The sequence below is a fragment of the Pseudonaja textilis genome, chromosome Z, assembly GCF_049901715.1.
Source record: "Pseudonaja textilis isolate UNSWEBS1 chromosome Z, rPseTex1.2, whole genome shotgun sequence".
NCBI classification, from domain to species: Eukaryota; Metazoa; Chordata; class Lepidosauria; order Squamata; family Elapidae; genus Pseudonaja; species Pseudonaja textilis.
The window spans coordinates 120,330,358-120,391,305 of record NC_142008.1 but is presented as its reverse complement, the minus strand read 5'-3'; the positions used below and the strand labels follow the sequence as shown (position 1 = coordinate 120,391,305).

At 38.0% G+C, this 60,948-nt stretch overlaps 2 protein-coding genes and 2 pseudogenes across 2 annotated transcripts; all 4 read right to left on the bottom strand.

Annotated features, from left to right (window-relative positions):
- Positions 1 to 1,770: 1,770 nt before the first annotated feature.
- Positions 1,771 to 2,715, bottom strand: LOC113449862 (olfactory receptor 6X1-like; annotated as a pseudogene).
- A 7,782-nt stretch (positions 2,716 to 10,497) lies between these two features.
- On the bottom strand, positions 10,498 to 11,433 carry LOC113449863 (olfactory receptor 6X1-like). The gene has a single exon (XM_026720999.1). It carries the CDS (start codon positions 11,431 to 11,433, stop codon positions 10,498 to 10,500), a length of 936 nt encoding a protein of 311 aa, XP_026576784.1.
- A 9,600-nt stretch (positions 11,434 to 21,033) lies between these two features.
- Positions 21,034 to 21,890, bottom strand: LOC113449864 (olfactory receptor 6X1-like; annotated as a pseudogene).
- Positions 21,891 to 28,623: 6,733 nt separating this feature from the next.
- LOC113449865 (olfactory receptor 6X1-like) lies at positions 28,624 to 29,565 on the bottom strand. Its single transcript, XM_026721000.1, has one exon. The coding sequence runs from the start codon at positions 29,563 to 29,565 to the stop codon at positions 28,624 to 28,626; it is 942 nt and encodes a 313-aa protein (XP_026576785.1).
- Between the last annotated feature and the right edge of the window lie 31,383 nt (positions 29,566 to 60,948).

Sequence of the window (60,948 nt, the reverse complement as noted above, 5' to 3'; positions counted from 1 at the left end):
AGAAAGGAAGGGGGAAAGAGAAGAGAAGTCACAAAGGCTTGAAACAAGATGTAAAAAAACAGATATTTTTCAGAAACAAAGGGTAAAATACAATTAAAAAGAGATTCTGCAAAAGCACACAAGATTGTATTGTAGTATTGTATTTGAAATAGAGTTAGAAAATTGGAATATTATATGATTTAATAAAATATTAAAGGGAATATGTAAAATGTTTAAGATTTAATGATAGATTTTAATTTGCTTTGGATTATTGTTTCAACTATATTATAAACATATTATTTTCTTATTTTAAAATGTATGTAGAATGTACCAAGCAGAATCAGAATGGAAATTATATATTATCTTAAGTGTTAAATTTAGGGGAAAGATAGACCCCAGGAAGAGAAAGTTTAAAAAGAAGAAAGGGCTAAATGAAATAATTTGTGTTTACAGAAGAGAGTGGAGACCAAGAGGGTAGAGATTAAGAGATGGGGGTGGGGTGGGGGTAAAAAGACTAGGATTACAAAAGAGATTCTGCAAAAGTACATAAGATTGTATTTTTGTATCTTTAACTGAAACAATGTTAGAAAAATGGATTTTTATATGATTTGACAAAATACCAAAAATGCATACATGATAAAGTTTAATATACTATGGATTATTATTTCAATTATATTATAAATTTATTATTTTTCTATCTTAAAATGTAGTAGGTAGTTTTAGAATGTGCTAAGCAGAATCAGAATGAGAATTATATATTATTTTAAGTGTTAAATTTTGGGGAAAGATATAAAGGCGTCATACTTCAATTAGTGATTACAGGAGAAATATTGTGTTAATAAGAAAAGAAAAATAGATGATTACAGAATGGACAAAAGATATCAGTATAATGATTTAAATCGAGATAAAATAAATAAAATAGAATTAAGAGAGTGAAAAGAGGGGAGAAGCCATATAGAAAATATAGAATGGTAAATAAGATATGAAATGGTATACAAAGTGATCATGAACTTGATTTATGTCTGTACCAAAAGATGTAACCCAGGACTAGGCTGCTTTCCAAAAAGAAGTTTTATGTTTTTATGTTTTGTTTGTATATGTTTGTTTCTTGAAAATTAATAAAATTCATTAAAAAAAGACTGTTATAATGGGGGCCATTCTAATCTATGGGGGGATGATGTTCCAGAGAGAGGGATCCACCACAGAGAAGGCCCTTCTTCTTGGTCCCACCAGGTGTACTTCCCTGGTGGATGGGACCTGCAACCTTTCTCCCCCCCCGCACTCTGGTGGGTTGGGTAGATGTGACCAGCAGGAGACCATCCCTTTAATAAAATATTAAAGGGAATATGTAAAATGTTTAAGATTTGAAGGATCTTAAAGGTAACAACAAACACCTTGAATTGAACCTGGAAGCAAATTGGTGATCAATGCAGCTCCTAAAGCAGAGGTAATATATACACACACTGAGGTCTGCACAAAGTCAGGTGGGCCACTGCATTATTAGCTTAACTCCAGTGATTCATTTAACAACCATGGCAAGAAAGATAGTAAAGTGGGGTAAAACTCCCTTAACAATTGTCTCAACAACCAAATTGTTGGACTCACATTGTAGTCATAAGTCAAGGACTACCTGTATTGTAAACTATAAAGTCAAATGGTGTTTTTAAGTCTGAAATTATTGCCAGTTGAATTCTGGTTGCATCGCTCAAAATGTCACCAGTGTCACAATACTCTAAATTTCATCTCATTTCTAGTACATATGAGAGTTCTAGAACTATTCTCCTCATTGTCTCAATTTAAAGTGCCTTTCCTTTTATGGATTGCATTCTGGATGGCTTTTTTGACTTCGGCATTCCGAATTGTGTATATGAAAGGATTCAGCATTGGGGTAAGCATGGTGTTAAAGACTGCCACAGTCTTTGACAAGCGGAATGAGAACTGGATGTTGGGTCTCACGTACATAAAGACAAGAGCTCCATACCATATGGACACCACCAAAAGGTGTGATGTGCAGAAAGTGGAGAAGGCCTTCTTTCACCCCACCGTGGAGGGAATGCGTAGGATGGTGGCAATAATGAAAATGTAGGACAGAATCATGAGAAGCAAGGTCATAATCACGCTTACAAAGGTGGCTAACAGTCCGAGAAACTCAATGAGATACGTATCCGCAGAGACAAGCCTCAACACAGGACCAAAATCACAGTAGAAATGTTCAATGACATTGGACCTGCAGAACGGCAATCTCCAAACCATAAAAGAATTAGGAAAGATAACTATAAGGGCAGCATACCAGGTGGCCAAAGACATTTGAAGGCACACATGCTTGGACATCATGATGGGATACTGAAGGGGCTTGCAGATGGCCAGATAACGGTCAAAGGCCATAGCTGTCAGGATGAAAAGCTCTGTACTACCGAAAAAGAAATGAAAAAATCCTTGAATAAGACAGCAGTGGAAGCAGATGGTGGTTTTGCTTTGTATAAATGTCTGTAGTAATTTGGGCACCACAGTGGAGGTATAGCAAATCTCCAGGAAAGCAAGGTTGCTCAGGAAGATATACATCAGTGTCTGAAGTCTTGGCTCAATTGTGACAATGATGAGGATGAAGCCATTCCCAAGGATGGTTACAATGTACATGAACAGACCCAGCACAAAGAAGACCCGGTGAAAGTCATACAGAAAAGGAATTCCTAATAGGATAAATTCAGTTACTTGGGATAGATTCTTGGGTTCCATCATTTCAAAATGGTTAATGATTTCTCAGCAATAGCTGAGAAGACATCTAACATTTCAAAAAATTATTGCTAACACGTACATTATATTTACAAATAAAGTTAAGAAACAGAAACAAATGAAGAAAAAAAAATCCCAAAACAGGAAGGAAGGATGTACAGTGCTTTTAAAACTTGTGAAATGTTCTATTTATCTAAATTTGTTTCTCTGGAAAACTGACTTATTGTTATAACACCTACACATTTAATGAAAACATGAAATGCATTTTATCATTTCCAATATATTATGCCAAGAAGTGTATGAAAAGTCACTATAGTAATGTCAGGTGTACCACATTATATTTCAATATTTGGACTGATATTGCAGAAGTTACACTGGCCACCTTCTGTTTTCCTGAAATAAAAGAACACATTTAAGGAAAAAAATCTTACTAAATAAAAGAGAATTCAAAGGTAGTTTTTCAAAAGGCAACTAGACTTCCTTTTTTTCCTCTTGAAGACGCTTTGCTTCTCACCCAAGAAGCTTCATCAGTTCTTAATAGATGGCTGGGGGATGGTACTTTTAGTTATTCCTGTCAGAATTGATCCTTCCACCACTACCCCATCTTATGAGAACTGATGAAGCTTGTTGGATGAGGAAAAATTAAGGAAGTCCAGTTGCCTTTTGAAAAAGCAATTATGAGACAATCATGACCTGGATGTCTGAGGATTTTCATAGATAGATAAAGGAACATAGTTCATTTAGGAAACATCACATAACATTTTAATATATAGGATTGATTTCTGAAATCTCATATGAGAATAGTCTTTACGTGATCAGATTATGATTGGCAAAAAGGCAAAATAAAGTCTAAAACACTGTATAGTCATGGAAATAGAAATATATTAATTTTGTCTGAACAATCAGACAAACGTTTACCAACACCAGTCTTATTCTTTGAACCTGGAAAGTACTACTATAAACTTTTGCAACTGTCTCAGTCCCCTGAGTGTCAATTAGGTCAAATATTTACAAATAAAATTGTCCAATCTCCATGTTCACAATTTTTATGCACAAAAAGTGACAGATGTTTATACTATGGTGGGGAAAATTCAAAACATCTTAAGCCAGTGATTAAGAAAACAGGCATTCCAAAGAATTGGGAGTTTCTGCATAACAGAATAGCCAGCTATAAATCCAAGCAGATTCTTTGTTGGTGCAACGCTTTTTCTTAGTGGTTTTAGTTCTTATTGTTATAATTTGACTGGCAGGAGGATGATTGGAATTGCCTGGAAACACGATTTGGGAATTTTGAACTTGTTTTAACTTGGGGACAATTAATTTTAACTCCAAGCAAGCTTTGGTTTTAAACTTATCTCTATACTCCCATATCTCAATCTCATGTTACTTTTTTGGATGGGAGGGGAGGAGAAGAGAGGGAGGAAAGGAGAAAGTGATTTGAGCATTAGAGAAAAAGAACTGATAAGACTGTGCAGCACTAAGATTAAAAAGAAAATCAAACTGTGATTCATTGCATGTTTGAGACTCTGAATATTGGGCTTCCTTCCTTTGACGACAAAGCAGTTGTTTCCTTCTCTGGGATTTGTATGTCACATCCACACCCACACCCATACCCACACCCACAATGAGATTCCTGGTAAGTTCCCATTGACTGAAAAAGCCCCAGAACATTCCTAAAATATAACCTGCTTGAATCTTTATCAGGTTGCAAATAGTAACCTACTTTTAAGCTTCCAAAGAGGAACTATTTTCTCTCACTTCTTTATTTCTGGAAGGGCTTCTTGAATGAGAAGCTAAACATTTTCAAGCAATATAGGAAAGTCCAGTTGCCTTTAGAAAGAAAGCACCTTTGGAGCAACCATGACTGGATGACTGAGAATCTTCATACAGGGAATTCTTTAAAAAGAACAGTTTTTGATTTCTTTATCTATAATTCTGCATCTTTAAAATAAACCAGCCAATTCCAAATCGCAGAATCCTAAAATGAACGAGCATGTGGGATTTTTCCCTCTATATGTCTCTCCATCTTTTTGACCATCATACCAACAATTTGGAAAAAAAATGGAGAGAATGTGATACGGATGCAAATTTCAAGGCTGCTGAATGATCAATGATCCAGACTAAATCTTGAAACCTAGAAACCTCCCCACCTCCCCAATTCAAACAGATTAATACAATAGAAAAAACCCTTATCACTGCATTCACAAGAATTTTATTTCGTGGTGCTTAATTAGATTGAAATAAACCAGAGTCAGTTTTTGCTAAGGTCCAGAAATGACTTTGTATCAACACCTCCCTGACAAGAGTTTGAACCCGGCATGATTTTCAAGGCCATATGAAACTTGGGGTCCCAAAACTTGGCATGATTTACAGCTATCATTCTAATAACATCACTTACATTCAAGAATATCTATATATCTTGGCTTAGTCTACATCTGTTTGCCTGCCTGCCTGCCTGCCTGTCTGTCTGTCTATATCTTTCTCTCTCTTTGTCTTTTTATCTATCTATTCATCTATCCATCTATCTGTCTAGTTATCTTTCTGTCCCTCCATCTTTCTTCCCCACCATCCATCTATCCAATCTGTCCATCCGTCCGTCCATCCGTCCGTCTGTCTGTCTGTCTGTCTGTCTGTCTGTCTGTCATCTCTGTCTGTCTCATACTCTCTCTCTTGCTGGCTAGCTATTTAGTTATCTATCATCACAGCTTCCACATGTAAAGATTTTCTCCTTTAAGTGCAGTTTTCTCTCTCTCAAAAACACCAGTTTTACAGATGTTGATAAGGGCACAGTCTTTAAACAGGATTACAGTCCAGATCAAATAAATAATCTCTGTTCTTACCTTTTAATCACTATTTTATGTATTCTTGAGACCATATTAACAAAGAAAAGCCTTACATATAACTAGCAAGTGTGAATAACCGGAAGGGGTTTTTTTCCTTATGTGATTTCTTAACAGGTCCTCAGGGATATTGCAAAAGTTTCCACACTGGTGTGTAGTGAAAGAGTGTGATTAATTCATTTTGTTAAGAGTCAAGAATGTATGGAAAATTAAGCCAGGATGACTAACAAGGATAGTATATAGGATGTGATCTATATATTTTCCAAATTTTTTAACATTTTTTTCTCTCTATTTCACCTTTGAATGATGTTTATCCAATATCCCCTTTGAGGGAGAATGTTAGGGCAGTTTAACAATGTGATAAATGAATGAACAAATGAACAGTTGATTGATTGAATGAATGAATGAATAAGAACAAAATGACAAGTAAATGTTCAGGTGTGAATGAGAAAACCAAGAATTTAACAACATTTTACATCTCTTGTTGTAAGTTGCTCAGAGTCCCTTGGTAGAGTTGCGGGGCTATAGCAGGAGTTGCCAACATTTTGGACCTCAGGACCACTAAACTCATAATTTTAAATCCCGCGTACCACTTGTTGAAGTAATTCCCCCTTAGGAGAATGAGCGCATACAGGGAGACGTATTTGAGAGTAGTGTTTGAATAATACACACAGAGCACACAGATACACTGTACAGTAAATGTAGGTTTTTACTTCCAGAAAGTTTAAGCAAAGTTCAAGATAAGCAGTCCAAAGTCATTCATAGGTAAATCAGTCAGTTTTTCAATCCAGGGATAATCCAATAACAAATTCCAGTGTCAAAAACAGTTCCGTATCGGATTTACATTAAATCCAGTAATATCATTAAATTAGAAGAAATGGAGCAACGGTAATACTTTCCAACAAAAAGAAACAGAGATACACTCATGCTCTCTTCTGAAAGTCAGACTAAAAAACCCAGGTTTCTGGCTCCATCTTATGGCTGTTTGAGAAACCACACCCAACTACAATTTTGCATTTTCTTAAAGATACAGTTTTAAAATATTTATCTTGGTTTATATATTTCTAACCCAAATAGCTGTTAGGTGACTTATATTCCTAACACCACTAATATGAATTTTGACTGATGGTGGCTTGCTGATATTGGTGGGGAAGTTGGTCCCATATACCAGAGATGCAGTAGTCACAGGACTGGCTGCTCCTCCACTTGGATGCACTGGCCGGCCAAGGACTGTAGAAGCTGCTCTGGGATGACCAGTAGCCTTGTGACTACTACAACTCTGGAATATGGGACCGGCCCATGGTGGGGTTGGAGGGTAGGAGGTGGCAGGTGGTGCAATGTGCAAAAAGTAGTGCAGTCCTCGTCAGCCAGGATGAGGTAATGGTGCTGTTGCAACAAGAGGGGGGCAGTGGTACAGGCAGGTCAGAGTGGTGATGGAGATGGCTGGAAGGTGCAGGAAGACCATGCTTCTTGCATTTGTGTGGAATCAGCATTCCACCTTCACTCGAGGAGCCCAGCTGAAGTTTCCTGCACTGCTTGCACTTCAACGCTTTGACTCCCAGCGACAGGAGTTCAGCCAAGCTACCTGCAAAACTGTCTCTCTTTCAAGGAGCGCTCATGGAAAAAAGCAGCTGGAGTCACTCTCATCTCTCAAGAGCCCAGCTGAAGTTTCTTCTGCTGCATCTGAGAACATGTGCCACCCTATGATGGAGATTTCTAACCCCACCATGGGCCAGTCCAATAGTTAGAACTGCAGTAGTCACAAGACTGGCCTCTTGGTCATCCCAGAGCAGCTCCACCAGTCCATGGCAGGCCAGTGCACCCAGGTGGAGGAGTAGCCAGTCCTGTCACTACTGTAGCTCTGGAATATGAGACTGACTTTCCCACCAACATCAGCAAGCTACCTCGGGGCAGATTTCCTTTCCCCGCTGTTGGTCTTACCTTCCAGTTCTTGCTCATGTGCCTCTACTTAAGGTAAGGTTTGTACTTGGCCGAAGGGCAGGGTCCAGTAGGTGGGTGGGCCATCTGGGTATTTCCCATACAGCCTGGATTAATTGCTTTAGTGGGTGCTTTTGGGGGGACATTTCTCTGTGGACTACCAAAATTTTCTTATGGACCACCAGTGGTCCATGGCCCACTGACTGGCAACCACTGGGCTATAGAAATTGAATAACAGATTAAAATATTCATAAATAAACCAGGGCTCAACAATGTTTTGGTCTTAAAAGAGGGATCAAATTCACTATTCTGATCTAGCAGTAAAGTACAGGTGGATTTACAGGAGAGTGGTGGAAGTCCTGACATTAACTGCAATAAAATAACAGTCAATTAGTGAATAGTCAAAAAGCATGACATTCATTGGGAGAAACATAAATTGCACACTGTGCTTTCTGTGTGCAGATCAGAGGAGGTATTCAGAAGGTTCTGATCAGTTTTGGAGAACTGGTAGCAGAAATTTTGAATAGTTCAGAGAACCAGCGAATACTACTTCTGACTGGCCCCGCCCCAATCTATACTCTGCCTCCCAAGTCCCAGCTGATTGACTGGGTCTTCTTTTGTTGCCCTGCACAGGAGAATGAAGCTGGAAAGCAGATTAGTCAAGTGGGGAATGGGGATTTGGCAGTAATCTTTCCCTGCCATGCCTACAAAGCCATGCCCACAAAACCATGCCCACAGAACCAGTAGTAAAAAAATTTGAATCCCGCCTCTGATTTTCACAGATTTTCATTGTGAAAATACCAAAGAGTTATATTCCATGTTAATATTGTGGCAGAGTCAGTCTTGAAATATTTGGTGAAAGTGTTGCATTGTAGCAGTAGCCAAAAAAAAAACACCCAAAATCCTAAATTGCCTTAACAGATGGATACATTCAAGATCAAGTGAGGTACTAATATCACTCTATAAAGACTTATTAAGATCACACCTTGAATACTGCATCCAGTTTTGGTCACCACACTATTAAAAAGATGTTGAGACTTTAGAAGAAGTACAGAGAAGAGCAACCAGGATGATTAGGGGAGAATAAAACATATGAAGAACAGTTACAGGAATTGGGCATGGCTAGTCTAGTGAAGAGAAGGACCAAAGGAGACATGATAGCAGTCTTGCACTATTTGAGGGGCTGACATAGAGAGGAAGGGGTCAAACTATTTTCCAAAGCACCTGAAGGCCTGACAATGAATAATGGATGGAAACTTATCAAGGAGAGATTCAATCTAGGAATGAGAAATTTCCTGACAATGAGAACAATCAACCAATGGAACAGAAGTCACCTTCAGAAGTTGTAGGAGATTCATCACTGGAGGCTTTCAAGAAGAGACTAAACTGCCATTTGTCGGGATTGGCATAGGGTCTCCTGCTTGGGTGGAGGGGGAATTGGACTAGTTGAAGGGCGGAGCTGATCATAGTATCACATTGAGCTTTCTGGGAGTTCCTGGGGACAGCCTCAATATCCTGGCTGTTGGGTGGTCCAGCTGGACCTAAATCATTTCAGAGAGCCAATAACTTAAGAAAGCACACTTTGTTGATCCCAGGGAGACTGAAAACTCCCTGGTTGATCCAAAGGAAACCTTCAAAGCCAATGGCAGAGGAAAGTGGTCAAAGTGCTATGAAGCTGGGACAGCTGCCAAAAGAAAGAGAAGTTTGAAAGAAGGTATAATCGCTCTGGGTGAGGAATTGAACTGAACTTTAATTTCAAATCTATTGGGAGAAAGAGCCCCCAGGGGAACCGTGGGGTGAAAATGAGACTCAAGAAGAGAGGCAGAAGTGTTTTTTTTTCCACTCCACTGCTAAAAGCGGTGAGGAAAGTTTTTAAAGAGTCAATTGAAAAAGGAAGCAATCAATTGTGGACTTCCTGAAAGAATATCACCATTGCAGCATCTCAATCATGTACTCAAAATTCAGATACTTGAAAACTGACTCATATTTATGAGAGTTGTGAAGTCCCAGGGTCACGTGATCCCCTTTGGTGACTGTCTGACAAATATAATCAATGAGAAAGCCAGATTCTCTTAACAGTCATATTTATTTATCTGTTTATTTAGTTTTAATTAATTAATTAATTTAATTTATATTGCCACCTATTTGCCCATGGTGACTCAAGGTGGCTTACAGAATATAAAACCTCATTTAGAAAAATAAAACTAATAAAAAGAATCAAATAAATTAATATCTCATAATAAAATAAAATCATCTCCCACCCCCGCTCCAGTGACAGCAGATCACCCAAGCCATTTAATGGGCTACATTTCCCATTGGGTTCCCCAAGCCCACTGGCAGAACCAGCTCTTCAGTTTCTTCTGGAAGAGTATTAGACTGGGGGCCATTCTAATATCTGGGGGAATGATGTTCCAGAGAGAAGGATCCATCATAGAGAAGGCCATTCTTCTAGGTCCCACCAGGTGTATTAACCCGGGGGTTGGACCTGCAAAATTCCTGCTCCCCCACTCTGGTGGATTGGGCAGATATGACCAGCAAGAGACGGTCAGTTAGATAACCTGATCCCAAGTCATGAAGGGCTTTAACAGTAACAACCAGCACCTTGAATTTAACCCGGAAGAAAATATGCAATCAATGCAGCTCCCGCAGCAGAGGTAATACATACACACACCAGGGTCTGCACAAACCCATGTGGGCTGCTGCATTACTAGCTTAACTCCAGTGATTCATTTAACAACCATGGCAAGAGAGATAGTAAAGTTGGGCAAAACTCACTTAACAATTGTCTCAGCAACCAAATTGCTGGACTCACATTGTAGTCATAAATCAAGGACTACCTGTATCATAAACTATAAAGTCAAATGGTGTTTTTAAGACTGAAATTATTGCCAGTTGAATTCTGGTTGCATCACTCAAAATGTCACCAGTGCCACAATCCTCTAAATTTCATCCCATTCCTACTACCTATGAGAGTCCTGGAACTGTTGTTTCACTCATTGTCTTAATTTCAGGTCCCTGTCATTTTATGGATTGCATTCCGGACAGCTTTTTTGACTTCAGCATTTCGAATTGTGTATATGAAAGGATTCATCATTGGGGTAAGAGTGGTGTTCAAGATTGCCACAGTCCTTGACAAGCGTAATGAGGACTGGACGTTGGGCCTCACATACATGTACACAAGAGCTCCGTACAATATGGACACCACCATCAGGTGAGATGTGCAGGTGGAGAAGGCCTTTTTCCGCCCCACGGCAGAGGGGATGCGTAGTATGGTGGCAATGATGAAAATATAGGACACAATCATGAGAAACAAGGTCATAATCACGATTACAAAAGCGTACAACAGAAAGAGAGACAAAATGAAATGGGTATCTGCACAGGCTAGGTTCAACAGAGGACCAATATCGCAGAAGAAACTGTCCACAATATTGGGCCCACAAAACGGCAGTCTCCAAATGATTAAAAAAAATAAAATAAAAATCACAAGGGAAGCATACCAGGTGGCCAAAGACATATGAAGGCACACGTGCTTGGACATCATGATGGGATACTGAAGGGGCTTGCAGATTGCCAGATAGCGGTCAAAGGCCATAGCTGTCAGGATGAAAAGCTCCGTACTACCGAAAAAGAAGTGAAAAAATCCTTGAGTAAGGCAACAGTGGAAGCAGATGATGGTCTTGGTTTGTATAAAAGTCTGTAGTAATTTGGGCACCACAGTGGAGGTATAGCAAATCTCCAGGAAAGCAAGGTTGCTCAGGAAGATGTACATCGGTGTCTGAAGTCTTGGCTCAATTGTGACAATGATGAGGATGAAGCCATTCCCAAGGATGGTTACAATGTACATGAACAGACCCAGCACAAAGAAGACTCGGTGAAAGTCATACAGAAAAGGAATTCCTAATAGGATAAATTCAGTTACTCGGGACAGATTCCTGGGTTCCATCATTTCAAAATGTTCAGTGATTTTTCAGCAATAGCTCAGAAGACATCTAGCATTTCAAAAAATTATTGCTAATGTGTGCATTACATTTACAAATAAAGTAAATAATCAGAAACAAATGAAGAAAAAAAAATCCCAAAACAGGAAGGAAGGGTGGAGGAAGGAAGCACAGTGCATTTAAAACTTTGCAATCATTCTATTTAGCTAAATTTGTCTGTCTGGAAAACTGACTATTCTTGTCATAACACATAATGAAACATAATGAAAAAAGATAATGCATTTTATCATTTGCAACATTACGCCAAGAAATATATGAAAAGTCAGAATGCTGATGTCAAAATTCAGGTGCACCACATTATATTTCAATATTTGGACTGATATTTCAGAAGTTACACTGGCCATCTTCTTTTTCCTGAAATTAAAAAAAGAACACATTTAAGCAAAAAAAAAAAATCTTACTAAATAATGAAGAACTCAATGGTGGTTGAATTTTTAATCAGTATTATGGTGTCTGAAAATCTTGAGCTATCTAATAGGTTGTATAGATCAGTGAACTACTTGCTTATAATTCAAAGAGATATTTAATGTGTCAAGGTTCTAAGTAATATGCCCCATTCAATAAGAAGTCTGGACATAATGTGTATTGAGATTCTCAGTCATCCAAAGTGCTTCTTATCCAAGGTTGATTTTTCAAAAAACAACTGAACTTTCTTTCTTTTTTCCTTGAAGTCATTTTACTTCTCATTGAAGAAGTTTCTTCAGTTCTGCTGACTGACTTCACACACACACACACACACACACACACACTTAAGTTGCAGTCAGCCAATGACAGCATGAGAGATGATGAAGCATGGTTTTTAAGTAGAGTAGAGTAGAAATATTTATTGGCTATGTGTGATTGGACACACAAGTTTTATTGTTAAATTATTCTGATTTTAATGTTAACTTTATTGATTATATTGTACACCACTCAGAGGTTCTTTCTGAGGGTGATTGGAGGATAAGTAATATAAAATAGAAATAAATAAATAAACATTGTTCTTGCTCTACATGAAGATTCTCCATGAAAGGGAGAGGACAAAAGAAGTTAGAGAGTACCAGGAACATGAACATACAGATAATTCATATGACTGCAATCTCTCATTCAATGCACCAAATGTGCTAGTGTAAAGAAACATTCTTCTTTGTTATCAGACAATATATACAGGTAGAGACTTTGAAAGCCACACATGAAGGTAACATAAAAAACAGTTGTTGTGACAATCTCTTCAAAATTGATTTCAGAATATAGTTTTTCTTTGAAATATTAGATTACTATTTGAGCCCTATACTGATTTGAAAATCAAGCTTTTTAAGATGAGGAAAAATATTCATTTCAGTATTAATAATGGTTTCTGAAAATTTAATGTCCAAAGGATTGTTTAATTTGTATTTTTAAAATCCTTAATCAATAACTGCAAAATGGACGAAATTATTCTATGGTGTAATAAATATTTCTTTCTTAGCTTAATATTTAATATTGAAATCTCTATTAGATTGTTATTTATTGTTGTTTATAAATGGCAGAAGAAAAAATAAAGAAAAACGAAAAAAGAAAATAAAATAAAAAATAAAATAGCAGTTTCTTGTAAAATAGATTTGCATTTGATGTTAACTTCCATTTGTTGATTTATTTGTTACTTTTTTATAACCTCATATAGCACCCTTGGCAATGTACATAATAAAACAGCCCAAATACATAAAAACACATTAAAATAAAACCCAAGGGGCCAGCCACACCTTGAGAACAAGAATGATTCCCAAGATATGGCCAGAGCAGAAAGTGCTGTGATGCTAGATCCCACCTAACAGAATGCCTAGGCTTATGGGATATGAGATCAGTAACATACCTCTTCTGCCTGACCCCTCTCTCTAATACAGGGGTGTCAAACTGAAGGCCCAGGGACTGGATCAAGCAAAGGACTGGTTCGCAAGTGCTTCTGCCAGTGAAAATGGGCTCTCCAGCTCTGTTTTCACTGTCAGAGGTTTGCAGGAGGCCATGGCAGCCGAAAATTCTGAAAATGGAATTCAACAGCCCATTTTCACTGGCAGAGCACTTGGGCCACCACAGGCGCCCCCAACAGGTGTGATGTTTAGCTTCCCATTCCCACCTTGTCCATACCCCCACCCCCAAGATCAAACACAACCCTGATGCAGCCCTCAATGAAATTGAGTTTGACATCCTTGCTTTAATACATTATAGAAGCAACAGTAAATAGACAGGTAGGAAAAAACAAGAGATAATCCTTGTTTTTATTTCAACCATGAAGCACACTAAGAAATCATCATGTCTTGAATTTGGTAAAAATTCTGTGGTTAAGACATGGAATTCTTCCTTCCTTCCTCCCTCCTTCCCTCCCTTCATTTATCTTTTAGCCTCCAATGTAATATGATTACATTATTGCTGATTGCAGTGGACCTTAGGGATGCCTAAATTCTAGGTTCACAAACAATTAAGCATCACTGTGTTTTCAGAGTATCAAGAACTCTGCTAAACTAATGAATGAGAGAAAGCTACACAATTTATAAGCATGGGCTCATCAGTCTACCACAGGAATTGTCACACTTGGTATGCCAGGTGGAGTACCACAAATGTACTGTAGTTGCTGCAGTGCCCAGAGGACAAAAGATATCAGAAGGATTATTTATTCTACTGACTCTTTGGAAGAGAAATAAATCCACAATAACAGGCTCAATCCCAATTTCTGAGCTCCACTTCCTATTAAATCTATCCTGCTTTCAGAACAATGTCCTTCTAGAATTTAGATAATTGTTGCAGTACCCCTTTACAAGGTAGATCTTGTATTTAGCAAAGGAGAGAATATTATAACCTAAACAGATGTGTTTCTTTTTTTTTCTAATTGTATTTTGCTTTCTTCTTCTGTGCATATAACCTCCCACTCCACCATTTTCTATGTTGTGCATTAGTTCCAAAGGTTCATAGCAGTGTTCCAGTGAGTACTGAGATATAGTAAACATATTTCCTTCTAATATTTTTCAGAGACAGTACTATTGGGAAAATAATAGTCCTGATTACTAATTAAATATAGTCAGTGTTCCTTATACTCCATCTCTCAAGAGAATTTCAGTAGATGCTGGCAAAACTATGACCCTACATTAAGACATTGCACAGCATTAAAATCTGCTCAGAAATACAGAACTGCACCCAGGAAGCAAAATAAAGTTTTGCATTTGATCTGTGATACATCCTTGTCTTAATTCCAGATAATGTTCATCGTGGTATCTTGAGATGATGTAAATGAGTGCCCAATCCAGGTCCTTGGTTAAATGGCAACATGGCTGCTTTTTCAAAAGGCAACTAGACTTACCTTGTTTTTCCTTGAAGATATGTTGCTTCTCAACCAAGAAGTTCCATCAGTTCTAATTGGTTGGCATGGGGCCGGGGAATGGTACTATTAGTTCTTCCTGTCAGAATTGATCCTTCCATCCACCCCACCATCCTTTCAAACTGATGAGAAACAAAAGGAAACTTAAAAGCACCCTTGAGAATTTCCATAGATAAATAAAAAAAGATTGGGGAGGCATCAAATAACAGTTTGACATACAAGATTGATTTCTGAAATCTCACATGAGAATAGTCTTTACTTGCTCAGATTATAATTGCTAAAAAAAGCAAAAGAAAGACTAAAACAAGGTATAGCCATGGAAATAGCTATATATTAATTTTACCTGACAAGCTTTTACTAACATCAGCTTTATTCTTTGAACCTGGAAAATGCTGCTTTAAATCTTTGCAACCATCTTAGTGCTTTGTGAGTGCCAACCAGATACAAGAAATACAAATAAAGTTGTCCAGTCTCCATGTTCACAATGTGTATGTATAAAAAATGTTAGATATTTTGAGAATGGGAAAAATTCAAAACATCTTAAGCCAGCATTTAAGAAAACAGGGATTCCAAAGACTTGGGAGTTAACAGAATAGCCAGCTCTAAATTCAAGCAGATTCTCGGTTGGGGCAATCCTTTTTTCTTAGTGATTTTAGTTGTTATGGTTATTATTTGACTGGCAGGAGGATGATTGCAATTGCCTGGGAACAGGATTTGAGAATTGTGAAACTTGATTTACCTTGGCTTACCTTGTTACACACACACACAGCCCACCCTGATTTCATGAGATTCCAGTTAAAGACCCCCATTAACTGAAAGAGCCTCAATGCAAAATATTCCTTAAATAAGAGCTGCTCAAATTTTTATCAGATTGCAAATAGTAACCTACTTTTAAGCTTCCAAACTATTTTCTCTCACTTCTTCATTTCTGGAGGGGCTTCTTGAATGAGAAGCGAAACGTTTTCAAGCAATATAGGAAAGTCCAGTTGCCTTTAGAAAGAAAGCACCTTTGGGACAAACATGTCCTGGATGATTGAGAATCTCCATACAGGGAATTCTTTAAGAAGGACAGTTATGGATTTCTTTATCTATAATTCTACATCTGTAAAATAAACTGGCCAATTCCAAATCGTAGAATCTTAAAATGGCAGAGCAGGTGGGATTCTCCTTCTCTCTGTGTATCTCTCCATCTTTTCGACCATCACACTGACAACTGCGAGAAGCAGGGTGCCTATGAAACTCCTGTTCCACCGTGGCTAGATCTTAGTAGAGGGATCTCCATTTAGGATTCAGCAAGACAATGCAATGCCCCTTTTAAAAAATCTCTCTCAGTTCTACACCTGAAATCCCAAGCTATTTCAATGTTGCATCTACTAAGTAGATTCTCCTTCATCTAGAAAATCTCTAAAGCCCCTTCCAGCTCTATTCTGATTCTGATCCACCTGTCCTGAACCTGGGATCCACCTGTCTTGAACCTGGGATTTTAAATATGATACAGCCTTGCCAATTTCCATACATCAGTGTTGTATGTGTTTGGCTGATATACTTAATCTCAGTAAGAAGAACCTGCACTCGTGAAGCATAAACTTGCTTAGATTGACATTTCAATAGGATATATACAAAATTGTCAACAACAACATGTTCAACAAGAAAAATACAGAATCCCGTTTCTTACCCTTCTGGCCATCATCACACATGTAAAGACAATTTTAACGCAGGAAGATTCTATATATATTCTCTTCCCTAAGACAAAATAGTCAGAAAATTTTATTTCCTTAATAGCTCCTCAGGGATATTGTAACTGATGTAATAGTTTCTCTTAGGCCAATTAGTAAGTTATGTATGGATGTCTTCAAAGAACAACTTTGAAATAATGGAAAAGGATCATTTGAAATTTTCTAGGTGAAGCTGAGAAAAAAAAGAAATAATCATTGGGAGGGCAGATTAATTAGGTCTTTTGGAGATAAATCTGTCTAGGCCACCAAACCATTCAAGTAAGACTTGTTAAGATTTTCAAGAAGGCTCAAAAATATTCTTGTATATTGAGATAAAGAGGTTCATTTCTGGGAATTCAGGTAGTCCTTAATGTATAACCAGAATTGAATCCAAAATTTCAATTGGTAAGTAACGAAGTTGAGTTTTGTCCCATTTTACAACCTTCTTGTCATAATTAAGTGAATCACTTCATATATTAAAATTCACCCATGGATGTTGCTTGTCAGAAGTTCCTAAAAGCCATTCGTATCCTCTTGGGATACTGCAACTTTCTTGCCAAGCATCTGAATTTTGATCACATATTCAATTCAATCGGTTTAATTCAATCATTCAATATGAGTCATGGTGGCATAGGGTTTAGAATGCAGTATTGCAGACTATCCTGCCCACTGCCAGCAGTTCAGTCCTGACTGGCTCAAGGTTGACTCAGCCTTCAATTCTTCCAAGAACAATAAAATGAGGGGCCAGATTATTGGGGACAATATGCTGTCTTTGTAAATCACTTAGATCGCACTATAAGGCACTATGAAGCAGTATATAAGTCTAAGTGCTATTGCTATTGTAAATTACCATTATCCTAATTTAGAAGAGTTGCTTATGAAATAGAATAGAATATAGAATACTTTAGTGTCATTTTGAATGTACATGAACTGGCATACATTAAAATGATATTACATTGCATACAGCTCTCAAAGTATCTCCATCTTTAATATAAACATAAACATGACAAATTAAATAAATAAATAAATAAATAAATACAAAATTGTGCACATATATTATATGACATAGAGAGACAACACAGTCTAGTTTGGATGTATACATGTACATGGCAAGAGAAGCAAATCTTACAGGTTTAGAAGATGGATGGCCTAGGAAAAAAGCTGTTACAGAATCTGGTAGATCTGCTAGAAACACTTTGAAACCTCCTCCCAGAGGGGAGCAACAGAAACAGACCATGAAGTGCACATGTGGGATCTCTTAACAACGCTTTGAGCTCTAGGCACATAGCACATATAAGCAGTATACTGAATGACAGGATTCCTATAATCTTCTCGGCTGTCCTTACCACTCTCTGTAGGGACTTTCTATGTGAGGCATTGCTGCCACCAAACCAAACAGTGATGAAGTTTGCTAAAATGCTCTCAATCATGCCTCTGTAAAAAGTGCCCAGGGTAGAAGCAGAAAGATGTGCTTTCCTCATCCGATGCATGACATTCAGACAGCCGCATAGACAGTTCAAAGGTAGAAAGAATAGTGAACACCATGAAAAACAGATTTAACACAGCTGATATTGACAATTCTGGAATGAAATGAAGCTGTTTCTTATTATTACCTTTATTGTCAGAGTACAACATGTGTACAATGAGATTGGCTGACCCTTCCTTTGTGCACCCCCGCAACACAACTCATAGTGAGGATTGAAGTCCCAATCCCAGTCCCAATCTTATTACCCTATGTGATCTTGTTGCACAATGTGCTGGCCCCGCAAGACTGCCATACTATGTTGATATGAAGTTATTTTCCATTCAGGAGTCTGACAGCCCACAAGTAGAAACTGTTTTTCAGCCTGTTGGTATGGCTGGCTATGCTTCTCTATCTCCTACCCAATAGCAGGAGAGTGAAGAAGTGTTGACCAGGGTATGAGTCATCCCTGAGGATTTTCCTCCCTCTTCTAAGGCCTAGCGATGTCATCTAGTAGTATCAGGAGACAGCCCACACTGTTTTGTGCTGTGCTCACTACCCTCTGTTATATCTTTCTATCCGAGGCTGTCAAGCCAGCATACCACACCGTAATGCAATATGTGAGGATGCTTTCTATTGTGGACTGGTAAAAGGTCATCAGTCATTGTTCCACTTTATTCTTTCACAAGACCCTAAGGAAATGGAGTCTCTGTTGGGTCTTTCTGGTCACCTAGGTTATGTTGATTTTCTAGGTAAGATCTTCACTGAGGTAGACTCCCAGGATTTAAAGGAGGAAACTTTCTTGCCAAGGTAGGAACTTACCTTGTAAACCCTGTAAGAACTTACAGGTAAAAATTGTGTGCTCATTTCTTACAAAAGTCTGTAAATACACTTCAATAAATAAGAATAAATTCCTGTTTTTGATTTTTCTGATTTGTTCATTGAATTAAATTTTTAAAGAAAGCAAGAGTAAGGGATAACATAACACAATGAGTAATTCCTTTTATTATCATCACCATCAATGTCAGCATCGCCCAACTGCAAATATTATTCAGGACATGTTCTGATGCTTCCCTTTTTTATTACTTTAAATTAATTATGTCTATGTTTTCAACAGCTGCATCCATAGCTGTTGACCATTGCTTACAAACAGTACCTTATAACATTATGTCTTAATATTATTTGTTATGGAAGGGGTAGAAAGTCTGAAGATTCTCAGTCTTCCAGGTCATGGATGTCCCCACCATGTTGTTGAAACATTTGGAGGTTTATCTGTGTCCTCAGGGTAACCTGAGAAGTGGTCCTGGTTCCTGTAATCTGAAATTTTTCCTCTGGAAATCCATTCCTACTCCCACACCATTCAAAGGGTGCTTATCCCAAATTATATAGCTAAAAGTCTGTAGAGATTCTTAGTCATCCAGGTCATGTTTGTCCCAAAGGTGCTTTTTTAGGAGAAACTGGACTTTCTTGTTTTATGTTCTTTTGAAAATGTTTCATTTCTCATCCAAGATCTGACAGGATAGTGGGGAATGGAAGGATTTATATTCCTTGCAGACAGCTGGTCACTTGCATCCTTTTAGCAGGTCATTGAAGTACTTGGAGGTTTATCTGTGTCCTTGTGGTCACCTGAGTAGTGCTCCTAACTCCTATAATCTGCAATTTTTCCTCCATTTCTACTCCCACACCATTCAAAGGGTGTTCATCCCAAATTATATAGCTAAAAGTCTGAAGAGATTCTCAGTCCAAGACCTGGATGACTGGGAATCTCTACAAACTTTTATCTATACAATTTGGGATGAACACCCTTAGAATGGTGTGGGAGCAGGAATGGATTTCCAGAGGAAAATTTGTAGACTACAGGAACCAGAAGCATTACTCAGGTGACCCTGAGGACACAGATAAACCTCCAAGTACTCCAGTCAGTGACTCTCTAAAACAGGGGTGTTGTCATGTCATCATGGTAGTGTCACATGATGTATTGGAATTTTTTCCCCATTCACTAAACCAGGTGTGGATGAGACCAGCATGTGACACATCTGGTCTGTGAGCCAGGAGTTTTACAGCTCTAAAAGGGTGCAGATTAACAGCTGTCTGCAAGAAATATAAATCCTTCCATTCTCCATTATCCTGTCAGAGCTGAAGAAGTTTCATGGATGAGAAGCAAAACATTTTCAAAAATAAAAACAAGTAGAAAAATAATGTTCTCAAGGCTAGCTATATTTATGGTAGGAGAACATAAGTTATTTAAAATTGCCTATATCTTACTGAAATTCTTAAGCATACATGCACAATACCTATCAATTAAAATTTAATTGTTCAGAGATGGAACATTTGGGACAAGGCAAAGAACACAGATTTTGGGTTGATCAAATATTATTTTTAACTTTTACATCTTACCAGTAGACGCTCTCCTAAACCCAACTATTGTCCCATTATTAATATTGCTAGTTCCAGCAACAAAATATGCAAACCAGGATGGAATAAAATGGCATACGTCAATATATATTTCAGATTTTCATTAAACAAAAAATAATTAAGAAATGTATTGAAAAAAGACCATTTCTGAAATCTATCAAAATTCTCAGTCATCCAAGTCATGGTTGTTCCAAAGTTGCTTTTTTCAGAAAGTAACTGGAAATTCTTTGTTTTTCCTTGAATACATTTTGCTTCTCATCTGAGTAGCTTCTTCAGTTCTTCAGAAGCAAAACCTCTTCAAGGAAAAGCAAAGAAGTCCAGTTGCCTTTTCAGATGATCGTATTCTAATGGTTAGAATTAGAGTTATTTGTTTAAGACTTACAGAAAAAAGAACTTGAATATTTTCAAAAGGTATATCAAAATCTGTGGAACATTTTCTGGACTTTAAAAATCTCATTGAGAAATTCGTTTACACTCAAATATAAAGCAATATATGAATTAAAGTTGAATTAGATTTATGGTGCTCCACAGTTATTTAGCCAGTCATTTCTCCATCTTTTTAAAAAAATACTTGTAGCTGTTCTCAAATACTTTATTCCAGGTTAACCACCTTTTCAAAGAATCTTTAATTTAAAGGGTTGAGCAATGGTGTGACCAAAGTATTGAGAAGGGAAACTACCTTGTTCATATTTAGTAATGTATGTCCTGTTGGTCTGACATATATAAAAATAATTGCCCCATACAACAGAATAACAACAATTAAGTAAGAGATACAAGTAGAAAAAGCCTTTTGTCTTCCAGAAATGGATGGGATTTTCATTACAGTGGAAATTATGAAGATGTATGAAACCACCATCAAGAGGGAATTGCTGAACACCACAATGGTGGCAACAACAAAGGTTATCCATTCAATAGGATGGGTGTTAGTGCAAGCCAGCCTTAGCAATGGTCCAACATCACAATAGAAGTGATTGATAGTATTTGGGCCACAGAATTGAAGTCGAAACACTAGAATGGTCTGTCCCAAGACAGTCATCAGGCCACCAAACCAGGATCCACAAGCCAGTTGAACGCAAACTCTGCTACTCATGATTGTGTGATAATGAAGAGGGTGGCAGATGTAACGGTCATATGCCATAGCAGTGAGAAGGAAGAATTCTGTGGCCCCTAAGAAAAAGTGGGAAAAAGCTTGAGCCTTGCAACCAGTCAGGCTGATCGATTTCTTGACAGTGAGTAAATTGGCTAAAACTTTAGGGATTTAGCTGTCACGTACATGATTCCTAGGAATGAGAGGTTGCTCAGGAAGAAGTACATTGACTTATGGAGACTAGGGTCATAAGCTACAGTTGCAACAATGACAATATTTCCAGTGACGGTCAAGATATAGATCATCAAGACACCCACAAACACCAGAAATCTTACTTTTAGGATGCTGGGAAATCCCAGTAAAATGAATTCGACCACAACTGTTTGGTTCTCCATCCCAAACCAATTCCTGCAAGAACAGAATAATTGTTCAGCAGTATCAGAGGGATGTTTCACTGAGATTATTGATTTGCAGATTGATGATTTATCAGTCAACCCAAACCTTTAGCCTAGAAGCAAGTTCAATCATCATCATCTTCTTCTTCTTCTTCTTTTTCTTCAGCGTTTGTCTCGCGCTCGGGCGAGGTCCGCTAATGTCCTTGAGTACTGCTTCCACACCTCTCTGTCTGCCACGTGTGTCGGGTCTGCCTTCGCGATCTCTAGATCGGCCTTGATCGTGTCCATCCAGCGTTGTTTAGGTCTACCACGCGGTCTCGCTCCTCCGACAGTCACCTTCATTACAGATTTGATGATGGATTCTTCCTTGGCGCGGCTCACGTGGCCGAACCATCGTAGCCGGGACTGCCTCATGACCGTGGGGATGGGCACGACGTTGAACCGTCTACGCACTTCTTCGCTCCTGACGCGATCGAGTAGGGTGAGGCCTACCGACCATCGGAGCATTCGCATCTCCATTATCTGGAGTCTGCTTTCGCTTCTTTGGTCGTCGGCCAGCACTCTGCGCCGTATATGGCCACGGGCGCACCACAGAGTTATAGATTTTCGCCTTCAGGCGCATCGGCATCTTCTTGTCACAGAGGACGCCCGTGACGGACTTCCATTTGCCCCACGCTGCATTGATCCTGGCTGCCACCTCAGTTTGTAGTAGGCCTTCTTCCCCAAGAGTAGTTCCCAGGTACTTGAAGGTGGAGGCGCGCGTAGCTCCTGCCCGTTCACGTGGATGGAGCCTGTCATTTCATTATCAGTGGTCAGGTATTCGGACTTCTTTAGGTTCAGCCGGAGCCCGAACTGCTCGAGGCGGTCGTGCCACTGTTGGACTCGGTGCTCGAGTTCAGCCTTGCACAGGTTGGCCAGGAACACATCATCGGCGTAGAGCAGCGTCCATGGGGCGGGCGTGTACAGGTCGTGTGTAATTGTGTCCATCACCAGAATGAACAGCAGTGGTGAGAGAGCAGAGCCCTGGTGTACGCCGACGGTAATATTAAACTCCTCTGATATCCCAGCTGCCGCTTACACGGCTTTTGTGACATCTGTATAGGAGTTGGACCCATTGTACGAGCAGCTCAGGCACGCCGTGATCTCGCAGTGCGTACCAGATGAGATCGTGCGGGACTCGGTCGAAGGCCTTTTCCAAGTCTAGGAAGGCGGTGTGGAGCGGGATTTTCTTCTCTCTGTGAGCCTCCATCAGCATCCGCACACCGAAGATGGCGTCGGTGGTGCCGCAGTTCTTGATGAATCCAGCCTGGTTGACGCTGATATCAACGATGTCCCGAATGCGCTTATCAAGGACGCGTTCAAAGATCTTCATAGTGTGTGACAGTAACCTGACCGGTCTGTAGTTGGAGCAGTCCGCTGGGCTGCCCTTTCCTTCCAGATCGGAACAGTGGTGCTGCGGTACCAGTCGCGGTGGCACTTTTCCCGTGGAGACGATGTTGTTGAACAGCTCGCACAGCCACAATGCCGAGCCCGGTAGTGCCTTTTTCCAGAAGTCGGCAGGGATGTCGCCTGGTCCTGTTGCCTTACCGCTTTTCATGGCCTTGATGGCGTCGGTGACCTCGCTGGCATAAATGCCTGAGACTGGGCCTTCAACTGGGTCACCTTGCGGGGTTCGTGGGTGTGGAACTCCTCGGTGGAGATCTTCTCAAGTATTGCCGCCACCTCTCCGCAGCCTCTGGGGTTGACGATCAAATTTCCCCTTCGTCGTTGATCCCATGAAACTGGTCAATGTCCAGGGTCTTCCTGTGTCTGTGTTTGGCTAGGCGGTAGATCTCATTCTCGCCTTCTCGCGTGTTCAGCTTCTCGTAGATGTCATCGTAGTGGGAGCTTCTGGCTGTCGCTACTGCTTTCTTGGCTGCCTTTTGGCCGCCTTGTATTCGCAGAGCTTCTCGCTGGTCTTGTCCTGAAGAAAGGCCTTGTAGAGCCGTTTCTTCAGGTGTACGGCATCTTGTACTTCCGGTGTCCAGAGCCATGTATCTCGCTCGATGCGTCTCCGTCCTGGCTTGGTGCAACCAAGCTGTTGGCAGCCGGCAGTGTGAACAGTGCTCTTCAGCATGGACCACGCTTCCTGTGGCCCGTCGACCATCTGCGGGAACTGCTCCGGTTTGATGAGGGGTCCCGCCATCTTCTTCTGGTTCCACCACTTGATTCGTGGCTGGTCTGCATTCCTTTTGTCAATCCTGGTCTTGGGCTTGCTGATCCTGATCTTCGCCATCAGCGGCCTGTGCTGACTGCTCGATTCGCACGGGTACACCTTGGCGTTGAGCACGTTTTTAGCGGCTCTTCGTCGTACGATGATGTAGTCGATCTGTGTGTGGTGGCTCCTGCTTCTGCTATGGTAGGTGAGGAGTTGAGATTCTCGCCTAATGAAGCAGGTATTCGTGATGGTCATATCATGGGAGTCGGCAAAGTCCAGGATCCTCTGGCCATTCTCATTCGTATCGCTCTGTGCCGTGCCCACCGTGGCACTGGTGTCCGCTTTTGTCCCGCCCTACATGACCATTCAGGTCGCCCGAGATGATGATGTCGCCTTCGTGTGGGATCTGCCTGAGTTGGATGTCGAGCAGTTCCCAGAAGGTATCCTTCTCCTCCTCGTGACATCCGGTCTGAGGGGCGTAGGCGGACAAGATGTGTAGGCGCTGCCTCTTGGTCGCCACGACGATTATCATCAGTCGCTCTGTGAGGCGCTTAACTTCTGCGACGGAGCTTTGCCAGCTTGGACTGACAACCACAGCTACACCGCCGCGGTTTTCCTTACAGCTGGTGTATATGATCTTGTAGCCGCTCTATAGTCGTAGCCTTGTTGCCCTTCCAGCGAGTTTCCTGGAGGCAGCAGATGTCCAGCTTCCTGTCCCGCATGGCCCTGACGATCTCGGTCGAGCGCCCAGTCAGCGAATCCACGCCCAGGTGGCCACCTTGAGCGCCTGGCAGTCCTCTGTTCCCGCTTGCGTTTTTCACATGGATCGGGTAGTCTCCGTGCGCACGCATCGACCCGGACGCAGTCGCCATAGCTTTCTCACACGGTGCAGGTGCGCCGTGCTTTCCGCGTGGACCATTTCGTTGATTTTTGGCGCAGGCCAATGGTCTCCTGCGCCCGTCGGTTCCCCCGAACGCGGTAGCATTGGACATGTGTTTTGTAGTGGACATTTCCACCATGTTGATGCGGCAATTGAGTACTCCAGCCGGCCTGTCGCGTGGGCCTGTCGTCGGAGGGTCTGCTCTCAGTTACGGTCAGCGTTAGACGGCTTCGCGCATCCAGGGGACACCACTTGGAGGTGGCAGACCGCTCGTCCCCCTTCAATCATCATCATCATTGCAGTTTTTCCAAAGGTGCAGGATCCACTTTTTGGAACCTGCAACCAAGTTCAATAGGAATAAAAAATTGCATTTACATTTTCCAGAGCTTTTAGTGAAATGTGTATGTGAAAGATAATCTTGTTTAAAAATAGTTGATAATTTATATTTTAAAAATCTGCAACATAAAGTTTTGCTGTATAATTTCTATAACATGAATCTATCCATTTCTTCTTGTGTATTTGAAGAAAACAATCAAAGTACATCTTCTGTTTCTTATTACATTGATACTTGTCAGCTTGGCATCCACACATCTCTATGACAGGGGTATTTTAAGTTCTTCTTAAAGGAAGGTGAAGGGGAACCCTCTGTCCCACTGATTTCTGCTGTTAAATTGCTCTTATTTCAGGTGGGTTTTTTTTCCTAGCTTTCAGTTAGAATCTACTTTCCTGCCTATCTTGTCAGCTATGGGCTGATAGAGAAAAGAGAAGATTTGACCTTCTTGTATTCAACATCTTTCCAGAGATTGGAAGATGCCATATGGACCTTCATGTCTGATCTTCTCCTCAGTGCAGGAATTGAGATCAAAGCATCTCAGATAGATGCTTGTTTAGTCTTCTGTTGGTTTCATCCAATGAAGAGGAGTCCACCACATCTATGAGAGATGAGAAAATCCTCTTTTGCTATCTATCTATCATCTATCTATCTATCTATCTATCTATCTATCTATCTATCTATCTATCTATCTATCTAGAACAATAGAGAAGCACACAGAGAATGTTGATTTATATAATGTATATAAGGGTAGCTAAAACCCTTCCTTCCATCCTTGATTAGGTAATGTCAACTCAATTGGCAGATCAGACCAAAAAAATCAACCCTGCAGGAAGGTAAAAGCTCTTTTTAATTGTATTTGCATATGATAATAGAATCACACAACTCTGATTGTGCTGGATCTCTTTATTATATTTTTACTATAGTTTTTTAATTGCCTTCAGAAATTATGGTTGCTTCAACACTGGATGTTTGCAAGATTGGAAAATCATTTGTCTAAAGTAGTATACAGTTTTATGCAGGAACAGTGGGTTACACTAGAAGAACTTCAAGATCCCTTCCAAACCTGTTATTCTATTAGCTCAGTGAATTAGGAAGTCATTTGTTTGATATGCTTTTGAATGTTTCCTGTTTGTTGTGGAGTTAAACATTTTAAACTGCCCATTGTCCTAAAAATGGAACTTGTATAGTTTTATCAAGGTCAATTTTATTCTCTATAGATACTGAAGTACAAAGCTTCCCAATAATTTAATAAAATAATTTATCAACAAGTTTAAGGTCTTTGATTATCATTTAACCAGCATTCAGTTGCTTACATAGGACTTTATAAAAAACTTGGTAGATTATGTATTTAACTTAGTTATTTAACTTAATTTATTATACATTTATTTTAATTAATTTGCCCCATTTCTGAAAGAATATGGTCAGCTGTAAAAAATATTAAAGAAAATCAAATACTCACTTGAGTAGATAGTCAGATTAATTCATGAAGCAAGAAGTTGGATGGTATTTTTCTTTTCCCCAAATTAATTTAGGCAAATAATCTAGTCTTTGTACATCATCCAGTGATGGATAACTCAACGTTGGTAAGCTAACAACCAAGATCAGAGGGCAGTTAGAACTACATAGCTCACCCTGAGTTGCAGCTAGTCTCTTCCATTGAAAACTTATAGTGAAGGGGAAAAAAAACAACCTTTCTCAGAAACTGGTTTTTTTCCCATTGTTGAGGCCTGATTAACTGCAGAATAGATGTTCTCATGCCTCATCTCTAAATTTCTATATTCAGTTTTTACTCAGTAATGAAGATACAAATTCTTCATCAAAGGTTCTGAAGACCATTTTTTCTGCATAGGAATTTTTTTTGGTGTTTTCTAATTATTCCACCAAGGAGAACAAATCATCAGAGAGATACCAATAAAACCTTTGGGGACTTAGTTACTAAAACAAGGCAAAACAGAATCTTAATTATTTCAAATTGTGTTTCAAGGTTTAATTCATCATCATTATCTAGAATGCAGGATGGGTTGCTTATTTTTTAGAGGTGAAAACAAATGAGAGAGAAAATGTGTTAGATTTTTCTACAGGATGGAGTTGTGGATGCTCCTACACTCCTACAAGTTTTTAAGAAAAGATTGGACAATCTTTTGTCTGAAATGGAATAGTTTCCTCCCTAGTAAGGAGGTTGAACTAGGGTCCCTTCCAATTCTGTTATTGTGTTATTTCTGTTAAATTCAGGTTGTCATAGAAGAAATCAAGCCCATATTTTAGAAAATTAGAATCACTGCATTAGCACTTCCTGGAATGACTGTGTAATATATGAAAACTTCCATAGTGATCTGTACAGACTCCACCTTAATCAATTATATCTTAGACAACAATGTATCGGTTGCTTAAATTTATCTGATTTTTATGTCATTTATTTTCAGCAGATGCAAAACAAGGTTCTGTCTTAGGCCCAATACTCTTCAATATCTTCATAAATGACTTACATGAGGGAATAGAAGGGGAACTCATCAAATTTGCAGAGGAAACTAAGTTGGCAGGAATAATCAATACCCCAGAAAACAAGCTCAGGATCCAAAAAGGTTGGGATAGATTTGAACAATGGGCCCTATCCCAAAACATGAAATTTAATGTGGAAAAAAATTAAGGTTTTATACCTAGGCAGGAAAATCAAAGTTATGTGTACAGATTAGGCAAAACCTGTCTCAAAAACAGTAAGTGTGAGAGGGACTTTGGAGTCCTAGTAGACAATCACTTAAACAGCAGGTGGCAGCAGTCAAAACAACTAATACTACCCTTGGTTTACAAACAGAGGCATTGAATCAAAATCACATGAAGTTTGCAAATCCTTAATAAGACTACAATTGCTGGGAAAAACCACCCTTAGCTGAATGGTCTGTCTGTTTGTGTTCTGTCTGTCTAATCTATCTATCTATCTATCTATCTATCTATCTATCTATCTATCTATCTATCTATCTATCTATCTATCTATCTATTCATTTTGTATTATCTATAATTTAACTATCAACCTATCTATATATCATCTATTTTTCTATTAAATGTATTAACTTCCCATCTTGCTGTCACAAAACTTTGGATGGCTTTCAATCAAGACAATCTTTAATATTTATCTATTGATTTTCTCTCTAACAGAAATCTCAACTGGATCAGGACAGGAGGACTGTAGCCAAAATAGAACTACTGAAAATACATCTGATGAATATCAGCATCTTGGGGCAAAAATAACCCTCCTTCATCCTATCTGGAAATCAAATCAATTCACTCTAAATAAATGTTAACTTTATAGTATATTTTATTACACTCAATGAAACATTTTTCCTTTAGTACATGCCATTTTCTGAAGAGCTTCTTTGACATCCTTGTTCCTCAGGGTGTAGATGAAAGGGTTGAGTAGAGGGGTTACAATGGTATTAAGTACAGAAACCACCTTGTTTATTTCCAAAGAAGAATTGGAGTTGGGCTTAACATACATGAACATTACAGTTCCATACTGGATGGATACAACTGTAAGGTGGGCAACACAAGTAGAGAAAGCCTTCTGTCTCCCTGAAGATGAAGAGATGCGTGTTATAGTGAAGATGATGAAGCTATATGAGATTGCAGTCAATAGGAAGGTACTGAACAGAAGAAGGACTGATCCCACTAACACCATCTGTTCAAGCAGATATGTATTAGCACAAACTAAACCCAGTAAGGGAGTCACATCACAATAGAAATGGTTGATCATATTGGGACCACAAAAGGGGAGCTGGCATAGTAAAACCATCTGGACAATAACAGTTAATAGCCCTCCCAACCATGAACCCAAGGCTAGCTGGAGACAAAATCTGTAATTCATGATGATGCTGTAATGCAAAGGTTTGCAGATGGCGATGTAGCGATCAAAGGACATTGAAGCAAGCAGGCAGAATTCTGTGGCTCCAAGGAAGAAATGGAAAAAGGCTTGAGAGATGCAACAGTAGAAACAGATGGACTTTTTCTCTGTTAGAAAGTGAGCCAACATCTTGGGTGACAGGGTGGTGATGTAGAAGATCTCCAAGGAGGAAAAATTCCCCAAAAAGAAGTACATGGGATTATGAAGGTAAGGATCATGGACAACAATGACAATGATCAGGATGTTTCCAAGGATTGTGAGGAGGTAGATAAAAAGAATTGGGACAAATAGATACTTCTGCAACTCAGCGGATCCTGGAAACCCTTGCAGGATAAACTCAGTAACCACAGTTTGATTTATCTGATGCATTTGCAATGATATTGTTTGCCTAGAACTCAAACAAGAGGAAAAAGATTACAAGGTGGTTATTTTATTATACTATTTAAATTGGTCATTCCTTTTTTAAATGAAGAAAATGTCAGATAGTAGATTTGGCCCATATTTCAAAAACACAATTTATAACATAAAATACAAAATCACAGATTAAACGACTGGATTAGAAAATTATTTTGGGACATTCATTTGTGTGACATAAAACACTACTTTTTATACAATATTCATCACTGTCACTTCCATGAGCCAACTCTAACTGGATTGTTACAAAACTTTGGTTGACTTGCAGTCTTTCAATCTTGAGTATTTGTCTATTGAACTAGAGCAGAGAATGGTTTTCTCTGTAACAGAAATCCCAGTTTCTATTGGTGTCATGGTTAGAATGCTGTATTGCAGGTTAACTCTGTCCACAACCAGGAGTTCAGTTCTAACTGGCTTAAGGTTGATTCAGCCTTCCATCCTTCCAAGGTCAGTAAAATGAGGCAATATGCTGACTCTGTAAAACTACATAGAGAAGATTGTCAAGCACTATGAAGTGGTATCTAAGTCAAAGTGCTATGCTCTATTGCAAAATATTAATAGTAATCTAAAAATATAGAAATGCTGAAAAACAATTAAGAAGAATAGGAGCCCAGGGATCACTAACACAGAGAAAAATATTTAAATTAAAATTAAAAAATATTTAATTTAAGGAAAATTAACTAAGAAAGCAAAAAAAAAAGAACTTCATCCAAAATCCACATGCATCAAAGAGCAGCAATGGATATTAATAATAATAATAATAATAATAATAATAATAATAATAATAATAATAATAATAATAATAATAATAATAATAGACACACACCTAGAAAAATTCACAAAGTATCGGGACTTACAAATTGAAATTGAGTGACTTTGGAAAAAGAAATTGTGTGTTATCCCAATTGTAATTGAAGCCCTTGGAGCAATATCTAAAGGGCTGCCTCACTATTTGGAAATCCTGAATTTATCAGTCTTGAATATCCTGATTCTACAAAAAACCACCCTACTTGGAACAGCTTATATCCTCCAACGCTATCTGAACAGTTTCTAGGTTCTCAAGCTGTTGAACTACCAACCAGCCCCAAAGGCTGTGAATCTCACTAAAGATTAAATAACAACAACAACAATAATAATAATAATAACAACAACTAAAATTGTAATAAGAGAATGACCATCCATCATTGGTATCAGATTCACATAATCATGTTACAGACTTATTTCTGTGGCAAGGATTAGAATAAACAGTTTACAGACAAAGATATACAAGATATAAATATGGGGAAAACTTTCCTTCTAGGAGAGCCAATATCTTGCCTTTGGCTTTTATATTTCTCATGTCCATCTTGATGGATATTGAAAGATGTTTTGACAGAGGCAGAGAAGATGGCATTAAAAAGTGTTATGGCTTTTTTTGCTGCCTTCATTGTACTACCAAAATCAAATTTAAAATTAAAAGCTTTTGGAAGGGGTCAGAGTCTGGAAGAGGTCTCCTCTGGAAAAGAAGGGTTGTTGGCATTAATATTACAAAAATGTTCAGATCCTTATCAAACCATTATAGGTTTGTAGGTGACTGTGTTAAAGACATAAATTAAGTCAGGTTAGGAAAAGAAGAGTAGATGCATTTGCAAAACATATAAATTTGAGATGCTTTTCTATTGGGGATTATACCTGAAATATATAGTAAAGTAAAGCTATATTTAATCATTTATGTATTGACTGCAGCTAGAATTACATCTGCACAAAATTGGAAAAGTGAAAAGATTCCAACAGATAATAATGTGATCAGGAAAATATTAAAAAGTGCAGAAATGAACAGGTTAACCTTTGCAATTAAAGAAAAGGAACAAACTGAATATTATATGGCATGGGAATTATCTTATCAGCGGCTGGAGAATAAAAATGGAAATTAGAAAATCAAGAAAATCAGTAAAAGATTATAAACATTTAAATAAAAATTAAATATGCTAAGAATTATTATTGTAATTAGGTACATTATGTGTAGTAGTATGAAGTAAGAATAGAGTAATGATATAATAGTAATGAAAGTGTACTAGTTGTAACGGTTATTGCACAAAATATTTGTACCCAGACAACAAACTATTTAAAGAAATAAATAAATAAAAATAAATAAATAAAAAATAATGTGCTTTAACATCCAGTAAGGAATTTTTTTGGTGAGGTGCTATGTTAACATATTGTGTGAACTTAGTCTGTTTGTATGTTCAATTTTGGATCTCCCCATCCTTCACAGTTTTGAGACTTGTAGCAGTTTAGAATGACCAAAAAAACATCTGTAGTAGAAAATAAATTACAATGCTGTACATGTTACACAGTTCATTCCCAAACTCAGCACCAGATACAATCATAACACAATCAAAAAGGTTGACAAGATTAACCAATCAATGATTTTTCTTGAATTGTTCTGCTTTTGTGATTTCCTGTAACTTAAACAAAATAGATGTGATAAGATATTGAGAACTAAAAAAAATATATGATACAATGTCTCATATAAACTCCCTGGATAGACAAATATAACAGTCAAGTTAAATATACAGTAGAAATCTGGACAGTCCTTGATCTTAATAAGGCTTTCGGTGAAATACTGTTCAAGCATTGAAGATGTACTCACCGAATGAAAGGCAAATTTTCCAAGCTGTATCACTCAGAATTCCACCTTTCCATCAGCAACAAGCTTTTCTGAGATCTAAAATGAAATAAAACACACTCACATAAAAAGGAGTTCAAAATTCAAGGCACTCTGCAAGGTGGATTTAAATAGAGAGTTATCGCCAACGGTGCCTGCAAAAAATATAGAGAGAGTTTACTTAAATCTATGTGTTGCTTACATTCCTAGTGCTATATAGCAATGAGTTTTTTATAGGTTTGCTATGGTTTTGGTCATATTTCCTTATGCCGCAAGTGCATTTCAAAGCAAATCTTAATATCCCGGAGAGACTTAATTAGAATTGTGTAAATATGCATGTCCTCCCTCCCTCTCTCCCTCCCTCCCTCCCTCCCTTCCTTCTGTAAAATTATGCTGCACAGCCATATAATATGAGTTATACAGGAAAGAAGTTATGTTTATTTTTACATATAGTAGTGGACAAATATAGTGACTAAAATAATGTTATGCAGTTATGCACTTTGGGGAGTACAAATTAATATGAGAGGGTGGAAATCTCATGGGAGGATCTATAGCACAGGCTTTGCAGGGGTGGGGAGGTTAGCACATTATCTAATTTTATACTTCTGGGATAAATGTACTGTCACTTGGGTCAGAGGGGATGAGCTCTGGTGTTAGTAGTGAGTGGGGCAATATATTATCCATACATACATCATACATACATACATACACATACATGTGTGTGTGTGTGTGTGTCTGTGTGCGTGTGCGTGCATTTGAGTAAGGTATGGATATACAGGTAAATTATATAAATATTATCTATCTATCATCATCATCATCATCATCATCATCATCATCATCATCTATATGTTTGAGTAAAGTATAAATATATAGATAGTCCTTGACTTAAACCATTTGTTTCATGACCATTCGAAGTTACAATGACCCTGGAAAAAGTGACTTATGACCAGTTTTCACATTTACAATGCTTGCAGCAATCCCGCAGTCACCTGATCAAAATTGGACACATGGCAACTGGCATATATTTATGACCATTGAACTATGTCACATGATCATCATTTGTAACCTTCCTAGCTGGCTTTGACCAGCAAAATCAATGAGGGAGGCCAGATTTGCTAAATGACTGCATGATTCACTAAATATTTGCAGTGATTTGCTTAAGAATCGTGGCAAAAAAATGTCATAAAATGACATTTAATAGCTGCCTCACTGAGCAATGAACAGTCTGGGCTCAGTTGCAGATGTAGTTTGAGGACTACTCTATGTAGATATAGATGATATACAGCAGGGGTCGCCAACCTTTTGGACCTCAGGGACCACCAAACTCATAATTTAAAATCCCATGGACCACTAATATGAATTTTGACTGACAGTGGCTGGCTGATGTTGGTGGGAAAGTTAGTCCCATATTTCAGAGCTGCAGTAGTCACAGGACTGGCCCTTTGGTCATCCCAGATCAGCTGTAGCTCCACCCAGGTACACCCGCCTGCCATGGACTGGAAGAGCAGTTGCTCTGAGATGACCAAAGGTCCAGTCCTGTGGGATATGGGACTAACTTTCCCAGCATCAGCAAGCCACCCTGGGGCAGATTTTCCTCCCCTGCCATTGGTCTTACCTTCCAATGGCTCTACTCAAGGTAAGGTTTGCACTTGGCTGAAAGGTGGGTGATGCAGCCTTGTGTTCCCGTGTAGCCTGGGTTAATTGCTTTGGGGGATGACAGTTCTCTGTGGACCACCAAAATTTTCTTGCAGACCACCAGTGGTCCCCGGCCCACTGATACCACTGATATACAGAATATAGATTTTATTGTTATAGACAAGATATAGATCACATAAAGAGATATGACTACAGATATAGATGGATATGGATATAAGAAATAGATGATATAGATAGATATAGGTATATAGACATATAGATATAGATTTGGAGGTGATAAAGACAGACAGAGAGATAGATAATTATAGCTATATAGCTATAGAGATAGAGATAGATATATAGATATTTCTTCCTCTAAACTGCAAGTCAGGCATTCCATGTTAATCTGATGCCTCCAAGGCCATGTTGGGATTATAGTATTCAAAATTCTGATTCAAAGCATCAACCAAACAACTCTCTTCAGGTAAAATAAACCCAGTGAGAAAAAAAAATACATATGATTCCACACATGTCAATACTGCCCAATAATCATTGTATAAGATTAATTGCTTGTAAAAAAAATTGCATTCATTTGGAAAACATAGATCATCTCTCTCTCTCCCACACACTCCCCCCCCGCCATTTTTAAAAAGAGCTCTTTTTCACAAAAAATTAAAATCAAACTCCTGTGGGAATGGGGTAAGCAGAATTGGAGACCAAAAAGATAATTAAAATGGAAATAAATCAGCATTGACATATTTGTCACTCCACACATTTAAGCAATGACTATTTTCTAATGCTCAGTGGAATTTGAGGTTTAAGCAGCTGAGCATGAATCAGAACTGTACCCTATTATAGGCAATCCTATGCAAATCTTTCTTCCTTTCATCAATCTTATATGGGACTTATGTAACTTTTCTTGAGCACTTTTTGGAATATTCTCTGTTCCAACTTTTACTTTATTTTATTTTGGCTAATAGGTACAGTATCATGAAGATTTTAATAACAGTTTTTATACTGATGAATAGCTGCTTTGGTAAGTGAAATATACTTTCCAGAAACTGAGTAAATTATTGTTTTTCTATATGGCAAGGTGTCCCTATTAGACCGAGGAAAATCTTATATTTCTTCAATAAACTAAGTGCTTTCTACAGTCCATCACTTCTAACAAAGAGGATGTGATTGGCTATTTTTAACAGAATAACAGAGTTGGAAGATACCTTGGAGGTCTTCTAGTCCAGCCCCCTGCTCAAGCCAGACAAGTGGCTATCCAGTCTCTTCTTAAAAGCCTCCAGGGATGGAGCACCCGAAACTTCTGAAGGAAGCCGTGCTACTTATTAATTGTCATCAGGGTTAAGAAATTTCTCTTAATTCTAGGTTGCTCCTCTGCTTGATTAGTTTTTATCGACTGCTTCTTATCTTGCCTTCTAGAGCTTTTGAAAATAGGTTGAGCCAGTCGTCTTTGTGATAGCCCCTCAAATATCAGTTTCTGAAACTGTTTTTATTAAGTTTTAAGCTCCTGCCTCCTAATCATATTTGGTGCACTTTTCTGCACTCCAGGATCTTTTGAATGAGTCTACCATGATTAATAATTTACTAATAAATTATTTTACATTATTTGTATTTATTAACGTGTTGTGGATGTATTGCATCATGTTGAGATGTCAATTTATTTTATTTTCTTACTCTTTCCATTTCATAGTATTGATCCATAACTAGTAGTTTCTCTTCTTTGGTCACTCATACCAGCAATCCAATAAATGCCAATGTACCCTCCCATTATTTGGTAGTCCTAACGTTACAAATAGTTATTACACTAGGATGCTGAACATCATTTCTGAAGCTTTAATGTCATATTGGGCAAACTGTGGTTTATGAAATTTGGAACATCTTGATTCAGATGTGGACAAATGCTCTCTGATCTCTTCATTTTCTATAGATTTCCAATCATTCTACTCTACATAGTGTGAGAGCAACTACATACAATCGAATAAAATGGCCATAAAAATTGATTTTATTAAAGGACTTGGGTTGATGCTAATCCAATGCTGTAATTTTGTTCCTACTTTTTAATTTGCAGCTGTGGAGCTCCAGAACATTCTGACCCAACCCACTTCAGAAATTAAACTCCCCGGAGAGACTTTAACCTTAACCTGCAGAGGTATCTCCTCTTTTCTTGGGTACTGGATCCAGTGGACATATAAGATAAGCGATGAAGGAATTAAATGGATAGGAGAAAGCAACCAGGATGGCAGTAGATCAAGCGTCCGTCCGTCTCTGAGAGACCGATTTGCTATTTCTAGAAATAATTACCAGGATATTGCTTCCTTGGAGATAAGGCAGCTGAAAGTTGAAGACAGTGGTCTCTATTACTGTAGCGCCCACATTGAAATTGAACAGCACACGAACTGTTGTGCTCCCAAATGGCTGCTATCTGTCACTCTGATCTATTGTATCTTGCCTAGCATAAATTGTTCTAAGCAACAATGAGTATAAACACCCTTCACAGGAAACTTAAATACTCAATATTGCTGGATGTTAGCTAGAGGCCACCAGAACCAAAGAGATCTCAAAGTGCTCTGCACATATTAGACTGGCTGGAATCATCTGTTGTCACAATATGATCCCCGGGGTCAATTATTTTCTTCACCAGTTCAGGCAGTTCTAGGCAGTCTCCTCCTTGTTTTCAAATTCTACTCCAATTTTCTTCCTCTCCCTTCCCACTTACAGCAAAAAAGATTTTTCTTTAAATATTCAGAAATCCATATCCCTTTAGCATTAGCATTTAGCCTTTAGCATTTAGCATACCTTCAATGCGGGTTTTCTGATTTCTCATAAAGTTCTATCGCTGTTACGTTTGGAAGGAGAGTGAAAAGAAAAAAGTTTTCCCTTTAATTTCCATTCCCCGCTTAGCACAGTCTGGAAACAATGTATCTTTAGTAAGTTTTAAGTTCCAGGGTACTTTCACTGTTACTTTGTCCCGGTCAGCAAAGATCACTTTCATGTCTTCACAGCTCCTCCTGCACTTTCTTTTTCCGGCTGAGCTCTTCTATGTGGCGTCCATTGCTGACCGCCGCTCAGCTGCCTTTGGAAAAGGGGGTTTAGATGATTAGGGAAGAGAGGTGCGATGTCTCTCGACCCTGCCAGAGCCCCTCTGTCTTCACCACCTTCTACGGAGGTGGCTTAGCCCCGAAGCCGGATGCTGTTGGACTGCTTCACTTATTACACCACTTAGCAAGTTGAACATTATTCATCAACAGGTTATCCGCCTGCAGTTGCCTGCTGCTACATATTTTGTTGAACCTTTCATTGCCACGTTGGTGTTGCTAAACATTAATTTCACTTCCTTGCAGTATGTTGTGTCAGAGCCACTTACTCTGGTGCAAACTCCCACTGGGTTTCTCTTCTCTCTAGGCTTTCCAGTCACTCTGACCTTCTCTTTGTTCCAGGCCCATAACCTGTCAGAGCATTTGCAGCATGACTATTATTGTGAGAGAACCCAGGAGCAAAACACAACACACAGAGATCTAGACATTTAACAGTGGTTTACATACAACAGTTATATAGAAACATATACATGGTAGGCAAAATACCTTACAAGCAATTTTTCTTCTTAACCCTACATGGAGAACTCTGCAATGAATGCCGGACATAAGAAGAGAGAACATGCCGTCAAATGGATGCCTTCATATTAACACCACTTAAAGAGGTAGAACCCACCCCCAGTCTTAAAGGGAAATACCCGTGCTATGCTGATTCATTCTTATTGCAACCACTTCACTGCTGGTTTGCTCTTAAACCCCAAGACCTTAACATGTTGTTAAACTACTTGGCAATGGAGTGGATGTAGACCAGTCAGATGGTTCAACCCAAAATTAAGGAATTCATCTACCACTTGGTGCTGACCACTACTTGAACTTCCATGTTAATTTCTCCACAATTTCTGCTCTTACAGATAGTCCTCAACATATGACCACAACTGAACCAGAAAATTTCTGTTGCTAAGCAAAATATTTGTTAAGTGAATTTTGCCATATTTTACAACTTTTCTTACCACAATTGTTAATCACTGCAGTTGTTAAGTTAGTCACATGGTTGTAACAGTAATCTGGTTTCCTCATTGACCTTGCTTGTAAGAGAGTTGAAAAGGTGATCACAATCCCCTTGAACACTGCAAACATCATAAATATGAGTCATTTACCAAGCATTCAAATGTTGATGACCTGATCCTGGGGAAGTTGCAAAAGGTCATAAGTGTGAAAAATAGCCATGTCCCTTTTTCAGTCCCATGGTAACTTTGAACAGTCACTAAATGAACTGTTGTAAGCTATCCAGTACCTGTATTACAAGTTCTGGATAGCCCTGAAGGCAGCAGAATAAAAGAGTAAGAACTGGAGAAAATCACAACATCAACAAATAGAAGTCGAATGACTGTAGAAAAAGAAAGCAAAGATGGTATCAATAGTGATAGGGCCCACCTTGGGTACAATTCTGAAACATCTGAACCACCACTTAAGCACCATCATCATCTTCTTTTAATTACCTCTTAATCCCTTAAAGGATGGGGTCTGGGCAACTGAATGGAGCTGAGTGTTTATTGGTCAGATGCCCTTCCTGTCACCAGTGCAGAGTTTTTTCAGCAGATATATTTTCATTGTGCCCAGAGACAGAAATATCTCCCTCTACCTAGGATCGAACTCACAGCCTCCTGATTGTGAGATGAGGGCTCCACCTCTAGGCCACCACACCACTCAACACTTAAGCATTATCAGCATTGACAAAATCTTCATCAGTCAATTGCAAAAGGCAGCTTAACTTGGAACAGCTTACATCCTGCAACAATACATTGAACACAATGAAACACCAAAATGTGCATATTCTCAGTTTTTGGGAAGGACTTGATAGCTGGATAAACATGCCAAGTCAAGTCTAAAGATCATGTGAAGTATTAGTGCTGCTTTAAAAAAAACTCTAGTAAGACCATAACTGGAATACTGCAGCCAATTTTGGTCACCATACTACAAAAAAGATGTTGAGACTTTGGAGAAAATCAGATAAGAGCAACTAAGATGATCAAAGACCTGAAGACTTAAACCATATGAAGAACAGCTGCAAGTTTTGGGTCTGGCTAGTCTAAAGAAAAGAAGAATTAGGGGTGACATGATAGCAGTATTTCAGTAGTTGAAGGGATACCACAAAGAAGAGAGGGTCAAATTATTATCCAAAGCACCAGAGGACAGGACAAGAAATAATGTCTGGAAATTGATCAAAGAGTGAAGAAACCTGGAATTAAGGAGAAACTTCCTAACAGTGGAAAAGTTCCAATTAATCCATGAAACAGCTTGCCTTCAGAAATTATGGATGCTCCATTACTGGGGGTTTTTCTAAGAAGAGACTGGATAGACTCTTATCTGAAATGGTATAGGTTCTCCTGCTTGAGCAGGGGCTGGACTAGAAGATCTCCGGGGTCTCTTCCAGTTCTCTTCTACCTGGGGACTAGGTAATGAACTGCAATAATATAGCAGTTAGAACTGAAGGCAATATCCAAGCTCTTTCTGGTTTTCATTGAGTAGTCATATATTGTTACAATTGTATTAGGAGGAAAGCATAGCAGTTTAGTATATGTAATATCCTATATGAACCGTATGCAAATGAAAAAACAAGATTTCCTCCCTCAGATATCTATAAATATAAAACTGACTTGGCAGACTAATTACATCCTATTGTTTTCTTTCTTAACTCATGACAATCATGTCTTCCTCGCTGTATCTTTTCCTACTGGTAGCTTTCTTGAGAGGTAAGACACCTAGAATGAAGGATACTATAGGAAGTCAATCCTTTGAAGGAACTAAAAACAAAGGGAAAAAAAGAAAATATAGTTATAAAATAAAAGTGAGAACATCCACTTAGGTATCTTTCTGAATCACAAATTTAGTTTTTGTCTATTCTGATGCCATTTTGTGCTGAAGGAGATAGTAGCTAAATTATTAGAGTCAATTAAATCTCGATGACAATTCCCCTCCTCCTCCTCCTCCTCCTCCTCCTCCTCCTCCTCCTCCTCCTCCTCCTCCTCCTCCTCCTCCTCCTCCTGTATTCCTACTTTTATTCTTATTTTTCTTATCAACAGGAATGCAGTCTGAAATACAGCTTCTTCAGTCTGGTCCAGAAATAAAAAGGCCTAGTGAATTGATACAATTGACCTGCAAGACATCTGGATATACCTTCACTGACTATAGTTTGAGGTGGGTCAAACAGGCCCCAGGAAAAGGACTGAACTGGGTGGGCACTATTAGGACAGACAACTTTAATACATTCTATGCTGAAGCTTTGAAAGGTCGAGTCATTATCACTGTAGATACTTCTATCAGCACCACATTTCTGCAGTTGACAAACCTGAACACTGAAGACACAGCTGTGTATTACTGTGCAAGAGCCACAGTGGAGAAAACTATATTCATGGCCACTCATAAATTCTCTGGAAGAGACCAGCTGCTCAACTAACATCAAAAGCAGAACATATTTGCCAGCTGTGGTTCCATAAAACAATAGAAAAACAGAACCTAACACAGGATCAAATCATCTAGTTCCATTCAATTCATCTCCTTGCCCAGGGAAAGAAACATTGACATATTAGTCTTTGGATATTTCAATTTGGAGAATTCTGATAAAACAGGAAATGTGTATATTTGTATGTATGTACGTACGTACGTATGTATGTATCTAAGTATGTATTTATGTATATATTTAAGTATGTATTTGTTTTCTTAAGTTTTTGCGGGTATTTACATGTATGGTATTTAGCTTTGTTCGAGTATTTTCCCACATCATTATAGTTGTGCTTTTAAAGTTGTAGCAACGTTTCGGCAGAATCTCATCTGTCATCTTCAGGCTTCTGTATTGTGTTCATCTGTGAGTCAGACTTTCACAGCTTTTCACAGACTTTCACACTTTTAAGTATGTATGTATATATGTGGGTATGATGAGACCATGACAAAAGAGAAGAAAACATATGCATATAATCCATATAAGTATATACAAAATATTCACAGGGGTATGACTGTGGCCTCATAACTGTGGAGCAAAACTCACCCACATCCGTAGCACCTCTTAAGCTACACATACTCCCTGGGTGATGAGATATTGTTAAATAACAATCAAATGCAGTGGTACCACCATCCTGGCCTTAAAGACACATCAAACAGAAGTGTATAAAATGAAGCAATCCTTTTGGGGACTCCAACTTTGGCCATTTTACGATGTATTGACTTCAACTTCCAGAATTCCTTATTTAGCCATGCTGAGGAATTCTGTGAGTTGAAGTCCACACATAGTAAAATGCCCAAGGGTGGAAACCCCTGATCTAAAGGCTCACTGCACAGTTGACCAGTATTCAAGCAAAATCCTATTAATATCTGCAAGCTTTCTTGTTTAAGATCATTTACAGTGCTGGGTAAAACTGTGATAAGAGGTCATCCATAGGAAGACATCTAAGACATGGAAGGAGAAACACCTGTGGTTTCAAACTGGATGAAAACTTCTTTAACACTATGATTGAAATCATTTTTGAAGAGCCATTCCTAGAATGAGACATAATGAGGATAATGATGCCCATTTTGTCACAGCATGATTTTTATTACCAGGAGCCATTCTTTATGGGGCTGTCCTTGAAGACTGACTAGCTGCTTCTGTTTGTTTAGACTAGCAGTTTAAGTCTATTAATTTATATATAGCCAAAGAATTATCTATTTTCTTTCTTTTTTAAAAAATAGATTTTATTAAATTTACAATTTAAAAACACATCGACAATACATTTACAAAGTAGAAAGAAAGACGGGTAGGGGGAAGGAAGGAAAACACCCGGCCTAGCACACCGGATAAAGGCTGGTTGGGGAAAGAGAAAGGATATAGAGGGAGAGAAGGGAAGGAAGGGAGGGGGAATAGGGTAGAAATACAATTAAAACGAATGATATCTTTTGTGACAGTCTGTAAGGATCATTTCTCTTCATCATATCCAATCTACTTCTCTTTTCCATTATGTTTAGGTTACTTTTTATCATTTACATAATTTGTCTCTGTGTAAGCCAATTATACAATGAGTCCCAGTTGTCGTAAAATGTTGAGGACTCTTTGTTTTTTAATGCTATCGTTAATTTATCCATTTCAGCACACTCACAAATTTTCTGAATAACCATTTGCTCTGAAGGTGTATGAGGTAATTTCCAACATTGAGCAAAGGCTAATCTAGCTGCGGTTAGAATATGGATTATTACATATTTTGTCTTTTTGGATAAATATCTATCAGAGATCCCTAACAGGAAGAACTCTGGTTTATAGTCTATTTGTTCTTTAGTTATCTCCTCCAACCATTTTCTAATTTTTGCCAAAATTTTTGGGTAGTTTTACAAGACCACCATGTGTGGAAAAATGTTCCTTCAGTGCTTTTGCATTTCCAACACCTTGAGCTCATGTTAGGGTTCATCTTCACCAACCTCGAAGGGGGTAAGTGCCATCTATATAACATTTTATACATATTTTCTTTGTACGCCGCGGATTTCATAATCTTGATGTTTCTATTCCAGATCTTTTCCCATTCTGTTAATGTAATGCTTCTTCCAATATTCCTACTCCACGTTATCATGTTCCCTTTCACTATCTCTTGCTCTAATTCTACCTCCAATAAATATTTATAAAAAATTATTTATAAAATTCCCAGACAAAATCTGGTAGTCAAATATACATAGTTGGTTTTACAGATAATTTATTTGGCTGCCAACTCACTTTTGGTGACTCTATGTAACTTACCCCCTCCCCCCCCCCAAAAAAAAATTCCAATATACAAAGAGTAAAACCAATAATTCCCCATGCCCCTGTGAAGCAATAAGCAGTTAAACAAGCCATTTCAATCTATCAGAATAGAGCTGGAGGGGGCCTTGGAGATCTTCTAGTCTATACAACCCTATACAATTTGAGACATTGATGGAGCCCAGGAAGGAAGGAAGATAAGGAAAAATATTCCTGAAAGTGAGAACAATTAATCAATGGAATAGTTTACCTCCAGAAGTTGTGGCTGATCCCTCAAAGGAGTTATTTAAGAAGAGACTGGACAGTCACCTCTGACTAGAGTCTCCTGCTTGAGCAGGGGGTTGGACTAGAAGACCTCCAAGGTCCTTTCCAAATCTATTCTGATTGATTAATTGATCCCATCTGGGTTTTCCAGGCCTGTTGGCAAACAGATCTTTGGGGCCTTTGGGTGAAAGAGTGATGAAGTGAGGGAACCCCATTCTAAACTCTGTGGGGATGATGTTCCAAAGAGAGGGAGCCCCACAGAGAAGGTCCTTCTTTAAAAAAAAAAAAAAACACCTGATTTTATTGATTTTTTAAAGACAGACAAAACATAGGACATAAAGGCATAAAACCTCCTTTCTAAAAATTACTTATAAGTTTTTTTTTAAAAACAATTTTATTGGTTTTTTTACAAACAAACAAAACAAACAAAACATAAAAGCATCAGCTCTCTTCCGTATTTATATACAAACAGTGTGTCGGTTGGTTCATCAGTTTTGTGCATTCATTTTGTAGTCTCAATTACAGTTATGTTACATAATAACTCATATTATCAATCCAAACTTATATATCCTCATATCATTATTAAAAAAATCATTTGACTATACTTTTATTCATTCATACTTTATGAGATAACTATAATTTATGTAATTTATTCTATAACAAATCATATAGTCATACCAATTCTATCCTAAAAAAAAGACTTTATAAATGTGATGTCAAATAGCAAAAAAAAAAAGAAAAAACAAAGATATTCCTTATTACCTAACATTCTAAATATTCTATTGTTGTATTTTATTATCCAACCATTGATAGAAAAGGTCCCAAATTTTATAAAATTGATTATCTTCTTGCTCTCTAATTTCAAATGTCAATCTACTCATCTCAGCACATTCCAATATTTTCTTAATAATTTCTTCCTGCAATGGAATTTTCTCATTTTTCCAATTTTTAGCAAATACAATCCTAGCCGCAGTTAATACATTTACAATCAAATATTTCAAGTCTTTACTGTATACATCTGGTGCGATTCCCAATAAAAAAAACTCCGGTTTCAAATCTATGTGTTTCTTTGTCATTTTTTCCAACCACATGTGGATTTTAGTCCAGTATTTTCTAGCATCCTCACAAGTCCACCACATATGGTAGTATGAGCCAGGTATCTGATGACATTTCCAACATTTTTCGGATTTATTCTTGAACATTCTTGCTATCCTTGTCGGGGGAAAATGCCACCTGTAAAACATCTTATACAGATTTTCTTTATAAGCTGTAGACATTGTCATTTTATAATTTTGTGACCATAGTGTAGTTATAATAAAAAAGAAATACATCTTTATATATTATTTTCTAGAAATCTACCTATTTCATTACTGTACTTTATTATCTAACCATTGATAGAAAAGATCCCAAATTTTATAAAATTGTTTATCCTCTTGTTCTCTAATTTCAAATGTCAATCTACTCATTTCAGCACATTCCAATATTTTCTTAATGATTTCCTCGTGTGATGGTATCTTCTCATTTTTCCAGTTTTTAGCAAACACAATCCTAGCCTCTGTTAATACATTTACAATCAGGTATTTCAAGTCTTTACTATATATTTCAGGTAAAATTCCCAATAAAAATATCTCTGGTTTCAAGTCTATAAGTTTTTTCGTCATTTTCTCCAACCACATGTAGATTTTAGTCCAGTATTTTTTGGCATCTGCACAAGTCCACCACATATGGTAAAATGAGCCAAGTTTCCAACATTTTTCAGATTTATTCTTGAACATTCTTGCTATTCTTGTCGGGGGGAAATGCCACCTGTAAAACATCTTATACAAATTTTCTTTATATGCTGTTGACATTGTCATTTTATAATTTTGAGACCAGAATTTTTGCCATTTCTCTAAATCAATCCCATATCCAAAATTCCTCCCCCAAGCAATCATAGTTTCTTTAACTTGTTCTTCCTCTAGCTTAATTCCCAATAAATAACCATATAGTTTTTAAATCACCTTTTCGTCAGTACCTGTCAAGATCTTATCTAAATCAGTCTGTTTATCATAAAATCCCTCTGTTTTAGAATCTTCATCATACCTTGAGTGTATTTGCACATATGAAAACCAATTCATCTTTATACCTTGTTCCTCTAGATTTTGCATCGATTTAAGTTCACCCTTTTCATCTAATAATTCCCCATATCTAACTGTTTGTCCCTTCTTATAGATTATAGGATAAGAAAATGCTTCTATCGTCGATAACCAAACTGGAATTTTCAGATAACATTGTTTTTTTTATCTTCTCCCAGTTTAACCACAAAGACTCCTGTATATAATGTCTTCAAAAGTAACCCTGTGTTTTGGTTCCCTTATACCATAAAAAAGCATGCCAACCCAACAACAAATCATGACCTTCTAGTGTCAACAATCTAGTCTTTCTTAATGTTATCCATTCCTTAACCCACATCAAGTTTGCAGCTTGGTAGTACAACTCCCAATTAGGCAGGGCAAAACCTCCTCTAGTTCTAGCATCTTGCAAGAGCTTTAGCTTTATCCTCGCTTTCTTACCTTGCCATATATACTTCAACACAATTTTATTTAAATCCTCAAAATAGTCTTTTCCGAGCCTAATTGGTATTGTTTGAAACAAAAATAAGATTCTGGGTAAAATATTCATCTTGATTGTTGAAATCCTCCCTATTAATGACAGTTGTAAGTTTTCCCATTTCTTCAAGTCTAAGGCTATCTGTTGTTTAAGTTTAATATAATTATTCTCTTTTAATGTACTACATCTTGGTGCCAAGTATATCCCCAAATACTTAACCTTGTTCATAACTTGGATTTTCAACAGGTCTGCCAATTCTTCTCTTTGTCTTAGCAACATGTTCTTTGACAAAATCTTTGTTTTATCTTTATTTATTTTCAAACCAGCCACCTCACCATATGCCTCTATTTTTTCCAATAGCTTCGGAGCTGTTTCTAAAGGATCTTCCAAATAAAGGCTAAGTCATCCGCAAAGGCTTGCAATTTAAATTCTTCACTTCCAGAGTCAATACAAATAGCAAAGGAGATAGGGGGCATCCTTGTCTTGTGCCTTTTCTTATATTAATAGAATCTGTAGGTTCTCCCTCCATCATTACCTTTGCTGTTTGCTCATGATAAATAGCTTCTATTGCTTGGATAAATCTTCTAGCAAAGCCCATCTGTTCCAATAGGAGTAACATAAATCTCCAGTTCACATTGTCAAATGCCTTTTGGGCATCTAAGAATATCAAAGCCATTTGTTTTTCAGGAGGTGCCTCATAGTATTCCCAAGTGTCCAGGATTACTCTCATATTGTCTCTAATTTGTCTCTTTGGCAGAAATCCATTTTGATCTGGATGAGTAAAATTATTCAGATATTTTTTAAGTCTTTCTGCTAATATTGAAGCAAAAATTTTATAATCTGCATTTAATAAAGAAATCAGTCTATAGTTCTTAATTTGCAGTGGATCAGCCTCCTCTTTTGGAATAAGTGTAATGTAAGCCTCTGACCATGTTTTAGGTATCATCTTCTTTGACATAGCTTCATTCATAACTTCTAACAATGGAATGCTCAATGATTCTTGTAATATTTTGTAGAATTCTGCCGGAAGCCCATCCGGGCCTGGTGCTTTCCCATTATTTTGTTTCTTAAGTGTTTGACTTAATTCCATCATTGTTATATTACTTTCTAACATTTCTTCAGTCTCTTTGGATATCTTAGGTAGGTTTGCATTCTGTAAGTACTGTTTGACTTTTTCCTCATCAATATTCTCTTTCTTGTATAGTTGTCCATAAAAATTTCGAATGATTTCCTTTTTCTCCTTATTACCATAACAAACTTGGCCTTGGTCATCTATTAACTGTGATATTTTCCTTGACTCTTTCTCCTTTCTCAATTTATATGCTAGCCATCTACCTGGCTTATTTGCATCTTCAAAATAATTCTGTTTAGCATTCCTAATTTTCTGTGCCAGTTCTTCTTTCTCTATTAAGCCCATTTTATGTTTAGTTATGTCCAATTTCAGTTTGATATCTTTTTTCTGTGGCATTTTCTGTAATTCTTTTTCAAGTCTTTTATACTCATCTTCCAAGGCTTTAGTGGCTTGCCTTTTCCTAATATTCTTTTTTCTTATGTAATCTATTATTAAGCCTCTAGCATATGCCTTCATTGTATCCCAAATATTCTGTATTGAAGTATCTTCTTTTTTATTTTCTTTAAAAATAAAGCCAGTTCTTTCTCGATCCATTGTATAAAATCTTTCTCCTTTAAAATAGTATTATTTAACGTCCATCTCAATCTTTTTTTTTGTCCCTTCCATTTAATTGTCAGTGGGTTATGATCTGCCCAGGTACTTGTTTCAATATTTATTTCTTGAACACTAGATATTAATTCTGTTGAGATCCAGATCATATCTAATCTGGACCATGATAAATGTCTATTTGAGTAGAAAGTATATTGTTTGGTTTTAGCATTTCTTTCTCTCCATATATCTTTTAAAGTTAATTCATCTGTCATTTTAAAAAAGGATTTAGGAAGAATCTTTCTATCGTGCTTTGCTTTTGTTGCTGTATAGTCCAGTTTATTATCCACAATTCCATTGAAATCTCCCATCATAATTATATTAGCATAGTCCAGTCCAGTCATTTTCATGTGTAACTTTTTATAGAATTCTTCTTGTTTATCATTCGGAGCATAGATTGCAATCAAGAGTATTTTTATATTGTTGTCCATTATTTCCACCATTAATATTCTTCCATCTTCATCAGTGTAAATCAACTTTGCTGGGGTGGCCTCTTTAATATATAAAACCACTCCTCTTTTCTTACATTGGGTCAAAGAAGTAAATATTTTCCCTAATTTTGGCTGTACTAACAATTGTTCATGTTGTTTTTTAATGTGTACTTCTTGTAAGCAAATTATGTCAAACTTTAATTTCCCTAATTTATGAAAAATCTTCCTTCTCTTAGCAGCTAAATTCAGTCCATTTATATTCATTGTAATCAGTTTTTTCTCTTCCATGATGATATTTTATATTTAGGTTTGGCAGCTCTCGTACATCTTGGTTCACGTTGGTCTTTGATATCCACCTGTCCACCTACTAAGCCTTCTTCTTTTTCCATCTCCATTTGTTCCTCTTGGGATTCAATTAATGAGACCTCTTTTTCTGCCTCTTCCTCTCTCCTTCCAAAAGATTCTGCGTAAAAAAGTTCTGCTTATTCAATTGAATCAATTCTATGTCTCTGTTCTTGCCATGTAAACATCAGTCCTTCTGGGATCAGCCATCTGTAATTCACCTCTTTTTTCAATAGCACTTTGGTCAAAAATCGATATTCTCTTCTCATCTCTCTCACTCTTCTGGGTATTTGTTTTAAGACCAGGATTTCTTTGCCTTTATATTTCAGCGTCTTCTCTCTTGCCACTTGTAAAATTTGTGTTTTAATGGATTTTTTAGTGAATCTGATGTGAACTTCTCTGGGTAGATTATTTCTCATCGCATATCTTATAGAAACTCGGTATATCTCATCTACTCCATCCATCATCTTTTCCTCTGTTATTTCCAAAACATCAGCCAGAATTTCTATCATTATCACAGCCAAATCTTGCCCTTTTTCTTCCTCTATGTTTTGAAATCTGAGATAGAATTCTGACCTCTCCATCTTCCACTTCATCATCCCACTTTTATCTTGTTCAACCACTGTTAATCTACTATCAATATTTCCAATCTTCTCCTCTCTTCGTTTACCCTCTTCTTTGATTTTTTGGAGTCTCTCATCATACTTCACCATCATCTGTTGAATATTTTCCACTTTTTCATCAGTCTTCCCTGTTCTTTGTTCAATGGTGTCTGTTTTTATCTTAAGATCCTGAATTCCTTGCATAATCATCGGTAAAGTTACTTTTTCTTGTTCTTTGTCTTGTTTTGACATTGCCTGGATTGAACGTTGTCCTCCAGATGGTTGGGAGGCAGAGATAGATGTAGGAGCACCTGAAGGTATGAGTTTCCTACTCATTTTAAATAATTCAAAATCTTCAAATTCTTTCAAGTTTTAATCCAATTAGTAAAGTAGCCAATTATAATCCAGAATGGAAACATCCAATGGTAAAAAGCCCAATAGTAAAGGAGAAAAAAGAAAAAGGAAAAGATTCTTCAGGTTCTTCCAGACCCTAATCCAATCATAGAATAATCCACAATAAAAAATAAAAATAAAAAGAAGAAAAAGACCCAATAATAATAATAATAATACAAAACAGAGCAAAAGAAAGATTTCTTCAAGTTCTTCACACCGTAATCCAGCTAAAAAAGTCTCAATTAAGAAAAAAGAAAAAGGGAACCAAAGTAATCCAAGAGCATAGATAGAAGGAGCAAAAATCCCAATAAAAAAGAGAAAAAAATAAAAATAAGAATAAAAATGAGAAATTCTAAGGATTCCCCTTTAAAATAAAAAGTAAGAATAAAAACATTGCTAAAGTAAAAATTTACAATAATACTGGTAGGGAGGGGTAGCAGAACTAAAAAAAGATTTAAAAAAAGAAACAACACACTGCACTTTGTTTAGTTGTCCAAGGCTCTTGTTATGACTCTCTTCTCTTCCCCAGAAGCTTCAAAGCCAAGCCTCAGATATTTAATTGTAGATAGAAATCCAGAAGAGCACCTGTAATAATATTCTACTGCGCTCTTCCCTCTAGCTTATCAAGTTAAAATGTCCTTGAGAAGAAGTCTTTCACAGTTCTCTCCACTTCAAGTGAAATATTTTCAAGCCTCTAGTTGGCAGTGTTACAAAGTTTCTTAATTCTCACTTTCCCCTCCTCCCAGAAAAGCGTAATTGAGGTTAAAAAGGAACAGGAAATAAATATATATATATATATATATATATATATTTTTATATATATATTTTTATTATATATATATATATATATATATATATATATATATATATATATATATATATATATATATATATATATTTGTTTTCTGAGGTTCTCAAGGTATTTGTATGTGGATCTTTGGTTGTTCGGGTTTTCTCCCCGTAAGATTCAAGTATCTAGGCAACGCTTCGATGAAGTCTCATTCATCATCTTCAGGCTTCTGTCTCCGGCTCTGTGCTTCTCAGAGTAATGTGAGATTGCAGCTGCTTCCTCCTTTTAACTGCCAGTGGGGGTGGGACTTGATTGGGTGGGGGCTTGGCTGTGTTCTGATTGGGTGGGGGTGTGTTCTCATTGGTAGGGGGTTTGGCTGTGTTCTGATTGGTTGGGGGTTAGCCGTGTTCTGATTGGTTGGAGGCGTGTTCTGTTCAGGTGGGGGCTTGGTTGTGCTCAGGTTAGTCTTAGTTGCTGGGGGATTTGAGCTGGTGAGTTGTGATCTTGCTGTTTGGCTTCTAGTTCGTGGTCCTGCTGCATCTTCATAGTGGGTGTCGGTTTGCTTCATGTATGGCTCAGAGGGGTTTGAAGTGGGTAGTGATGCAGCTGCAGTGCAGCTTCTGGTCCATGGTCGTGTCTCATTTTCTGAATGGGTGGGAGTCTGTTTTCTATATGGAAGTGTGGTGGTGGCATCTTGTGTGGCTCTCATGGGTGTGGGTCTGGTGTCCTTCTTCATGTTAGGTACTGTCTGTTCATGAGGGCGGGTTTCCAAATGGCTGGAAGGCGGGAGGTGTCATCTCGTTTGTTCATGCTGTGTGGGCGTTTTTCTATCTCTATGGCTTCTCTGATTATTCTGCTGTTGAAGTGTTCGGTTTTGGCAATAGTTCTGGTATTTTTAAAATCAATTTCATGTCCTGTGGCTTTGAGGTGTTGGACCAGGGAAGAGGTCGTTTCTTCTTTTTGATTGAGTTCTTATGTTCTTCAATGCGTGCACTTATTCTTCTGTTAGTTTGTCCAATGTATGTGGTAGGGCAGGCAGTGCAGGGGATTTCGATACTCCTTGGTTTTCTAATTCGATTTTGTCTTTGGGGTTTCTTAGGATGGTGGATATTTTTCTGTTTGTGCAGAATGCTGTTTTGATGTTGTGTTTTTGGAGGATCTTGCTAATTTTGTCTGTAGTGCCTTTTATATATGGGAGGAGGGCTTTGCCATTTTCTTGTTCTCTGTCTTGGATTTTGGTTGGGGTTTCTTTTTGGATTAGGTGGGTAATCTTCTTTCTTTGGAATCCATTGGCTGTAAGTACGTTGGTGAGAGTGTGTAGTTCGGTTTTTTGGTGTTGTTCATCGGCTAAGCATTTTGTTCTGGAGATGAGTGTCTTGGCTACGGAATTGATCTGTGCTGGGTGGTGGTGTGAGAGTGCATGTAGATAGCGGTTAGTATGTGTTTTCTTCTGGTAGATGGTGTGTCCTAGGGAGCCATTGGATCTTTTGTATACCAAGACATCTAGGAAGGAAGTTGATTGTTGGCTTCTGTTTCCATGGTGAATTGTATTTTGGGGTGTAGGCTGTTGAGGTATGTGAGGAAGTTGTTCAGTTTTTCTTTCCCGTGTGGCCAGATTATGAAGGTGTCATCTACGTATCTGAGCCAGAGTTTGGGTTTGTGGTCGTATTTTTCTAGAGCTTGTGTTTCAAAGTGTTCCATGTAGAGGTTAGCGATGACAGGTGAGAGGGGTGATCCCATGGGTACTCCTTCTATTTGTTTGTATTTTTGTCCATTGTAGGTGAAGTATGTATTGGATAGGCAGTGGTTGGTTAGATCTAGGATGTGCTTGGGGGGGTTGTATTTGTTTTGGATGGCTGTCAAGGCTTCTTTTATTGGCACTTGGGTGAAGAGGGATATGACATCGAAGCTTACTAGTAGGTCGCTAGGTTGTAAGTTTTGTTTCTTTATGATCTCGATGAACTGGAATGAGTTTCTTACGTGTGAGTTGATGGATTCTGCATAGGGTTGTAGTTGTTTGGCGAGGAATTTGGCCAGGTTTTGTAGAGGTGAGCCTATGGAGCTGACTATTGGTCTGAGTGGGGTTCCTTTTTTGTGTATTTTGGGGAGACCATAAAGCTTGGGGCATCTGGAAGATTTTTCTCTGGGTATGATTCCTTGCTGGATTTCTTCACTGATGGGGGAGGCTTTTATTTTGGATTTGGTAGTTTTTTCTAGGTAGGTGGTGGGGTCTGTCTTTAGGGGTTTGTATGTGGGGTCTTGGAGTAGGTTGGTTAGTTTGGTTTGGTAGTCAGATGTGTTCATAACCACTGTCGCGTTGCCCTTGTCTGCTGGTAGGATTATTATGCTGGTGTCTTCTTTCAGGTTAAGTAGTGCAGTTTGTTCTTCTTGGATAAGTTGCTTTTGGGTGGTTTGCTAGTGCAGAGGATGTTGGTGATTTTGAGTCTGATTTTGTTAGCATCATCAGGGTTGGTTTTGGTCAGGCTGGTTTCAACTCCGCATATGATAGTTTCTGTGGGGATGTGTTTGGGACCGACAGCAAAGTTGAATCCTTTTGAAAGGACCTTGGTTTCAGCTTCAGTGAGGATCTTGTCTGAGATGTTGTGCAATGTTTGTTTCATGTGTGGCTGTGGGGGAGGGGGAGTTGGTTTCTGGCATTGTTGTAGTTTCCTGAGTTTGTTGGTGTGTGTGTCTGTCTTGAGGGTGGTCTGTGTTTCGGCTCTCCAGACAGCGAGTTGTTTGGATTTGTCCCAAAGTAGAGGGTGAATCTTGTTGCTGAGTCTGAGGTGGAGTGTGAGGAGATCTTTGTTGATTTGGTCTAGGAGAAACCTTTTCGTGTGAAGTTCATTTCTAATTAGGGCCAGTTCTGTTCTTTTAAGGATGCGTTTGGTGGCTGCTGTGTTGGTGTGGAATTTCAATTGGAAGCTTGTGGGAATTAAATTTTGATCTCGGCAGTTGCATAGGAATGCAAGGTCACATAAAATGGAGGCTCTTTGGACTTCAAGTTTTCATAAGTCCTGGTCAGATGGTGGGTTTCCTCCCGTAGAGGTGCAATATTTGTTTTCTGAGGTTCTGCGGGTATTTGTATGTGGATCTTTGGTTGTTGGGTTTTCTCCAGCGTAAGATTCGAGTATCTAGGCAACGTTTCGATGAAGTCTCATTCATCATCTTCAGGCTTCTGTCTTCGGCTCTGAAGATGATGAATGAGACTTCATCAAACGCTGCCTAGATACTTCAATCTTACGTGGGAGAAACCCGAACAACCAAAGATCCACATACAAATACTGAGAAAAAAATATATAGAAAATATATATATATATATATATATATATATATGTTATGACTCCCCTTCAAAATTCAAACGAACAAAACAGAAAGCAGCCGTTTCACAATTAAATCAAACAGAAAGAAGTCTTACAAGATAACGGCTGACAGAAACCACAGCATAAATCTTTACTCTGTCCGGCAAACCAGTCCTGGCAATAAATCTCCAGTCTCAGAGCTTCTTGCTGTAACGTCCTCACTCAAATAGTCACTTTGTTCCTGGCAAAATGTACCAGCCCAGCTGTGTCCTTTTATACTCATTGAGGCAACGTGCTAATTTACTGACTCGCTCTCCTCATTCGCTCCAGCTGATTTTGCCTTCTCAACTGTCTTCTGTTTTTTACATTTAACCACAAATTTTCCAAGTTCTCATCTCCACTAGAAGACTCTCTCAAAACTTCCCTGTCAGCCATTCCCGGCTGTTGATCAGATAAGGAACCAGAGGAGGTCAAAGGTCCTGACAATTCTAATACATCAGGTCTGTCATCCTTTGTCACATCCATCTCCTCATCCTGGTTACCAGTCCAATCACTGAGCCATGCCGGCTCATATTTTTCTGCCATGACCTCCTCACTTGAACTCATATCAGTCACAGGAGCTGAATCCAAGCCCGGAGCCACAACACACACACACACACACACACACACACACACACACACACACACACATATATATATATATATGAAAATTCAGTCCGGTTATCTACTAAGTAACAATGAAGTCCGGTAGCAAAAAAATAAAATAAAAATAAAGCCTCGCTTTGACGTCTCCCTTTAAAAAACGCCGCTCATTCAGTTTTGTCAAAAATTCCACAGATTTCTTCATATAATCAAAGTGTCCTTTCAAGCCTCAAAGTAATAAAAAAAAAAGTTTCTCACCCAGCTGACACACTTTCTCTTTCAGCCTCTTCCTTTCCGGAGCTGCCCCGACTTCAGCAGCTTGGGGGCTGCCTCTCCGCTGCCAGCAAAAGGGACTTCTCCTGGATCGACTAGGGACTTTGCGGTGTCCCTGGGATCCACAAGGTATACCCCTCACGATAACTGTCCCTACGGGATGGTTTAGGTCCGTTTGGACCGGCCAGGGGCGAAGATATCGGCTGCAATCTTAGAGCTCGATTGCAAACCATACTGTCACGGCGCCAGCTCCTCCCCTCTTCCAAAATTACTTATAAGTTTTAACAAGGCAAATAAAACATTATTTTTTAAGACATAGTTATCACGTTTCCATTTAAGCACTGTTGGGTATATCGATACACCAACTAGGTTTGGGTGAATAAATATATAAACCAAGGTTTAAGTGTTTGTAGCTTTAAGCACCAAACTGCAATGTAATTAGATAATTAAGGGTGCGGTTACAAGCGGCAATAAAAGGCAGTGAGAGAAACGTAACAGCCCTGCTCTCTGGTCTCTCTGCTCTCTGCCTGCCTGCTGCTTACTCCTGTTTTGAGACATCTGCTTGTTACTGTTTGCTGGCTACTGTGCTGGATACCATTTCTGCTGAACAAAAGGACTATTCCCTTGGTGAGCTGATATCCTGTAAATATTCAGCGTTGTCTTCAAGAGAAAGGTATCGGAAGGAGAAGATATCTCAACAAGCAGATAAGGACATAGTACTGACTAGTTAATGGACTAAGTTACTGGATGGATATATTTGTGAATGACATATGGACTGATTGACAATGCTTAAACTCTGAATGGATTAAACAACTATTTAAAACTACAAACAGTTTTTGTCTCCAGTGTGTGTATACTCTTGGGCCCAGCCTCTCTCATTTGGCTGCCTGGCTTGACTGCTGCTGCACACTCTGCTTGGGGGTTTGTCCCCAATAACTAACATTGGTTATGGGCCCAGTGCGCACAGTCTAACTAACCAGGTTATAGCAGTGAGAGTTGGTCTGAGTTGCACATTACTGTAAGAACAAACTGTTTTTCATTAGTTTTTAAATAGTTATATATCTGAAGAGCAATGGCACAAGTAAATTTGCCAAATCTGTCCATGATATCCAGACTAGATGGAACAAACTATGTTTCATGGTCAATGAAATGTAGTTTACTTCTACGAAGAGAAGGTTTGTGGGACATAATAAAAAACCCACCAGATGTATCTAACTTAGATCCTAATGATGAAGAGGATGATAAACTGATACAAGACTATAAACGAAAGAATCAGCAGGCTTTATGCATCATAGGACTGACTCTCTCTGACCAGCAACTCATCCATATCCGTGGAGAGGAAAATGCTGCAAACTGCTGGGAGAACCTCGGGAAGATATATGTTCGGGACAGTGTAGGAGCTCATATATATCTTACACGCAAACTATTTCGAACACATCTTGAGAAGAATGGAGACATGTTAACTCATTTAAACTGTATAAAAAGCATTTTTCAGGAATTACAAGAAAAAGAGCTTATATTTAATGAGTTGCAACAAGTATACATAATACTGTCTTCATTACATCAAAGTTATGATGATTATGTGACGGCTTTAGAAGTATTGCCAAAAGACAGTTTATCAGTAACCGAGATTACCGGCAGGCTATTAGAAGAAGCCAGAAGAAGGTCTGAACGTGACCAGCTGAGAGAAGAAGAGAAATTATCTTCAAAGCTTGAAAGAAACCAACTTAGTAAAGTAAAGCACCCGGAGGAAGAGAATTTATCTTCGACGGCATACACAATTAAAAGGTGTTTTAATTGTGGAGGCAGAGGACATTTGGCAAGATTCTGCAGAAAAGGAATAAGCCAGAATGTAAAAAAGCCAAAGAAATCCTTTGAACTAGCCATGTTTAGCAACTGTGATGTGAAGAATGATTTATGGGTGGTGGACAGTGGTGCATCCCACTGCATCACGAGAGATAAGACAAAATTTATAAAAATGTCTACAAGCTCTCAACATATATCACTCGCTAACGGTTGGAACCTCAAGGCCAATGGTGAAGGTATTGCATACTGTCCATGCTTAAACCGGGATATAAAAATGTTGTATGTACCACAGTTAAAGATGAACTTGCTTTCTGTGAGGGTATTAGACAAACTAGGTTATGTAATTACATTTAAGGATAATAATTGCATAATTGAAAAAGATAACAAAAGGGTAACTGCAGCTTTAAATGGAACATTGTATGTTTTACATGATAGTAAGAAAGGGGAGGCACAGACTGTATTTAACAATATAAAGCCTCATAATGAATGTATCCATTTGTTGCATAGGCGTTTGGGGCATGTAAATTTTAAAATGCTAAAACGTACAGTAGAGTTATCTGATGGCATAAGGTTAAAACCTTGTGATAAATATTTGCATTGTAATGTCTGCTGTGAAGATAAGAGTAAAATATTGCCTGCAAATAGGCTAAATGGTTTCAAAACTAAAGAACCTTTAGAAGTAGTATTTGCAGACATTATAGGTCCAAAGAAACCCAGTATGGGGGCTGCTCGATATATACTGAGCATTATGGACCATTACTCTAGATATGGGTTTTGCTACCTAATGAAAAGCAAAACTGAAACATATCAACATTTCTTCAACTGGTTAAAGTTTGCAGAAAGAAAAACTAAACGGCAACTGATAACCTTGGTGACAGATAATGGTACAGAATTTGTTAACAGCAAATTCCAGAATAGATTAAAGGTAGCTGGAATAGAGCACAAGAAATCTGCACCATACAGACCACAACACAACGCATTTATTGAGAGAAGAGGCCAAACACTACAGGCAATGGTTAGAACAATGTTAACTGATTCTGGATTACCTGATTCTTTGTGGGGGGAGGCCACAATGTGTGCTAATAACATATTGAACAACATTGTTAACTCAACTACTGGTGAAATACCATTCACCATGTGGCATGGCAGGAAGCCTGATCTGAGTTACCTGCACACATTTGGTGCACCAGCATGGGTGCATATCCCTACACAACTCAGGCGTAAAGGGCAACACAGAGCTAAACAATTATTCTTCGTTGGTTACCAATCAAACCATAGGGCATATAGATTTTGGGAGAAAGGCACATCTAAGGTGTTATGTAGTGCCAATGCCCAATTTCTAGAGCACGTAGGATGGGATAAGTTAGAACAGGATAACAATAAAGAAGTAATTATTGAATCCTATAGAAATCCCATTAATTATCCCTGTAACTTTAAGAATAAAGTAAAGAGAGAAGTACAGGAAGAGATAGAGCCCATAACGGAGGAAATAGCTGAGCAAGCTGAGGAACAGGAACAGGTAGTAATACAAAAAAGTCCTCATACAAGCCCTGTAATTCCCAGAAGAACTACACGAATATCTAGACCGCCTGATAGATACCAGGCTAACACAGTGTGCCAGGTTAATAAAGTTCCATATACTGTGGATGAAATAAAAATGTATCCTTCTAAAGATAAGGAAAGTTGGTATGCAGCAATGAATAAGGAATTGAAATCCTTGAAGGATATGAAAGTTTATGAAAATGTGAGATTACCTGGTGATATAAAACCCATTGGCTGCAAATGGATTTTTAAGATAAAAACTGATAAGGATGGAAACATAATCCATAAGGCAATATTAGTAGCCCAAGGTTTTAGACAAAGTGCCAATGACTATGATGAGGTATTTGCACCTAGTCTTAAAGCAGCAACATTAAGGGCAGCTTTAGTGTGGGCAGCAAGCAAGAAATATATAGTTAACCATCTAGATGTGGAAACTGCTTACTTGCATGCTCCACTAAGACATACTGTATATATGAAAAAGCCTATTGGATTTAAAGGTGAAAATAATAATGACTGTTGGTTGTTAATGAAGAGCCTCTATGGTCTTAAACAATCAGGCTATGAATGGAACCAGTATATTGTAAAGGAACTAAACAATATAGGGTTTAAAGCTGGTTTAGCCGACCCATGTCTATTTAAAAGGGAGACAAATGGGAAAATATCATTATTATTATTGTTTACTGATGATATTGCTTTGATTACTGAGACTAATGATGAAGCCAATAAAATAATAGCATCATTAGAAAAGAAAAGAAAAATCAAGCAATTAGGGGAGATAAAGAAATATCTAGGTTTGAATATACTGAAAACACAGAAAGGTTTTAAGATATCTCAGGAAGATAAGATATCTAAATTGCTAATAGATTATAAGATGGAACTTTGTAAGCCTGCAAAGACTCCAATGAGTCAGGATATTTGCAAAATGGATGCTCAAAGTCCCAAATTTGATAAGGTAATATATCAATCTTTGATTGGTAGCTTATCATACATTAGCAATTGGTCAAGGCCAGATATAGCTTATGGTATTAATCAACTGGCACGACATAATAATGATCCACTTCAATATCATTGGATAGCATTAAAGAGGATTTTAATATATCTTAAAGGAACATTACACCATGCACTGTATCTAGAACCCAAAGGTGATCTAATACTGAGTGCTTATGCAGATGCTAGTTTTGCATCAGAAAGAGACACAAGAAAGTCGACTTCGGGAACAGCCATAATGCTGAGTAAGACATTAATTGGTTGGAAGTCAATAAGACAACAGCATATAAGTTTGTCTACTATGGAGGCAGAATTCTCCTGTTTATCGCTATTATGTACTGAATTAATTATGTATAAACAAATGATGAATGACATGGGTATAACTGTAAATTATCCTATAATTGTACATGAAGATAATCAGGCAGCAATTCAAATGGCCACAAATATTGCAGTAAAAACTAGGAGCAAGCATACAGATTTAAGGTACCTAAACGTTAGACAATCTGTAAAGAGTAAAATGATACAGCTGGAGTACTGCATGTCGGAGGACAATATAGCTGATAATTTTACTAAAGCCCAAGGTGCCATTAAGCACCAAGAGAGTTGTGTAAAGTATGGGTTTAGATTGTAAGGGTATTATATATTTATATCACCCAAAAGGGGAGAATGTTGGGTATATCGATACACCAACTAGGTTTGGGTGAATAAATATATAAACCAAGGTTTAAGTGTTTGTAGCTTTAAGCACCAAACTGCAATGTAATTAGATAATTAAGGGTGCGGTTACAAGCGGCAATAAAAGGCAGTGAGAGAAACGTAACAGCCCTGCTCTCTGGTCTCTCTGCTCTCTGCCTGCCTGCTGCTTACTCCTGTTTTGAGACATCTGCTTGTTACTGTTTGCTGGCTACTGTGCTGGATACCATTTCTGCTGAACAAAAGGACTATTCCCTTGGTGAGCTGATATCCTGTAAATATTCAGCGTTGTCTTCAAGAGAAAGGTATCGGAAGGAGAAGATATCTCAACAAGCAGATAAGGACATAGTACTGACTAGTTAATGGACTAAGTTACTGGATGGATATATTTGTGAATGACATATGGACTGATTGACAATGCTTAAACTCTGAATGGATTAAACAACTATTTAAAACTACAAACAGTTTTTGTCTCCAGTGTGTGTATACTCTTGGGCCCAGCCTCTCTCATTTGGCTGCCTGGCTTGACTGCTGCTGCACACTCTGCTTGGGGGTTTGTCCCCAATAACTAACATGCACATATATATCTTTTCCAAATTTCTCATTTTTTCTCCCTTCACTTTTATTCAATTATATTTCTTTCTATCCAGGTTTTATTAATTCTCAATCAAATATAAATATTTATACAGCATAGTTCCAAATTATCACATTTCCATTTAAACACCTATATATCTTTTCCGAATTTCTCATTATTTCTTCCTTCACTTTTATTCAATTATATTTCTTTCTGTCAAGGTTTTATTAATTCTCAATCAAACATAAACACACAAAATACAAAACATAAAACAAGGCATAAAAACATAAAACCTCCTTAATTATCATTTGTACATATCTTTTCCAAATTTCTCATTATTTCTCCCTTTAGTTTTATTCCTCCAAGGTTTTATTAATCTTCAACCGGATAAGATTTGTGCAGGAGGAAGAATCAGAAGGAGAAGTTTTCTTGGCTGAACTGGGACATTAAGATACTTTTAAACACCCTGGAAACCTGACTTTTGGATTGATACATTTGTTTCCAAAAGAAGTTGTTAAAACGGTGAAAGTGCTGAAAGGAAAGTTCACTCCCCTTCCTTACGGAGAAAGCAAATGAGCTCTGAAAAACCTGCTTCTTTAAGGTAAAAATAAGCTCTTTGTTATAAGTGGGAAGGAGAGGACTAAAAAAATCTTTAAAAATTTGTTGGAGGAGACACTTTGAAGATTATAACTAACTGTAATACAGCTTTAAAATATATTTTAGAGAAGGCCCTTCTTATGGTCCCACCAGATGTACCTCTTTAGGAGACTGGGTTAGTGAATGCCTGCTGAGTGTCTAACCTAGTAGGACGTATGGCAGTTTTGTATGGAGGATTCCTTTCCTATTGAACAGCATGGCCCAGAGACAAGGTAGGCCAACTCTCTTATAGCCTTCCAGAATTTTTGGAGACCTGGTGATTCCAGATAGCATTAGGAAATCAACCAAATTGCTCTGAGAAAATGTGCACCGTGCATGTTATATTTGGACATATTTATTGTTTGCAGTATTTTCCTTACTTGGGAATTAGAAAAAAGAGAAAAAAGTTTCTTATAGTATCAGTAGATTATCTCAGTCCTTTAATTAATCCTTACTCCTAGGTCATATAGAAAAATATTGCTTCCTTTTCTAATGCTTAGAATATATACAAATTTGATGGTGATTGTACACAGCTTTGAGTCAGGTAAGAAAGAAATGAACTTAAGATAAATGAATAAATAAATGGACAAAGCTGCCTTGGGGATTGAGGGGTGGACCACCCTTTGATGGAGGCATTTTTAATAGAAGCCCATCCTTAGGCATGTGCA

Bases quoted from the DNA above. Each gene is read 5' to 3' on its own strand.
- LOC113449865 (XM_026721000.1), bottom strand. From the start codon at position 29,565: ATGCATCAGATAAATCAAACTGTGGTTACTGAGTTTATCCTGCAAGGG.
- LOC113449863 (XM_026720999.1), bottom strand. From the start codon at position 11,433: ATGGAACCCAGGAATCTGTCCCGAGTAACTGAATTTATCCTATTAGGA.